The sequence below is a fragment of the Haemorhous mexicanus genome, chromosome 4 (genome assembly GCF_027477595.1).
Source record: "Haemorhous mexicanus isolate bHaeMex1 chromosome 4, bHaeMex1.pri, whole genome shotgun sequence".
In the NCBI taxonomy this organism is placed as follows: Eukaryota; Metazoa; Chordata; class Aves; order Passeriformes; family Fringillidae; genus Haemorhous; species Haemorhous mexicanus.
In genome coordinates this window covers 62,356,606-62,407,520 of record NC_082344.1, presented here as the reverse complement: position 1 = coordinate 62,407,520, position 50,915 = coordinate 62,356,606, and the positions used below count along the sequence as shown (strand labels likewise).

At 36.6% G+C, this 50,915-nt stretch overlaps 1 protein-coding gene across 2 annotated transcripts; it reads right to left on the bottom strand.

Moving 5' to 3' along the window:
* Positions 1-877: 877 nt before the first annotated feature.
* Positions 878-50,309, bottom strand: TAPT1 (transmembrane anterior posterior transformation 1). 2 transcript variants are annotated; one of them, XM_059845124.1, is made up of 15 exons: positions 50,063-50,309; positions 45,452-45,582; positions 41,253-41,371; positions 36,164-36,187; positions 27,246-27,408; positions 23,368-23,503; positions 22,474-22,571; positions 22,230-22,299; positions 14,369-14,449; positions 13,391-13,500; positions 11,722-11,781; positions 10,266-10,334; positions 9,212-9,288; positions 5,572-5,732; positions 878-3,024 (listed from the first exon to the last, which is right to left on the bottom strand). In XM_059845124.1, exons 1-15 carry the CDS (start codon positions 50,277-50,279, stop codon positions 2,795-2,797), a joined length of 1,746 nt encoding a protein of 581 aa, XP_059701107.1. In that variant the 5' UTR covers positions 50,280-50,309; the 3' UTR covers positions 878-2,794. The 2 variants fall into 2 exon arrangements, with proteins under 2 accessions (XP_059701107.1, XP_059701108.1); XM_059845125.1 differs by lacking the exon at positions 36,164-36,187 and having other exon boundaries at positions 50,063-50,308.
* Positions 50,310-50,915: the final 606 nt, after the last annotated feature.

Below are 50,915 nucleotides of genomic sequence, written 5' to 3'. Positions count from 1 at the left end.
TGCTTAACTTGTGATGCTCTTATCTGTATCACTGTTAAGACAGGAGCTTTTCAAGAAAACCCAAATGAACAGCTGTATCTATCAATGAGAAATTTGGTGTTGCTGTTTTTTCCTGTTGGCTGGTTTGTTCCCCTTCAGCCACCTCTACAGTTCTTAGAGGACCACCCAGGGTCAGAGAAGCAGCTGTGATTTTTCATTAAAGATACTCTGCTAGAGATCCAAGGAATCCCTATAAATCAGAACACAAAGATGAGAACAATCAGAAAGCTTGCAGCAAAAGGAAGGAATGCCCAGCTGGGCCCCTACCAGACTTGGGGAGCTGAAGAGGAAGCACTGTGTTTGCCATGCCCTCTGCAGCAGTGCCTCGAGTACACCTTGGTGTTACGGTGATGCCAGGACAATGAAGTCTCACCTCCAGAGCAGGCAGGGGTCTGCCAGCCATAGCCAAAGCCCAGCTGGGCTGCTCTAGAGCAGGCACCACAATTCAAGTGTCAGACAAAGCACCAGGAGGATTCAGGCCAGGACTTTGCCTGTGCTGCTCCTGCATTCACACTTGGCTTTGCTGGGGAGGTGTAAATCCAATTGTAGTGACTGACTACAGACATTACAACTCCCCTGAGACACGGTATTTTTTCATTCACATGGTGTGTGCCCCTAAAAACCAAATTAATAGGTTGGCATCAGTATCTTCTTTCTACAAGTGGCAACAACCAACTGCTACAGAAATAGATCTGAAGCCATTGATAACCCAGTTCTTACACTCATTCGTGTCCCACATTTGCGAGAATCCTACTTTATGGAAATTGGAAATTAATACATTAAATACTTTGCAAGATCACCAACTCTGAATACTAAAAAAGGAATGTTGACGCTGTACTTTTCCTTTTTTAAACAAATATTACAAAATTGAATTTTATTGAGTTTCACACAAGATGCACTTATAAAATTGATACAGAATGTCATTCAACAGAAAAAAAAATTAAAGCAATTTCAAGCTTTCTTTAGCAACTGCTAAATAATTATAAAATAAGATACACCAAATTGACAGATAATCTTAATTTCAATGTGTGAACATCTCCAATTAGTATAAAATACATCAAAAATTAAATATTTTCAAATTTTTCCATAGCACAAGTCCTCTTCTTTTTACTTTCACCCCTAAACATAACCACAGATTTTGGCCATTACTCCCACTACTCTTATGGGAGAGGAGAGGCTGAAAGACTGCAGCCACTCTGGTGGGAGTTCCCACCAGAGCAGACAACCCTAAACTGTACAGCAGAGTTCTCTCATTATCAGTCTGCTCAGACATGTAACTCTGTCCAACTGCCTCCATCTGCTATATTACTATAGTCCTGCAAGTTTCAGAGATTAGCAGATACATTAAACTTTCACATGTTCATAGAGCTAAGTTCAAAGAAACTTTGGCTTTCCCATTCTGACAAATTATGAAATTAGCAAAGAGCAAATTGTCTTCATTTGTTCAGTACTAAAGTACTTTTACGATACCTTCCCTTGGAAAGTAAAATTGGTGCTCACTTGAATGTCTGAAAGGCATTTTGGAAGCTAATGCTGTGTTTTAACAACATATAAAGAATTTATCATTAACTAAGGGCTCTCTTCTGATAAAATTCTCCAGCCTATGTTTTGAGCTCAAATTTAATCCACTCTTGGTCTGAGGATTCCAAAACTTCTTTTGTCAACCAACTCTGCATCTCACACCAGAAATTAAGATGCATTGTAATGCTTAAATGCTCTTTATAGATCTAGTCCATCTACTTAAGTTTGACTATAACCAATCAATTACACTGAATGGATAATTATGGTTTGATTGTCAGTGTGAGCTTTTATAGGCATGTTCTCAGGCAAGTTAATATACAGATGTCATTCTTCTAAGAGTTATATGCAAAATGCAGTGCAATGTTCTTTACTGCTGTGTTAATGCCATACCTACAGTTCCAACACAACACTTGCTTGCTGCAATTAACACTCCTGCTCTTTAACATTAGAAATGCCCCTTTAATATCTTTTCCTACAGCAACACAAAATCCTCAGCTTTTAAAAAAAAATTTCTAAATAATTTGCCTTGCAGGACACACAACACATGAAATGAATATGCTTCATATTTGCCCAGGTAAGCAGAACCTTCATTACTGTGATCTTTCCTTGGTGTTTAGTATTCAGATATAATACTAAGCAGTAAGTCTTTCACTTAAAGGCAAAATTTTATTCTGATTACAAGATTTTCAAGATACATCTTGAAAATGTTTTTGTTGACATGAATAACTATCTCGACTTACTGTTTTATGTACCAATGCTTTATGTGTTTGTTGATATAAGCACAAGTTTTGAATTCTGCTTGCAGATGTTTAATAAAACACGGTAACTGGACAGGCAAGCTTCCGGTCAAGTCACCAAACATTTCCAGGAATATCCTTACACTGGAGGAACCTTCATGGAAATAGTGTTCTGGAAGCATGGTTCCATAATGCAGAACAGGGTTATGCTTTTCTCCAGTCTGTGTTCCAGAAAAGTGATACTGCAGCTCTGCCACCAGGCTAGAGACTCACGATCCACCACATTTTCCAAGAGGCAAGTTAAAGATCACTTACTTGACCTGACCAGATACCAAGCCAAGTTACTTGTAGAAAGAAATTAATAATTTTTTTGCCATTAATAATTTAAGTTTTTAAATAAATATTTATGTGCCTTTTGGCAACTGTCCATTCTGGTAGCATGTGCTGTCCCAACAGCTCAGTATCCTTAGCACATAGATTTAAAAAAAAATAAATTCTTAGTCAATTCTGTTTCCACAAATAGTAAACCTGTCTATCTCCAACAAGTCTTTCTTTGCAGACCTGTGTTTTAATTCTGAACTGTCTTGGCTTATATCTTTTTCTTCTCCATCAGGAGTTGTCAGAAATTGATCAGAATTGCTTGTTACAAGTAAAGATGGCATATTCTCCTTCTGATGCACTGGTTGATTGGTAACTGATGTAGAACCGTTTTCATCTGTGGAAATTCCTGTTGGAACAGAAGACAATTACAAAGATAATAATGAATTTAACACAGACATATTGATAGAATTGCAACTTCCAGATTTGTCCAAAGCTATCCTGAAAAAGTGTGCTGCAGCAAGTCAGCAGAACAACAGAAAACTGCGTTCTGGAAGCCACTACCTCTTCTTAGCTTTACTGTAAGAGATTTCCTTTTCTGATGTAGAAAACATATAGAAAATAAATAGACAGAAAAAACCCCACATTCTACAGAAGTTTAAATAATCAGCAAGAGCATAAGCAGCAGAAGTTAGGGCATACATGCTTATTTTTGTTGGCTTAAGCAAAAAGATTTTTGACAGTCCTTGTGTGAATCACACAAATGTTTGCTACTGAAATGAACAAAAGGAATCTCTGTGGCAGGAACTAGATGTGCCTAATCCTCTATGTAAGTACAATAAACCTGCCTTCTCCAGGGATAGCTAATAAATGACTCATGCACTGCTTCTAAAGCAGTGCTATTAAAGATGTCTATTTTTATTCCTGTCTCTTACTTCAATGGAACTGAACACTGGCTTCATTAACCTAGGATATTGGTAAGTAATATCCATGTATTATTTCCATATTTTGTTAAAACATTTAAAGATTTAAAATGCACAAGCAAATCACAAGGGGATAAGAAAGAAGATAAGAAAAAAAAAATTGTCTCCTCCTCAGTAAAGATTGAGCTATCGTTTCTAAAGGAATCTGAAAAAATCTGACTGATGTGGGAGAGTACTGCAGACCAGCCCAAGGAAATGTTACCTGTTAGAATGGCAGCACTATACAAATTACTACAAAAATTTATTTCTGCAGAGCATCTGTCCACAGTATGCCATCTACTACTTGGAGGTACATGGGTTACCCTCTACAATCTTATGCAAGTTAAAGGTACTAAACTTTCATTGAAAAAGGAGACAAGTAATTTTCATTCTAGAACTTGGTTACAAATGTAAATATTTTCTAACCCAGCAGCTTCCAGAAGTAGCTGGTGAGCCTATAAATGATTACCAGTAATTAGAGCTTTCATCCTTCAAGAGCAAGTTTAGAATTTTATTCTTCAAAATTTTAACTTTGATTTTGTGGGCAAGGTGGAAACTCTTCAGGAAATTAACTGACTTAAACTATAATGTGGCAGAAAGGAGATCAGACTGATTAATTCCCTTACCCTCATCCTAAGAAGAGATGGGTTGAGAGACTGCATTGTAAAAACCTTGTAAGTGGGGCTGAGGGTAACTAATACTGCAGAGTCCAGCAGCAAAAGCTGGAGAAGGTAAAATAATTCTTTCACATAATCAAGATTTCTAGTAAATAAAAAGATTTTTTGCTCAAAATCTTTCCGTTGGAAAAAATAAGCATCCCTGCTACTTCGGCTCAAAAGAGTCTTCAGGATTTATATACTGGAAGTTTAAGGCTCACTATAAGTAAGTACAACTTACTAAGTCTCATATACAAATGTACTAATATAATGTTTATTTAAAACATTATCATTATAGTCCTCTAATGAAATGCAAAACTGAATTCAATATGAATTCAGGACAATTCATATCACATTCTTTCCTCATGAAAGTAAAGCAGCTATATGAACTTTCAAAGTAAACATTTGCACCAAGTTTCTGCCTGATGTGATTTGACACATATGAGATACAGAGGTTTAAGCCAAACACTGACAGATTCTTAACTCTCCCCTTGCTGGCCAGACACTCTGACGACTAACGAGCACCTTGCATTTCAAGCTGTTGGCAAGCCATGGAGCGAACACAATAAAAGCCCCACTGTTAAGTTCTCTAAGGCTCTCATTGAGCTTTTCCCACAGGAAGATGCAATCCAATTCAGTTGACAGGAACAATGAAGGTTTCTGTTTCCTCCTATAATGTATCACACAAACACAATAATGCCATATTCCCATTATAAATTAACTGCTGATGCTGAGGACCTGTAAGAGGAAATTGTGCTGCACAAACTGGAAATGGGGTAGAGACCCACTGAAATTCCTATCTGGATTTCATAAAGCTTTTCATTATATGTTCATGACAACTACAATTTATTATACCTATGTATAAACCTAACATGTTTTACTTTGATTTCCATAAGAAATACAGATTGCTTCCCTACTAAACTTAAGCACTGCCACAGATGATGTGTAAATAGTCACTTATTTGCACAGTGACATGGCAGAGGGGTTGGACTAGATGGTCATTAAAGGTTCCTCCCAACCCAAACCAAACCATTCTATGGTTATGATTTTAAAACAAAAGCATGCTTCTATTCCATTGTTTTTATCACCTCCACAAACCACAGTGACATCTTACCAGATATCTTATCAGAGATAGGAGAATTGATTACCAAAAGAAGATGCATGAACTAAAAGCAATAAACTCTATTATATTTACAGACTTGTATTCACAGCTGTGCTATGGCACAATTAAGGTCCAGCAACAGGGTTTGTGCAGCAAACATTGTCATGTATCTGGTTTAATATCAAATTTAGTCTGAAAAATTTTCACTGAAAACAAATCAAGGCAGCTGGCCTTACCTTGGGAAGATTTAAATGTGCCTTGCTGTTTGCCAGCTGGCTTCCCTGGGGTGGCAGTCAGGACAGGATTAAATAATTTCTCCTCCATTTTTGCTTCCTTCACATATTGACATGACTTCCCCAGCAGTACAATGCTGTTTAGGACCTTGAGAGATATTAACCTGGAAAAAAATTTGTTTACATATTTGCATTAGCACATTAAAATAATTGCATATTATTCATACTGCAATTATTCATATGAAAGTAACTGCATATGGAAAGTGCTGTCTTAGAAGGATTAGCTAACAAAATTAAATCCTTTCAATACCAAGATCAAAAGGTAACAATTTTCTTAACAATTTGTTTCAGACTCAATGCTTAATTTTCTTTTTCCTCCAGAAAGCATCTAGAGAAAAATAATAAAACATCAAGTTTTATTATTTAACTAAACGACTATAAGGACAATTAAGCAGCCATTTAATGCATTAAATATTTAAACACAGAATTAAAAAGTGCCCTCAACACTGCAAGTCCAAAATAAATGTACCCAAATTAAGTGTGCCCAGCCAAGGATCTTTAGTAGACTTGAAACCACAGCACAGCAAATACAGAACCATGGAATCATTAAGGTTGGAAAAGATTTCCAAGATCATTGAGTCCAGCCATTAACCCAGCACTGCCAAGTCCAATACCTAGCTTTTTCAAACTACAGGCTAATCATACTAAGTCCTTTTTCACATCACAGGAGACAGTCCATAAAACTCAACAAATCCAAAGAGGCAGCACTGCATTACCATCATAGCACAGTCCAGATGATGGCAGATTCTTTTTCTACTATGACTAAATTGCAGCACAAACATCACTGCATCCCCTTCCCACCTGTCTCCTCATGTGAAGGAAGGCCTCATCTACCATCAAGTGCTTTTTTACCATTCAACTGAGTTTTGCAAAATCTAATTTGCAAAACTCAGTTTTGCAACACATGACTTATAGAGCAATGTCCACTCCAGGGAGTGAAGGCTCACTGCAGAACAACAAGGAGAGTGATCTGTTCTCTGCAGAATGAATGAAATATTCTCTATGCAAATCAAGCTATGTAACAAGAGCAAACCAAATGCAGACTCTAAATTTGTTCTCCACTCTCTGAAGTCTGTTTATCATGCACATCATTAAAAGACTAAAAAGACAACTTGAAATGAACATTCACAGACCCACTGCTTAATCATAAAGTGACCCAAGCACACTCCAGCAGCAGTTCCCCTGTCTCTCTGTGTAAATGTAATCAGAACTTGTCAAACAAAAAACCAAAGTACACTACACTTTTAAGGGAAAAAGTAAGTTTATTCTATTTCAATAGAGAAATGGAAGAACGAGCAGAGCACACCACTGTCAGTACTCAGAAGAAAGTGACATTTTAGTATCCAAGCAACCACAAAGAAGATATCATTTTTTATCAGTTGAAAGCTGTGCTTCTCTTCAATTTTATTATATTATTGGGACTGATTTTATTTCAGACAGTTGAGAAGGTTTCCTTCATTTTTAATGTTTTAAAGGTGTTTTTCTTATGCTTGTTATGTAACATATTTTTTGTTCTGAGAATAGGTTTGCACAGCATAGTTTGACTCTGAGTTAATGAGATCAAAATTTGAAAAGGCCATAAATCACCACTTCCCTGTATCAGTTCCAGCTTCTCATGGAAAATTATGCAAGCATTTCTAGCAATTCTCCTTTATTCTTTTCTGCCAGCCTATCTCAGGCTCAAATTTCTAACAAAGTAAGTTTGCAGTTGCTCAAAATTCTAGAAAAAGAAAACTCATGGGTTTTTTGGCAAGACTCTTCAAGTACAATTAAAGATTAACTAGAGTTGTTAATAAACAATATATAATTAATTCATCCATAGTATAGGCTCAATTCTTTGCCCAGCTAACTGCTTCAGATTTTATCACTACATTTCTCACATATCTATGCTATTATGTTTGTATTCTATATATATTCTAACATCTGATGAAAAGCTGAAATTTATGTTCAGAACAAAAATTACTGTAAAGATGCAAGAGGTGAGCTAGCTCCAAGTCTGAGATCACAGCAAGAGCAAAAATTTGTTCTCACTTTTTAATAAGGACAAAATAGGCCAAAATGTATTTAGTTTTGTGACCTATGTCTTTAAATAGCAGCATTCAACACTTAATGTTAATCACATTACTTATTTCTGCCCTCCATTCCCCAAGCCACAGAGAGTGAAAAATCCTAGGTTGCAGCAGTGGAATGGTAAAGGTAGGGAAAATATTACACAGATTGGGAAAAAGGAAAAACCACTGAGAAGGATGAAAGTGCTGACCTTGGTATACCGCAGCTTGAATGTGATGATCAGGGCATAGTGCTTTGAATTATACAAAGCTAGCTTTAGGGAGAACATGGGCACAGCATGTAGTATGCTGGGGAAAAAGTCAAAGTATGGTACAGAGGAATGTGGCTAAAATTTTACTATTTGGCCTATATGCAGTATCTCAAAGTCTCAGTTATCTGACACTAAACAGATCTGCCCCTGCACTGATGTAGACAAAACACATCTGATTGAGCTCTATTTTTTGCAGATTAGTGTTAGATTAGAGATAAGAGTCTACAAGAACGTGTAGTAATCCTGCTCTTTTCACAAGCTATTGTAGAACAATAGTCTCCTCTCTTCCAGCATGGTCTCCTCTCTTCCTGCTGAACCACTGCCTCAGCCTTAGAAGTCTTACGCTTCTCAAGCCTTGCTGCCTTCACTTAAAACACAGCTTGGTAGGACACTGAATAAGCACTCCCACAAACTGCAGATAGGTTCTTCTTCCATCAACAGCTGGAAACACTTCATTGCTTATGATCAATTTTGAGAGACAACAAACAATGGCAGTGTGGCCATCATTGAATGAAACAATGGCAGCTTTCCTAGAAAGTACAGACAGCTCACAGATAGTACACAGCAAGGGTCTCAAAACAGGCAAACTAAACTGGATATAAAGTACACTTATGCAGTCTAGAAGTACCTATCAACAGGTGAGAAGTTAAAAGTAAGTATAAACTGACTTGGCAGTGAAGGGATGCTGAAGGGATACTTGCACATCATTGGCTATGGAAAATGAACTGCCATTGAACATTGTATTTCTTAACTAAGATTACTTAATGACCCACCCTCCCCAGGAAATGTGAGCCTTGCATTTGTATTTTCTTTTTTAACAGTAGTTTCCTAAACCTAAGTAAACCTTGCATTTAACTACCTGAGAGAAAAATTCATTATCTGCTCAGAGCACTTGAACTGTTTATTTTTGTTTGCCTATTGAATCTTTTGGTCTTTTTACAGAAAACTTCAGTCCTTGGAATTCAATTTCCCTTTTTACACAGAAGTATGGTGCTTGTCTCTCAGATTCTCTCAGTCTTTTTGCAATGAGTTATTTCCATTACTGAAGTTACTTATTGAGGGCTATAATCCCCCAATGTAGTCACCGTACTCAGGGACAAATCTGCACTGTCAATTTCAGATTATGAGTATAAGGGTTTTTCATTTATGTTCTACTGAATATAAATTCTGTTTATCCTTACATCCAGACATATCAACAGAAACTTCTTGCACATATGTAATCAAATTATGGTGAATACTTTTCAATTGTGTGGATTTACTCACCCACAGTAGAACAGCACAACACAAACATAAGCTAAGACTCCTTGTACTTTTATTGAGCTTGTTACGACTCTGATGAGCTGTTTTAAGGATAAAAGTTAAAATTTAGCACACAGTTATTAACAGAACGTTGTAACAGACATTTCTTATTTAGTAAATTCAAAAAAAAGTAGAAACATTTACATTAACAGAAATTTAGTCTAATGCTCCCCTGGCAGTACTAACTACTCCAGATCTTGATTTGAATGAGTATTATACCAGCACTTAGTTGCAACTTTGCCAAAACCAGAGTTTGACAATGTTTCCTTAACACTTCCTTTCAAGTAAAATAAGATGTGGAAAAAAGCATATTTGCTGACAAAGCATGTACAGATCCCCAGCATTATAACTACTGCTTGTCTGTATGTGTGTATCTTATGTGTGTATGGGGAAAGTCAGGACAGCTATTTAGAGAAAACATTCTGAAACAGTTAATTCAGGACAGCTTGTGGACAGAGTTCCATTAATTAAGTAATTAATTTTATAGCAACATGTATGTGTAACAAAGTCAACTATCTCGAGTGATGTACTCAACAACAGATCAGGAGCTCAGTGCCCCATTTAAAAGAATATTGAGTCATTAAGCGTCATTACAGGGACAGCCACAAGGACTCCTATGAAAAACCTCAATAAACTGCTGCACTACTGCTAACCTTCTGGCAACCAGCTGCTTTGACTATTCCAAATGAATGAATAGGATAACTGCCAAAAGGAATACATGTTCAGTAAATACATATGTAGTTTAATTCCACTGGTACAATTCAAGTTCTTACAAATTCTACAAAATTAATATATATTCGATTTTCTGTGAAAGGCTGAGAAACAATAATGCATTTGTGAAGCCACAAGTCATTTGTGATAAAGGTTAATACTGAGTGTTAACTCAACCTTTCAGCATAATTTCAGTTACCTCAGATGATAATTTCATCCCTAAAACATCCAGCTAGCTATCTCAGAGGGACACATTCTTCAAGTGAGATCTTATTGACAGAAAACTGATAGGAATGATACTACTTACTAAAACAGCCAGTGGAAGAGGAATGAAACCCATTCTTCTGGAAACTGAATCACTATAATCTGTATATGCCTAGGAAAAGAAGAGGAAGAATAATGAACTATTTATGCAAAGGAATGAGCTTATTTTAGCTTGGCACACCCTCCAGATAAGAATAAAGCTCTGTTAACAAACACTATACTGGTATAAAGTGTACCTATTCACATTTTGGAATTCAAATGGAGATAGCTGCACTCTCAGACAAAAATGTAATACTACCATGACCAGTAAGATTAGCTTCAATGCCCTAAATCAAGAGCAACTGGAGTATAATACAAATGTCTAAACCGAGAGCAACTAGGACACTGAATCCAAAGCCACTATGATATTTCATCTGTACATTATTACCAGCTTAGAGACCTTTTTGTATTAATTTGACTGATCCTCAAATTCTCTATAGAAAAAACTGTTACAGGGATGAAAGAACAATTATCCACCGCACTAGAAATTTTAAATCATTCTGCAAACATCTATAATTAGCCTTAAGATAACTGTGTTAAAATTATTTTGAAAATGTTTTTACATTTGTACTCAAAACACAAGTACTTTGAATGACAGCTTGCCTGCAGTATTGAACATCACTCCCAAGTCAGTGCCTAAATGATGCTATTTTATTTCCCACAGAGGATCCTTAGAAAAAGTAATGGAGTTTTCAAAACCAATGAACTGGTAGTTTCATTATTAATAAATTATTATTATTATTTGTAGCTGATGGTGTCAAGCTTCTTTATGAGGTTTAACTACTGCACTCCTCACAACAGCCCAAGAAACAAGCCCAAGAAAACTACAGAAATCATAGTAGTGAGGTTCATTTAATAGTTACAGCACATATCTAAAGCACTGACAAGTGAAATGCTAACAAGTGAAACCTAACTAGTCCTCATCCATGAAAGGTGCGCAGTAAACAGCTCTCCAAAAAATGGTACTAACTAAAAATAGGTGGTCTCTGTGTTCTATAAATACCCATGCCATGACAGTAACATGCATAGTACAAACATCTCTAAACATCTGTGCACTCTATCTGTGAAGAAACATAAATTCCTAATGAATACTGTGCTTTAACCCAACACAGTTAAAATACCATGAAAAGAACAGTAATATAAAATTACCCTGTTAAGTTTACTTCCCATGTATGTCAAAAATGTAAAGTTGTTACAACTGTCCCCTTACTGTAAGTATATTTGGAAGAAACTACTCAACAGTATAATAAATGGAGCTCAAACTGACACGAACAACTGGATATAATATAAATCATAAAGAAACATTAATGTTATCTCTTATTAAAGATAGCAGAGCAGAGTTTCAGCACTGCAGGGGTGTAACAGTACTGTATGTATTTCTTTAACTGTTTGTTCCAATATCCCCCTTGTAACAGTTGTGCTAGTTAATACAGGAAAGAGCATTTTATTTTCAGGCTTACATTTTTCTGTCGACTGCTAACAAGGTCAAATGCAAGACTGGCTCTGTATTCACTGTAGACCTGGAAAAAATCCAGCACATCAGATGTGTGATTAATTTGTTATCACACGTTATAAAAGCAACACAGATATTAATAAAGTATTTCCATAAAGTATTATGAACTTATGCATTTGCTGAAAAAGTCAAAGCCAGTTTTTCTAAGGTCTAATGGCCTTCTTCAAGAGATGAGCCTCTATTTCAGCAAAAAAGTAATTTGTGTGTATATATACACAACAAACAAACAACACCACACTATGGTTTAGGAATCAAATGAGACTTCATAAAGTTACTGAATTTCAGGATCATGAGAAACACAAAATAACAGAAATCACATTAATCACATTTACTTTTTTCCCCCCGACAGTTCATAACTGCTTTTAAACTACAGGAAAGCTAGCCCTGGGATCAAATCAAACAAATGAGAGAGCTTTCTTATACACTAAGCAAATATCCTATGAAAAAATCAAATTGCATCTGAAGAGGAATTAAGTTTTTCCTTCTCTTTAAAACAGTTCATATTAAGAAAGAAAAGCATCTATCTTAAGGGTAAGTGGCAGGACAACTTGCACTGCAGGTGTTAATAATTCTGGAAAAGGTCTGACGTAGCAACCATAAACCTTTAGAACTTCATACACAAACCCCACAAAGTTTATTAAATAAACCTTGCAAAATTGCCAATGACTACCCCCATCCTCCAGCTGTTTCAGCATTCTGAAGCATGCTACATTTTTGGCTACCGTGGCTTCATTACAGCTCTTTTCCACACTCTCTATACAAAAGTAGGGCATGCATAAATGCCTCTGGCGTAAGGGAGCTTATTAAGTGCATCTATTACACTTGTTTCTACACCTCACAATGTAGTTACTTTGGAGATGCTGAAAAAGAAAGCACCTCACAAGTTCTGATCTCATTTCCTGAGAAGTGGTTTTAATAGTGAAAAGACACTAGCTCATATCTTCACAAATTTATCGAGCGTGTTTGAATTCACAGTGTGGAATACAAATGGCCCATGTGTAATGCTGCAACACACAAGAAGCAACCTCATCTACTGCTTTAAAAGAAGGACTGGATAATATATGCGGCCTAAGAAATTTCAGGAGTGGGAAACTAACATAACCTACTTCCTATTAGAGCTCCAGGGACAGTGGGGAAAAAAGTTCTCTGATTTCAGATTCCACTTTTAACACACACGCAAATATAGAATTAAAGCAGCCTAACATTATCTGTTTTTCCAAAAGCCTGCATTTTAACCTACAGTCCATTTTGTTAGGGAAGGCTACAAGCTCTGTCTAGACTGCAGAACAAGTAACCTTCTTTCAGTTTAAATCACTTCACAAAATGATCTGCCAGTAATGTGAATTGTAGCTATTATGTGAGCTCTTACACAAAACTTGCAATAATTTATGGATCTGGAACTACTAATTTAGAAGCAGAGGTGTTAGTTACACATTAAAAAGATCCTCAAAAGTATATTGTATCGGGAAATTGGCAAGCTTTCCCAAGTGATATCAAACATATGAAAATAATCATTTTTACATTTTCTGCACTGGAAAAAACTTAATATTTAAAAAATATTAGCAAAATTAAATACAATGTAAAATAGCACCAAGCATTCTGAACAGGATACCTACATCTGCTGTGATGTCATTGAATTTTGTTATAAAGGCATGTTTCACAATATCCACGGCAATTTCTGAAGCAACCACCATGCAAACATCCGGGAATAACACCCAAAAGTGATCTGAAGGTTGTGAAAAAACAAGTTAGGCCATTTAATTTAATGTCAGCATACAAAAAGAATTATAACAATTCTAGTCAACAATGAAAAATCCTCATGAGTCTGAAGAATATGTAAGCTTACATATCACTGAGCATGAAGTGTGCAAACTCTTGCTTATTCCACTGCTGTCCTAAAAACTTATCAGTACTGTACTGTCACACCACAGTTAGGATCAGGCTCTAAACTCCTCACTTTTTAAACCTTTACCTCTAGTAGGAAGACAACCTTTGTAAGTACTAGATACAGCATGTTCAGAATGTGTAAGACATAGACAAAGCATCTGCAGTTTTAGATACATAAAGTAAAATGCAGTTTAAGATACTTAAGGTAAAATTTAGGTAGACTGGTAAGATTCAGGCAAAATATACCACACAGAACAGGGGTCAAAATTATGAAAACAATGTTTTAATAAAATCACTGTTTTATACAATATTAAATATGTCATTGAACTCTTAAGTAAAATCAATATTAGATTAAGAATTATATTTTAACATAATCTTTATCACATTTCATTCTCACTAGCTACTTTCTAGGGGATTCTTCATTCACAGTGTACTCAAAGGAAAGGAAAGGGCTGGGAAGAAATTGTTCTAGACACTGCTTGAAAGATAACTACATATGTTTATAGCATAACAATAGATATTTCTAGCAGAAAGAACACAGCCATTCTTAGAAGAATACCAGAAAAAGAAAAATGAGAATCTAAGGTATTTGACAAAATTAGGATTTGTTAATTAAATGTGTTGATAATCCTTATCTTTCAGATTGAGGGAAGAAGCAAGAGATACAGCTCTTGATAGCACAGAATTTTTTCTTCTAGTTTACTCACCTGGATTCCATGAGAACTGTTCCATATTTCTTAGACATACAATTAGTAGCAGCACGTAATTAGTGAACCTCTCCTTTATATCTGGATAAAAAAAACCCCAAAATCTGTCAGCTCCAAAGAAACATTTATTTACATACAAAGATATCTACTCATTCTGAGGTTCTATCATTTATTAATTCTTGGATTAGATAACATTTTCCACAAATTATTTAACTGGATTTAAGGGGTGGGGGAAATGCTGGGAACCACACCATGGATAGGATTTCCACAGTAGCTTGTGACCTGGTCTGTCCAATGCTGCCTCATCTCGGAGTTCACAGCAGCAGAAAGGAATTGTGACTTACTATCACCTCTTCTAATATATTAATAAAAAAATCATTCTTCTTGATAAAGTCTGTGGATTCCTTTTGTGATTCAAAAAAAACCAGCACTTCCTGTTACTAAAATGAAGAGAATGTACCAATCTGTCCTTTCAAGCTATTAGCAAGGTACATTTCATTTTCTACAGATCATAGATATTAAAATTGCTGTATACAGGGTTCAGTAAAAGGAAGAAAAAATGTTTGAAGACAACTGTTACACCTTAGCTAGAAGGCTCCTACCAGTCTTTCACACTGCCCTCTTAAAGGGAACAGCAGGATGTATCAGCAGAATTATCAAAATCATAAGCACTGTAGCACAAGAGCAATCTAATTCGGGACAAAGTCCTATGCCTTGCCTCCCAGACAAGACAGTCTTTTTTTCTACTTTGGTATTCTGTTTCCAGAGACAGAATTTATTCCAGAGACAGAATTCTGTTTCCAGAGATGACACACACAGAGCTTGCTTCAAGAGGCATTACATTTTTTAGCTTATTTAAAAAGACCTTCCTGAAACTGTATTACTGAAAAGCAGGGTAAACCTAAACCATAATGTCATCACAATTTAGAAAGTCCAAAGAAGTCTTTTTAGAAGATAGAGCTACAAAGAAAATCTGTGAAGACACTCTTATTGCTTGTTACACCTGTCAATAACCACAAAAATAACTTCTTTGTGGGCCCAAGGGTTGATTTTCTTAAGCACATCCAAAGGGTTCATTTTCTTAAGCACCTCCAATATTGTGTGGGGTTCTACCTACTGATTTTGGGAAACAAGAAATAGACACGCTCAGAAGAACACACAAGGATTAAGCTGGACAAAAAAAAATTGACTTTGTGTCAACAGTTTCCATCATCTCTGACTGAATACAGGTCAAGAGCAATGCTTGTGGCTGCAGTTACTACAGTATAATATTATCCCTCATTTTAGAATAGAAGTTTGGAAATACTGACAGCTCTGAAAAAATTGAGCAAAAATAAAAGAAGATATCCTCGAGGAGAAGGAAAGAAAAAGCACACATAATTCAAGAAGAATCAGATTTCATGTACAATATCATAAATTCATTTATCAGTATGGGCTGGGGAAGGGACAGAAGAAGCACACACTTTCCAAACAGAATGAATGACATATATATAGGATGGGGAGGGGGGAAAAAGGAAATATTTTAGTACAATAAATTTAAAGCAGAAAAGAGGACTTAAGTAAAACTTAACCATAATTTTTTCATTTCCTGTCCATAACACTCCAACAAGTGAAGTACATTGTTCTATGCTTCTGAAGTCACAAAATACTGCCCAAATGACCAGAACACAGTATTGTCTGAAAAACCTAGTTACAAGGCACCACTCGACACTGTCACAAATGGATGGAAATGCAGTCAAGCACTCATTTATCTACATGCTTTATCATGCCCATTAGTGACTTGGAAATATTCACTGAATTTTCAGACTTTTGCACTGAATTTCAAAATAGTTTTATCTTTTATTTCCCACATTGCCATGATACATCACTGGTCAGCAATGTATAACAAACGCAGATCTCATCTTCAGTTTTTCAAGTCCCATGGAGGCCTGTACAGAGAAATATTCTCAAGTGGGAAGCAAGGACATTAATTCAGGCCTAACATTAAAGCATGTCTCAAGCTAATCCTCCAGACACTTATTACCTGCTTGGTATATGTTAGCTCACCAGCCAACAGGATTAAATTGAGAAGGGACATTTTAGACTTTAAATTTCCTCTTATAATGCTGCAATAATACCAATTTTTCTTGTACCACTAATACCACTAATTTCTGAGACTGGGTGACAGGCTGATACCTATTTTCCCCCTCTGCTTATTTTCCCTGTTCTCAGTGGCCTCCCTTCTAATCTGTTATCTCTGCTGCCACAGCTGTTCAAGGCTGTTAGGAGGGAGAGGAATGACTGTGGCTGCTGCTCTTCATCCTCATCCCTCTCATCAACTGTCAGAGTTGCAAGCAAGGCAGACAGGGCACTTTACAGCAGCTTCAACAGTAAACTCAAACAAATTTAAAAATTCATTTCATTTCTCACCCTCATGGACAAGGACAAAAAAGGCTTCAGGATATCCAAAACAACCACTGGTAATCAGTTCTAAACATTATTTAAAATTCCAGAATATAAAATATGTATAGTAATGTTTCATCATTTATTATGAACTTATTTGATGTTGTATATGTACATTTGTTTTTTTTTAAATTGGTGAGGGGATTTTCCTGTACCATGTATTGCCACTTCCTGGATCATGTGGTGAACTACAGAACAAGTGAAGCTACATCCCTGGGTCCACACTTGCTCATGCTCTTAAGAACATCAAAGGCAAAACAGTGACATACCACCAGTGTTAATGATCAATTACAGACAGCACAGGTACTATCAGGAGGCAATCATTCTATTCTGCTTCAGCCTAACGAAGAGTAAAGTAGAAAGAAAAGTGATCTCTTTTCATTCTCCATTGTAACAATGCTTAGTAACATTGATATAAGCCATTTCAACTCAGTTTTGCATGTATACCACTAAGTATATATGATAAGCATACCACATAACTGTTTTTCTGTTAGGATACAGTATAGCTTCAATAACCCTTCAATAACTCTTGCCATTATAAGACAGGGTTAAATGAGAGCCAAAATGTCAGGCCAATGACATTTTAAATGGTCTTCAGCTACCTCCACAAGGACATGATTAAGAAGCTTACTTTCTCAGTGTTTATGACCCTAAGTGTTAAAAACCTGACATGTAGCACTAAATCAAGATATATTTATCCCCTTGACCAGTCTCTTGTCAGCACATGCCATGCACAGTGCTGATGACATGTTGTGCATGAAATCTGGATGGATATTAGTGACAGGTGCTGCTCCTCAGGGTCTGTACTGGGACCAGTGTTATTTAGTATCAGATGAAGAAACTGAGTGCACCCTCAGCAAATTTGCAGGTGACTGAGTGCTGAGGTTGCCACACCAGAAGGGTAGGATGTCATCCAGAAGGACCTGGACAAACTCAAGAAGTGGACCCATGGGAGTCTCAAGAGGTGTAATGAGACAAAGTGCAAGGTGCTGCAACTGGGTTGGGGCAACCCCAGGTATCAACACAGGCTGGGGATGAACAGACCAAAACCAGCCCTCTTGAGAAGAACTTGGGGATTCTGGTGGAGGAGAGGCTGGGCACGAGCTGGCAATGTGTGCTCACAGCCCAGAGAGCCAAATGTGTCCTGAGCTGCATCACAGTGAGAGCCCAGGAACAGAGATCCTGAAGTGGGGTAAATAGTCTTTAGAATACACAGCTATTTCCTTCCAGATTCCCTTACACATTATGCAGGAATCCCAAACCAGAAAGAAAAAAAAAATTATCATGTTAATCCCGCTGTTTATATGTTTAGACCAAAAGGTAGTTATAAATTGTAGCATGTAAGAAGTGAAACAAGATCTTTTGGTTTACATCTCAGCAACTCCTAAATAGCTGTAGTGCCAACTACCTCTTAACAAGTGACCAGAGCACAAGAAAAGATCAAACACTGACCAAGAAACCATCAAGGACACGCCAATCTCAAACACAGTCCTGCCTCCAAATCCCTCATCCTTAAAATAAACAACTTGATTAGAATAATGGTATTAAAGAAACCTAAAGCCACACGAGAAAGAAGTTTGAATTTCAAAGACCAAAGGTAAAAATAAAGGCTATTCAGTATTGTGATCAAAGTCAGAGACTGATAAACTTAGAACAAAGAAGAACAGAGAAGAAAAAGTACAGAATTATAAAGAAGAAAACTGAAGTTCCTAAAACTTAAGAATACATATGTTACATTTTTGAGACAAGAGACTTAAAAAAACAAGGAAGAGTCAGGCCTAATAATGAACTGAAGGAAATAACCTAATGCACTTCTTTGTATGAGGTACAATTGACTTTTGTGAAAAAATTTAATTTAGAGCACAGCTTGAAATAAAAATAAGACATTTAAAAGCATAAAGGAAGGCAGCACGCTGGGATTTCAACAATGATGAAAGAACTTTTCTTTATAATTTGGTCTCCTTGTTCTCTAATACTGACCCTTCAAAATTAGTTTACAGATAACTATTTCAAAAAGAGAATATACAATTTAAATTTAGGGAAATATTTCTTTCTGATACAACAGATAAAAGGCTTTCTGTATAGAAGTGCTTTCCAATGGCTGCAGTGTTTAGATTGCCTGGCTGGACATAAATTTCCTTGTAAAAGTCAGGGCAACAATGCAAAAGTAGTTTTGCTGCAGCTGACAAATCAAAGCTGTGGGAGCAGTGTGGTTGAAGTCCCAGATTCTGTAGCTGCAGTATCTAGCAGCTATAGAAGCCTCAAGGTCTTTGTTGATCTGCCCCTAGAAGATAACAGGTTTAGTTTTATTAGATAACAATTAACTTATGTATATTTCACGTCCTGTTCCATTCATTTTTATGTAGATGATTCACAGTTATTTTAATCTTGAAGTTTTAGTGGATTAGCAGTTACAGTAGAATTTTAAATGGCCTTACAAAGGTGAGAAGGATCACTGACTCCACTAAGTCCAGAAATGTAAATACTGAGAAAAATAATACAGCTACACATCAGCTTGCTATCCACCAACTGGTGCTGAGCACGATGCCAAGTGAAAATATTTCACAATTTCCAGATCTAAACCAGTAGCTCGGCACTTCTTATCCTGATGTCATACTATGTAGAAGCTTGAGCCAGGCAGGGCTCTGCAAGGTATTTCAATGTGTGGCATTTCCTAGAAAGTACAGCTTGCACAGTTCATTTCTGTTTTCACACTTTTATTCACAAGAAAACTTGCTTTTGAATTTTAGTTGTAGTAACTTCTCTTGAACACAATATCTACTCTTGTGGTCATTGCTTATCTTTTCTGCTATGTCATATTTTTCTTTTGATTAACACGCTAAATAAGAAGAGTTTCACCTACTTGTGAGAAATTCCTCAGATGCCCCTGTGAGACTCCTATTATTCCCCTCAAATTATTTACCTACTGTGTATTAATCAGTACCTTTACACTGAATTGAAAACATTTAAATACTATTTAAATACTGTTTAATAACAGTAATATTTTGAGCTGAGGCCCAGAAAAGATGAATCCATTCAGTGTGTCCAAGCTTCATCAGCTACTGCTGCCATCATTACCCTACAGATGACTGCAAACCTCAGAAAATTACTGAAAGAAGCAGAGAAAGGTGGGAAATATACAGGAGTGCCTAGATTTAGTGTTTCCTTTCAGAAGTTTAGTTCAGCCCAGGCATGCAGTTTAAGCACAATGTGTTCTAGGACACACAAGACACTCCAAAGGCTAACTGGAAGCTCAGCTGACAGGACCAGACTAGCCTCAGTTCCAGGGTAGGATGAAGTACTGGCATACTATGCCAACACCATCGTAAAGATACACCATCAAAAGATGCACCATCATTTCAGCTGCACAAAATAAAATGTTTAAAGGATACAGAAGTGATCAGAATACATGAATTGAAACAATGCTGTTCCATCCTTACTGAGGCTGTGATGCAGTAAATCTGTTCAAGTTCAAAAGAGGTGAAAAGCTCTACTAAAAACTCGTCTGTTATTTATCTCTGAGAAGAAAAACACTGCTATTTATAACCATACTGAAAGGTGTTCCAGGAAAAGTTATCTGTTTGAAAGGAATAAATTAGCTTGTTTTGTGCACTCTTCTATGTATATACTCAGTGCTTCCATCCCCACACTAATGAATGGCAATACTTCTTCCATCAACTGATAAAGGATGTCCTGGTTCTGCAATTACGGGTCTTCAATAATAATGTCCAGCAATAAAATATTGATATCCTTTTCTTTTTATGGAGGAAATTGCTAGCAATTTCTAATATCAGTCCCTTGCTTACTTCAACATGAAAGAGGCTTCACCTTTAGGCAGGAGAACTAGATGCATAGTTGTAACTATTTTCTGCACTAATAATAAACCTTATCTAGGTTTTCTGTCAATAGTTAGAGTAAATTTCATTTTTAGCATTCTCACTGTAAAGTTAAATACGTCTGATTTTAAAAATATAAGTAATTAGATCTTGGAACTGAAAATAATACTATTTATCACAGAATAAACATTATGAACCTATCTGGGAAGATCTTTTTGGGGAGGTTTAAATTTAAAATTTAGTGTTGATTTTCTGTTAGATAATTCTCTGTGATATATTTAAGGTTTTACATAAATAGTCTTTCATCCAAAGAATTACAAAACTTTAGCATGTAATATTGAAGTTTGCAGATGAATTAGACAGAGGTCATATTAATAGTCAGAACTCAAAACCTGATGTAAGCCTATTGAAAATTCAACTTGTGATATAAAAATATGAATAATCTGTTTTTAATTAAGTAGCTATTTTATTTTTTTAACGTATTGCACATTTGAGTTATCTGGTTTAAAAACTTAGAGCTGGAATTAAAAGAATATGTTCTATTTTCTTTGCCCATCTGTATAAGAGAATGTGGGGAAATTCCAATTAGATATATTGAAGGAATTCTTTACTGTGAGGGTGGTGAGGCAGTGGCACAGGTTGCCCAAAGAAGTTGTGGATGTCCCCTCTCTGGAGTGCTCAAGACCAAGGAGGATGGGGCTTTGAGCCACCTGATTGAGTGGAAGGTGACCCTGCCCATGGCAGGGTGTTGGAATGAGACAATCTTTGAGGTCCCTTCCAGTCCAGGGCATTCTGAGATTCTACAAAACTAGTACAAGCATAGAAGCTCTAGCACAACCTTAAAGTGCAATCATTTCTACTGGCTTTGAATTCAAGAATTCAATAAATATTTCAAATGGCTTATATCAGTATTAGGAAGAATCTCCATCAAAGGATACCTGAACAGCTTTTCCTCATGAGACACACTGAGTACAAGTGTCCAAAATTCATCCTAAGCAGCAACACAGTTAAGAAGTCCCAGAAGCATGTTTCCTAAGTACCCTCTACCTATTATCTTGGGAGCATATCACAAATTAGAGTAATCTCTGGTATCTCCCTCACATATCAGCTACTTTGTTGCACTGTTTTTTTGTTTGTTTGGGGTTTTGTTTGGGATTTTTTTGTTTGTTTGTTTTAGGGTTAGGGAGGAGGTATTTTAAGATCCACTCTCACAGCCACCCAACAACATTCTGAGATCATTGTGTCAATACAGCACACTATAAAGTCAATTTTTTGAAAACAGAAGGCTTGATCCCTTGGAAGCATGGGCATTTCAGCACAAAGCCAGTAGGCTGTTTTAGCACCTCATATAAAAACTTGCCATAAAAGGACTAAGTGTTCCTTGAAGTGGATCTCAGCTTCATCCTACTGAGCCAATCAGTAAAACAGGTGATGAGGAATGCAAGTCAGAACATTCAATCTCACCAAGGTAAAATGTTTAGAGTAAGACTAATATTAAATATATTGATTATATTAAATACATTAGTGAATTAAATAAACAGCCTCTTTCCACATTTTCTCCTGATCAGCACTGCTATACATACCACTATTTGACATTTGAAAAAGATTGTTCTTCTCAAACTTCTTGAAAACGCTTCCTTTTATTTCGACAAACTGCAATTTTTAGAAACAGTGAGTTAGTTTTTACTCATAAAAAACTGACATTAAACAAATAATATTATCAAAAATATGTCATTTTAAAATATTAATATTAAAGACATTTGATACACAAAGACATAGGATCCTGAAACAAATGAGGGCAGCTATATGATAAAGCTAGATACTTACATTATTGGACATCATGATGGTAAGCAGTGATTTATTGTGGGAGTTGAAGGCCACATTAAGGGTTGTTGCTTGAACCATTATGAGAATAGCATGCAGGACTGCATAGCAGGGTTAAGGAACAATATCTGAAATAGGTTTTCTGCACAACAGTACTGAAGAGAAGTGAGCCACAGATCTCCTATTTTGCTTTCAAAGTTTAACAGGAAAGTTTCCATATTTCTGTAAACCAGATTTACAGCAAAACAATACTTGCATGTATGTAATAAATGCACAGTGCTTTGTAGCATGTAATAATGATGCTAATTTTTCTTGCTCTAGAAGAACCCAATGACATTAGTTGTGAGAAACATCAATACAATCTGAAGAAAAAAAATCTCAGGTAAAGATTCAGAATTAGCCTTAAGATTTCAGAGAAAATAGGGAAAAATTGTAAGAATTTTAAATTCATTACTGAAACTACTGGACTACAGTATCTCTTTAGACTCATAAACTCACTTTAAGATTATTTCACACTAAGAACATCTGCATCCTGAATATGCATGAGTTTATCCTTTCACTTCAAGAAAATATATTCAAGCTAGATGCATTTAGCATTTCACTAAATAACAAAAACCCCTCTATCTTTAAGGCCCTGTGAGCCAAAATACTCAAAACCAAATCAGAAATAGAATTTTCCATCAACTATCCAACTATGGCTTTTCATTTTACTACAGGTACACCATCATGAAGGGATTATTTCTTTTAAAGCAGGTGGTACTGTCAATTTTACTTTCCAAGTAAAGGAAGACTGATTTAGGAATACTATCAATTTTTCAAATGTATTAAAATAATTCAGAGCAATTACTCTGTAATTTAACTTAGAAAATTTTGTAATTTATCAAAGAAAAAGGATACAGACATAGAACACTGCCATGAAGAAGTGAGGAATCACACCTATGTGAGCTCTTTTTCTTTCCTTAGGTTCTGTAGCTGTCCAATAAAGAGCATCCAAAATATCTTGTCCAAATGAAGAAATCAGACGATCAGCCACCTAAACAAGAACAACTTTACTGCCTTTTTCTCTCCAACACTTGAGTAAGCCCAGACCAAGAACACTTCAAACTACAAGTACAGCTCAATCTAAAAAAGGTTTCACATATATATCACTTTTGATCTCTTACTTATTCCATTTTCTCTCTGGATTTCACAGCAATACCATTCCTTTTGTACATAGAGCAGTTTACTTTCCCTTTCAAATTTACTATCCCCTTTGCAGCAGTATTTGGAATAAATAATAATATATTGTTATCTTAGATGCTTTCTTGAAAGATACTCAAGTACAACTCAAACCTCAGCCTTTTATAAAGTAGTATGTATGTTGTATCAAACCATTTAAAATGTTTTTCCCCATCCCCCTGGGTTTAATAGAAAAAACCCCAACAATAAAAAAGTCAATTCCAGATGACAGGGAACATTAGCTTACAGGTACAAATAGCCTGAAATTAGACTTGGCTTTACTGCTTTCTAAGTATAATTAGACTACACTTTACTGAAGTATACACTTAATACAAATGTCTACATAAAGCAGAATTCAAAATTAAAAGTACTATAACACAAAACCAAGCCATTAAGAGGGACTTGAAAGTCTGCCAAAAAGGGAAAATATGTTGAAAAAAACAACAAACACCTGGAGTATAATCCAAAGAATATACACATAAATAGGGAAAAAACCCTCTAGCAGTAATTCTAAAGATAGAAAACATATGGACAGCATTTTGAACTTGCAATTTAATACCACAGCAAGAAAGGTCATAGGGAGTTCCACCAGTTCCCAACATTTCATCAGCAGCAAACATATAAAACTGAAAATCATTACACAGAAGAACATTTTTTCTGTCTATACACTGCAGATGAATAATTTTAAAACCAAGCTGCACAGGGCAACAAAACCAGAACTTCAAAAAATAAACCTGGCATGTCTGGCTAAAAAAAGAGCTATCTCTCATTGCTTACTAATTCAATCAAACAGAAACAGGTAAAAATGACAAACTGATTATCTCTACTTAAGAAAGACAAGGAATATTTTCTCTTAGTGTCTTTCTGTAAAACAATGATTTTGGACATGTTAAATCAACATGTAGCAGTACAGAACCAGGTGCACAATGTGCCTGCAAATACTGATCCTACTAGATAGAAAATAAGTTCTTGGGACAAGACAAACCTAGACTTCAGATAATCTCCTGACTTTTTAAACTAAATAATTGTCAAGGTAAAGATACTGAAGTGAGCAAAGTCGTACTTATTTCTGACACTATTACTGAATGAAGTTTCCTAAAATATGAACATTGAATTAAAACAAAATTTTACAGGATGCCTCAAGCAAATGTACAATGTGCTGTGCTCTAAGAATCACCTATGAAATAAAACGAACAAAGCCATGAGCTGATGAATTATCAAAAATCTGAAGCTCCCAACCCCATCACTTTAAGAGATATTTACAGTGGCATTGTTTTCGGCTTTTAGATTTTGTAAATTGAGATTGTCTGCATTATTTGGTTCCTGCTCATTGTGATGACCCATTGAGTAATTACACCTGGTGTAGTAACACCAGCTACAAAACTTAAGAGTTTGGTAAGTTTTTGTTCACAATATTGTGAGGGTTTTAATAGATAAAATGGTGGCTTTGCTTTCCTTTCTATTTAAGCAGTCCTTGGTTCTTTGCTGAAAGGATAGAAAATATTAAAACCCACAACACAATATTGTTTCTTGCTTTTCCAAATGTGACTTACCTAAACCCTACATGCCGGCTCCAGGCTCCAGCAGAATTCCATGGTGAGTGCTGTCACCAGCGTAACGCACACTGGGGCTTCACAAGGAGCAGGAGCCGGTGGGTCTGAATCTAAAAAAGAAAAGTGTCATTTAAGCCAAATGTGCTGAATGCTCCCCTTAGCCTGTCAGTTGGGAGCATTCAGCACATAATTTGAAGATTTTGCATTCCTCATATCTGTCCAGGACAATACTCCCTGGACTTGCCAACAGCCGAAAACATTAGGACATTGTAAACATCTCTGTCACTCGGTGATTTACTAGTCTGAAAAGATCTTCCTTATTTTGAAAACTTGGGAAAAAATGTAAAGCATATTGCTTAAAAAAGAGAATAAAGAATTCCTTAAAAAGAATTGCTTGCATCAGTAGCAAAGACTTTTAATAAAAATCACCAAAGTAGTCTAATATTCAAGCAATATTCAAACTGGTGAAAGCTGTCTTTCCAAGTCTTTCAGTGGGATACCATGAACATTTTCTGCCAATATTGCTGCAACCTGTCATGGTGAAAAAGCCCCTTAAAAGCACACACTCTGTTTGGCATGCTGGGTTTCATGAAACACCATGGAAATTAAATACTGTTTCCAAATTCAAAGTCTAACCTAATTTTTCTAATAACCATGAATAGTAACAAACTTTCCCCTTTCCTAAAAGAAACAATGCAGCACTTTTCTTAGTTAAAACACGCAATTTTGGTTCTGCCAAACATAGCAAAGTAATTCAATTCCTCATTCCAAACAGAATGAAGAATTCACAGCAAACACTGCAATATTGCTTCAAATTATGTGGTAAGCACATAAAGCTGAGAAAGTACAGCACCAAGTGATTTGAAGTAGTCTTGAAATAAAGCAAAAATACTATTTTAAGCACATGGATTTATTTAGTAAGTGATAATCTCTCATCAATTATGGACGAGTATTTCCCCACACAACTAAAATCCAGATAGTAACTCAGTGCCAATTTAATATTTGTACATGTTTTCCAGCAAATGTAGAATCAAAAGCACCAAAACCCCTATGAATAAACAACTGGAGTGGCTTGTATGATATTTATTTCACTTACTATAACAAAGTGTGTTTCTTATGCAATATTTTCATATTTAATTAGGAAAGAACAAATGCCTTCAGAAAAAATATTCAGATTTTGCAGAACGTCACCCTGTTTCAGCAGTCTTCAAACAAGGGTACAACAGATGTTCAAATAAGGATTCATATATCATTCAGGAATCCCAGACACCTAGCAGAATAACTTTTGTGTACAAAGCTCTGATTGAGTCTGTTTAAGAGGTTGTATTCCTACATGTCCTATATTTGCAGGATGGGGATAAGACTGTGCGCATGAAAACATTATTTACTTTGTGAACCATAGATCATAGAAGCACAAATAAAAATTTTACTTTTTACATTAAGAGAAAAACAGAAACTTTCTTAACAGAATTTCTCTTTATCTTACCTCACAAAACAGAATTTCCTTTTCTACATTCATTCATCTTAAAGGCTTGTGTCTGCTAGCCAGGACTGAGGTAAAGCTGTAACATGTGTCCTTGCATACAATGAAAGCTATATTTCCATAATGATGAATTAAAACCCAAATTCCATGTTTTCTATTATCCTCCTTCTCTCCTATCTCAGGATCTTATAATTATTTCAAATCAACAGTTTCTACTTTTCTTGGTGAATTCAAAATCTCATTCATTACCTGGCATTTCATAAGACACTTCTTTCATGTCCATTTCTCAAGTTTCTTGCTATAAAATTGATTAATAAGTTCCCTAAATTAGGCATTATGAAACAGTATCTAAAACCTTATTGTTCACAAACATGTTTCACTGCATCTGTGCTTATTATCTTAGGTATATGCAGATTTGTGAGAGTACCAGGTGTGCCACATTCTAAGTAAATACAGGAACACAAAATATTTTAGATAGACTGACAAAAGCATACTTCATATTCTGACGTCAACATCCTTACCTCAAGCATGTTATAGATGATGTAGAGCTTTATGACAGACTGTCCCCTTATCAGATGATACATCATAGAGTAGTCAACATAGTGCATCATGAAGTAGCAGATGACCAATATAACTCCTTTGAGCATGTCACATACCTGAGCAGGTTGTAGCAAACGTCTGTCACTGAAATACAAAGGGCAAAAAGTTCCACTAAATGTCATATACCCACAAAATATAGATGTTACTAAGTCATTATGAATTTACAAAGCTGCTCATCATGGATATATTTTAATGTAGTTCATTATGCCTCCTCCCCTGCCCCTCACTGCAACACCATGACCATGACCCACATTTACAGATCACACTCACAAAGAGGATCACAGTCTCTTACTAGCCACACCCCTGTAATTAAAACATTGTATTTGTTGAGAGCTTCCACTTTTCAATAACCTTCTGTATGCATGCCCTTGGTTTCTAATTTACCTTTCCACTTCCACACAATTCTATGATTTCGACTTCCTCAGGTACAGAAATTGTATTCACTATGATCAAAAAGATATGAAGCAGTCATCCTCAATTTCAGTATAATGAACCAGATGCTGAGGAACAGGTTGTAAATTCTGTACCTTCATTTAGCTCTAAGCTCTGCAGCAGTAAATGCAAACAATTTGACATCAGAGCTGGAGGTTGATTGTGAACCAAATGCAGAAGTTTTCCATGAGCAACCAAGGAGACTTAAGGAGTCATTACACAATTTCTTCCTACTAAAACTACAGGAAGAAAATAGCTTTATCTCAATTGCCACAACAGTATACACAAGCATAGTAAAATAGCAAGGCCATATTCACTTGTCTATTTATTTAGTTTAGTATTAATAGGATGCAAAGCAGTTAAAAAACCTTTGAATTACATCAAAAGGTTGAGAATTAAATATAAAAAAGGAGGAAGTAATTTCTATTATATATATTTTTAAATACACTGAAATGCTTTTAAAGAAGCTAATGTTTCAAAGAAGTCAGAAACAATTAGCAGAATTCAAGTAATGAATTTTCAGTTTCTGTATTCTTAAATCAGTCATCCAGACATTAGACAATGTTCCCATGAAATGATAACACATTTAGGAAAAAAAAAAAGAGTTATCTTGTAAAAATATATGCCATTTGTAAAAAACATCCAGTTATGACTTCTGAAGTAGTTCTACAGACCCTGCAGAGAAGTCTAAAATCCCTGCTACCTCACTCATTCTATTTTAATCACACCTGGAGTGTTATAATTTGGGTTTCTTAGTTGTCTTCCATTCAAAAGAAAATTGCCCTGAAAACAACAGTCACACATTATATCACTCCTGGAACCACACAATGACATTCCACAATAGGCAAATAGGTCATGCTCTTGCTGGGAGTATGAGCAAGAAAGTTTCCAGAACACTCAGATTTACAGCATAGCAATTTGTACAGAGAGCAACTGCTCCTTTTATTATATAGTTTTTACTGCATAAACTGTATTAAAAACAATTACATTCCAAATAAAATAATTCAACCTGGTCCAGCATACCAGAACTGCTTACATGGGCTTTCTCTCCCTAAGAGACATTTTCTTGCTTTCAGAAGTGCTCCAGTAACAAACAATCTTCACATCATATCTTATTTCAGCCTAAGTCCTTGACAAAATGCCTCAGTGAATTTTTTTCCTTTCTTCAGCCCCCAAACTGAGTTTTAACTGCAAATACCAATTGAAAAAATTAAAGAAAACTGAATGTGTACCTTTTGCCCACTGCTTAAAAAGTCTATGGCTGTCTTTGCATGACACAAAAAAATGCATCCCCCCCAACCTGTAAAATCATATTTTGAAAATTTACTGCCTTATTTAATTATAGTTATTAAAATATAATGGTATATATTGAAATATTTACAAGACTTAAGCAAGCCTATGATTATGATTACTGTTCATATGCTGAGTAACAGCATACTCCTTTTTCTCCAATCTACTTCCATTTTGGAAGTGTATTCAGTCATTTCTGTGCAAGTTTCCCAGCCAACACTCAAACTATGAAATACAGATTGGGATACATTCATAAAGGTACTATAATACCACAAGAGCAATTCCAGGCCTTAGCACATGAAAAAGAGAATCAGAATTTATTACTCAGAATATCAGCATCTTCATTCTTCCAGCCAACAACTACCTTATCATTAGATAAGTAATGAGTACCTGGTAGAGAAAACCTGATGAACAAAAGAGACACTCTCTCATTCAGAGTCTTTTAAAAGTTTGTTAAGGTACCAGTTTTAACAATAGGATGGTCTCCTACTGAAATGTACTAGTAGTGAGTAGAATCTGTTTATGAAGCTTCTGAAGCAGTCCAGAAAGATTATCAAAGGAAAATGCTTTGATGACCCCAAGTCAATACAGACTGAGAATATCACGTCAAAGGTTTTCTGGCTTACAAGTAACATCAAGGATGCTCAGCCACCAGTGACAAGCTGCAGATGTTCTGTACTGATAACTCTATCACTCTTCTGCTTGTGTTGATGCTCATCTGACTACATTCAAGTAAAACCAACTCAGGAGAAGCCAATGTAAATGCACACAGCAACCATGACAAGGCACTACAAATTCTGAGAAGAGACTACATAAAACCAGGAGCACAACTGCTCTTCTAAAGATGGTCTCAACTCTGAAAACTGTCACAGGAGGCTAACTCTGTATGAAGTTGCATACAAACTTGCATACAGCATCCTACAAAAGATTTTGAGAATGTGCTGTGTACAGAACAAAATTGATTATCACTGAAATTCAAAAGCTGCCCTAAAGAGTCAGATCAACTACTCCTGATTGCTGTGCTTTACAGGGATTAAACTTTTGTAGAACAGATCCCATTCAAATAATATTTTTTGAGAATTTCAGAATCATTCAGGTTGGAAAAGACCTTTCAGATAATTGAGTCCACCTGTTAACGTATCACTGCCAAGTCCATCATTAAACAACAGTCTATCCATCTTTTAAGTACCTCCAGGGATGGTGATTCCACCACTCCCCTGAGCAGCAGCAGTTCCATTGCTTTACAATCATTTTGGTGAAGAAATTTTTCCTAATATCTGATCTAAACCTCCCCTGGCATAATTTGAAGTCCTCTTGTCCTAACTTAGATTTAGTTTCTCACTAGTCTGTCTGTACGACTAGGAAAAAAACCCTACAATAAACAATAATTTTTTTTGACATTTTAATTAAAAATACAATCTATCAATGTTCTACTCAAAGTTCTACATAACTTCTTGTGCTTCTCATTCACACAGGAAGCAGAACCAACAGTAATGCTGTGACAACTTCAGAACAAGTGTCCTGGTTTGGGATGGGACAGAGTGCCTTTTATTTTTAGTAGCTGGTTTTTTGGATTTAGTGTAAGGATGCTGATAACACACTGAATGTTTTGCTTGTTACTAAGAAGTGCTTACCCTGAGTCAAGGATTTTTCAGTGTCATTTGCTCTACTAGTGAGGAACTGCACAGAAGGCTGGCACAGAGTGTAGCCAGGACAGGCTGTCCCAAACTGGCCAAAGGGATATTCCACACCACAGAGCATCACCCCCAGTATATCAGCTGGGAGAGTTACCCAGAATGGGGTCGATCACTGTTCAGGGACTGACTGGATACCAGGCAGTGGCTGGTGAACAACTCTGTCACTTGTTTCTCTTAGGGTTCAGTTAGATTCTCTCCTTCTCCTTTTCATTACTATTATTATTATCATATTTAGTATTATTATTAGCATATTTTGCTTCAATTATTAAATTGTTCTTATCTGAACCCATGAGCTTTACCATAGCTTTCCAATTCCCTTCCCCATGGGTGGAAGATGGAAGGAGTGAGTGGCTGTGTGGTACTTAGTTGCCAGCTGGGACTAAACCACAACCTCTTTGTCACAAAAATATCCTCACAGTTTCAATTTCCTCAGTTTGATGGCAGAAGAGTTGTCAGCATCTCAACCCTCTACTAAGTACAAGAGATTACTGCAAAGATTAACTACAGAAAACTGCTTTCTAGAAAGTAAGAAGATCCTAGCATTCAAAATATATTCCAGTTTTCTTTCATTGTACACTAGAAAAGACCCTTTCATATTGACCAAACAAGTAATCTACAGTGTATCACTAACATGTTTCCAATTGAGAGGGATTAACATGTCTCCTCCATAAATCCATAGAAGCATTCTTATTGTAGCAGAATCATCTTCCACTTTGGTTAATAACATTAAAAAAAGGATTTTGAGGTGTGGTTCTGCATATAATAAAGAAAAGGGAGAATTACTTCCTACAAAGACAAAGAAATCAAGTAAATGGATTAAGTCTCATGATTTATCACCTTTTGGCAAATACACAGAACTGACTGCAAAGCCTGCAGCAATGAAATGATGCAGTCAATGTTCAGTGAGAGCTGACCACTGCAGTTTTAGTACACAATCAGGTACACGGTTTAATCTGTATTTGTCACTAATCATTCCTATCCTTTGCATTAGGCTGTTTAATACACATAAACACACACAGGCTGATGCCATTTCATGTCTGTCATAGCACCCCAGCATTCTGCATTCATTTTTCTCAATATGTGTTTTTACTTATTGTCTCCACTAACTACTCAATGCCAACACTGAAAAGTACTTTCAAGACATCTTAAGCACTAACTAATCAGACCTCGTGATTAATATCACACACAAGCTCATACTGCTGTAGTCATGCACATCATGAGTATCACAGAATCTCAAAGAAACAAAATTAGAAGCTCACATAAGCCAAGCTATGACAACTACAAAAAAGCCAAAAAACAAACAAAAAAAACATAGCATATTGCTGGTAATTTCAATACCTCACTAGAAAGAAGGGACCCAAGTTTTAAGAATTAGACATTACTGAGCTGATGAGGTAACTCAGAGTGTGATATTGTACAACTTTAGAAACCATTGAATGGAGATATGAGAAGCTGAAACAGCTTAGCTCACTTCCAAACACTTCACATTTTTACAGCTGTGCATGAAGTATGACAGAATACCGACAGGAAGGTTTCACGTGAAAATTACATGTGGGTCTTTTTTCTCATGAGTGACAAAATGAGAACAATAATTAAAGAGCACTACAACGATACAACTTCAATCATTCTGGCAGCAAGGTAACAAAGCAGTGGGCAGTAGAATTTTTCTATAGAAAGCAGTTAGTCTTTTCCTTCAAAGCTATCCCAGGCATACAGTGATGCTGCACAACTGAGTTAAATATTAACACTTGCCTGGCTTTAGTGATCTCTGCTCTTGAAAGACGATATCATGAGAGCCTGTGTCCAAGATGTAGTTCCTCTAATGTCCTACCAGATTCCAGAAATAATATTACATGGTTTCAAAATTTAGCTGAATATAATTTACCTCACAATTTTCACACCTCAAACTAGTAAATAAAAGAATCCAGAGCATCTGGACTGTCCTTCATATGCACCTTGTTATGATACATTATTTATATATTTTCATCTAATTATTTTCTGGATTATTTGAGCAACCTGGTTTAGTGGAAGATGTCCCTGCCCATGGCAGGGGGGCTGGAACTGGTGATCTTTAAGGTCCCTTCCAACCCAAAGCATTCAATGATTCTATGATTATTCCATTACTACTTCAAATATTTTTTTGCTTTAAGGCATGCTCTCTAAGATGCTCTTTACAGAATTTTGCAAGTGGTTTCATTATGCTAAGTCTTAAGTTCCCACATTAGCTGTATAGCCTAGACTATCAAGGAATCAAACTTTAAAACTTCTTCAAACGGCCAAGTATCTTAATACTAAAGAGTAAAACTTATGCATTCTATTATCCACTATGTAAAATCTTATATTGCTTTACTATTACTAACACTGAATACACCAAAATGTTTAAAACGTGAGATGATCCTTCAACCTGCATGAATTCAGTGAAAATCCAAGCATTCCTTTACAGAGAAACTCTTTTGCACTGTAATGTTAATCAGTAAATGATGACAATACAGAAAAAAAACACACAGAGACTTCACTATTCTACAGCATGTATTTAATATGATGTTCAAACTCCTCAGCCTTTGGGTATATTTATCTTTACATCTACTAACTGACAGAAAATCTCCACTGAAACAAAGCCCTACTTCTCAAAATACCACAAAGAAAGAGATCCATACTTAAGGGGATATACAAGCTTATTATTTATTTAACATAGTGATACTATGCAAGCCCCACTACTATACCTCTCTATTCCACCTCAGCATGCTTCTGTTTCAGCTCAGTCAGTTGTTAAAAAAGCAGAAGCATGCCACACTCAATGCTTATCCTGCAGTATTTACAGCAGTTCAAAGTCAAACTATGGCAAAATTTCCAAAATGCACTGACTGACATCAACCAAGAACTGAGCACATCAGTGTTACAAAAAAACCCTACTTTTTACAACGCAACAAAAACCAAGGGTTAATACTCATGCTTCAAACTTTCCAATTTATGGTTTATCAACCATGAGACAAATTTAAAAAGTGTAAATCCAGTCTTTCCTCTGTTTAGAAAACCACTGGATCCGTGTATGTCCCTCCCTTCAGAAAGCTAAAAGCAAGCAAATTGCCTCATAAATATGTAGAATAATTACTTCTAGAATACTGGTATAGTCTATAAAATTAAATTAAAATATTAAAATCAAATTATGTTACCAAATACAAAATTAAAATCAAACTATAATGTTACCAAATACACTGGCTACCCACAAACTTGGATAAGTTTTAGGAAAAACAACATTTTTTTTTTCAAGATGACTTGTGACACTTGTAAAAAATCCTCTCTGTTACAAAATCAAGTCAAACTTATATCACAATCTACATAAAACACCTACCCAATGAAGAAAATTCTAGTGTGAGAAAAAGTGCTCATCATAAGCAAACTCAATTGAAAGTTTAAGGAACTAGTTATCTGTCTGTAATTTTCAAGGTATTTCTATTTCTATCAAAATGCCATGATCCACATTTTATACAGTAGTAAGACTTCTGTCTCCATCTACTGGTTGAAAAGCATTAGGTTCCATCATCCATAGGGGCTATGACTACAGAGATGGTCACACTACTGAGCCTTAATGTTTTCTGCTGAACAGTGTGATGTGTTTCACAGTACTTTCTCTAATAAATTAAAGAAGCAAAGCAACTCAAGGTTTTCAAAGCATTGGTATCTACCCTTCTAAACTCGGTTTTGTTCCAACAGCTGTACAACTGAATTTACTCAGCATCAAGCAGAGTGTTATTAAAAATAAATCACAGTTTACCAATATTTGTCTTTAATATGTTCAAAATCACAAGTAGCTAATGCACAAGATTGCTTAAGCAAGTGATTCCCAAGAAAACCAAGATTGTGTGTCAGGTATTTTAATAAGACTTGCTTATTGAATTTAAAGTAGTTAAACCATTTGGAACATGAAATGCAACCGGGACAAAAAGAAATTTGTTCTTGCTGTATAAAAAAAGCTTAAAAAAAGTCTCACTACAGTTGCTTCTGGCATGCTTTTCAGCAACTGACACTACAAAATGAACTATGCTTACACTACACTGTGTAATCTGCAGTCAAGTACACTTGTCTGAGTACTTAGTTACTTTGGCATCCAACCCATATGCACTCTGAAAATATTATTTTAAACTTAACTGCACAGACTGTCACATGATATCATATGATTCCTTTATTTTTATCTTACAGGACTCCTGGTGCTCCTCAGTTCTTCACTAGCCTGATTACATATGGTTTTCCAATCATCTTTTAGAGTCATTTGGGTTTTGATTGTTTTGTTAATTTTTTTTTTTAATCAACAGGCATTCAAGATATTTTCTTGTTTATAGATACAATTCACTGCATTTTAATTGGTTCCTTTAGTTTAGGCTACTTAGTCTCATTCAAATAATTTATATTACTCTAAAAAATTACTCCTGTGAAGTCAACACATACAAAATTTCCAATACTGATGTTATATATACAGTAATTTAAAGATATGAATACACTGTCACCGCAAAAATGTTTTAGATGGATATTTTCATCTTAATAACATACACATATATATATGTTAAAGCTTTTGTAAGAATAATAATTCTATAAATGTTGACACTTAAAAAGCCCTTTTTATTTGGGTTTATTATTCTGCTAATGCACTGAAGTCTTTTAGCATTTTACAAGTTTAAGCATCTATATACAACAAACCTCTTCTAACTGTATTATATATTCAATGCTAACATTTTCAAACAGGCAGCCATTGAGGAATATAATAATGATATATTTCAGTTATTGATATTGTGGTCTAGTTAAAGTTTTGCTTAGGTATCTTTTCCTTCTCCATTTTACATACTTGGACGGAAACTGAACAATGGGGTTTTGTTTTATGTGTAATTTTTACCAAACTCTCTATTTTTCAATATATCCTTCATAAGAGAACTGTGGTGTCATAAATTTCTAATTTTACATGAAGTACTAACAAAAATTATTACATTAGCACATAAGGGCATATTTTCCTGTTAGCATATTTAAAGATGTAAGGGAAAATAAAATCCAAGCAAGGCTGTCTGAAGGGTATACTTGCCCACATAAGTACACACTAAAATTTTTTTAAATGGACTATGTGATCTATTGGAAATATTTTCGTACAATTATGCTCAAGTTTGGCTTCAGGAAGAGAAGCTATTTTGAGCAAATCTAATTTCCAGTTTGAGATTTTAAGAAGTGGTACACCATACACTATGCAGGACTTCACTGAAGTACAACTGTGATTCTACAGACTGATAAGAAAAATATGTCCCAAATGTGGACTTCTAAAAAACTGAGAGCCGAGCTCGCCAAGATTAGGTGGCATTGCATTTCTCAAACAATAAAAAGCCTCTACATGCACACAATACAGCACGAGACCATGCTAAGAATGAAACAAAACCAACCTTGCTGTTAGGCCCCGATGAGAGCTGTCTCAAAAAAATAAAAAAAAAAAAAACAAAACGAGGTTTCAAATAAGTGACAACTAGAATAAAGCTTTCATTAGACTTTTATTTTTTAAATAACAGAATCAAGTATAACTGAAGATAGTTAACAAACATATGCTAAAGTGCTGTATTTTATTATGCATGGAATTATCTATGAGTCTAATACAAAGACATCTGGCAATGAACTTTCTGAACTCCCTAAGATTGAGGTTAAAAATACCTGCTTTAAGTACAAACAAAAATATAGCTATGAACCTGACTGAAGCAGTACTTAGAAGAAACCTCAAAAAGGTTAAGGCACTACAAACTGAAGTACAGCAGGGGCTATAGCTTTTCCAAGATAGCCTTTTTCAAACTGGGCCAAATTGGTCCACAGGCACTCTACGTGAAAAATGCTTTAAATCTAAGATAACTTATTTCCACAATGATGTAAAGTTACACAAGAAAATACACCTACCAAAAATTGCACTGAATCAATTTCATGTGTTTGCTATGAAAAGTGTTGGTTTCTCCTTTGAGGTATACTGGTTAATTTAGCTATACTACTCATTTGTAACCAGCCTTTTTACTGATTACCTGTAGATGTGTGAATTTGGCTGACAGCACAGAAGGAAAAAGAAAATCAGGATTTACTCACCAAGGAGGAATCCCTGTGACACCAGATTCCATTCTATAAAGGAAGTGAAAGTGCTCTTCCCTTCGGTCTGATTTACAAGAAAGAAAGAAAGAGAAGGTTGTAATGTTGCTACACTATGCACTGCTATGGAAAGGAGAGAGGAGTACTCGATCTGAGAGTATACTACAGAAAAAAAATGAATGCATCTTCTTTTTTTTGGTTGCTAGAAAGCTACACATTTTTGGTGGGCAGATGCACAACTTCCTAAATGAACTTCAGGTGACAAAAGGAAGTTTATGGATTTCATAGCTAAATTCCTCAAAGAGAAAAAAAAAAAAAGAAGGCTTGAAGGCTTGGGAGTATGTGTATAACACAGGTTCAAATTTGTTTAATAGCCTGATAATATGAACAAATAAATAATGTCCATAAGAAGAATGCCACTGTATTTGTTTGTTTTATTGTTCCAGATATTCTTTATTTCTACAGTTTCTTTCTTGGAATAATGCTGTTCTATTTATTTCCTACTGAAAAACATGAATCTGTGAATGCACAGGAGGCCAATGGGAATTTTAAGATGTACACAAAATATAGCTAAAGTTATTCATGTTATTGCTGACAGGACCTAAATTCACTTATTTCAGAGAGCAGAGTAAAAGAAAAATACAGAACAAGTATTTACAATCTATCGATATCTACTTCCACATGGAAGAATTCACAGAATATTCTGAGTTGGAAGGGACCCACAAGGATTATTAAGTCTAACTCTTAAGTAAATGCACAGGGCCTGCACAGGGATTGGACCTACAACTGTGGTGTCATTAGCACCACGCTCTAGTTCCTGGTGGGATTCAGCTGTGGTGTGAGGCACTGGAGGTGCTGGGGCGTGTGAGGGGTGGGTGGGTGCTGCTCATGCAAAGCAGGATCTTGTTGGACTTCCACTTCCACCATCCAGGTGCTGCCCTCATCCCTGGACCCACTTCTGCCAGTGGGGGGTGGGGAACCCCTGCAGATGAGGTCTCTTGTAAAGGTTTTGTCAGTCTATCTTTAGATGTAAGAAAAAACATAATCTTCTACTGTATTTTCTTGAGAAAACTAGAATTTGGAGAAAAAATCCCAAATCCTTTCTTGCTTTGTGGAGATGATGGAAAATGCCTTCAAACATAATTAAACTGGGAGTCTTATCAGAGTTTCACTAACGTGCAATTTTAGCTTTCATATCATGGTGCTTTACCAATAATACAGAAGAGCTTTTCCACATTCCCACATTGCCCTTTATTGGCGTGCAACATATTTTCAAGAAAAATAATAAGTTAGCTCTATGAAAGAGCTTCAAAACAGGCAGCAATATTAATCTACCCAGAATCTCTGGGTCTGAGGCATTGACAAAAAAGATGTCTGAATTGTAAAATCAAACTGTACCTTTCAACCTAGGGTAGAGCTAGTTTTAGGAACCTGCCACCAAGGACTCTAATTCAAACAGAATTCCACCAGGTCCACTTCTCTGTCTACCTTGGTGCATACTTCTCTAGAACAATGAATCTTTTATGCTGTCAAAGAATGTTTTAATAAAGTGAGAATAGTCTACAAGATTCAAAGAGAATAATTTAGGAAAGTTCTTTTCTTGTCTTAAAAGAAAATACAGTAGAGGTGATTTTTTCTAATTTCAAAAGATGTAATATAATTTGGTAAAGTGCTTGTTAATTTTTTTTAAAAGCACTCTACCACTTACAGAGCACAGACTAATGAAGTTGCACCTGCCAAAACTACCAAAATCATGCCATGATTCAGCCCTTGCCAGTTTGATCTCAGTAATTAAACAAAGCATTTAGTTCACTCAGTGATAGAATCTTGGATTCTTCTGACTGAAGTTCTTGAAGTTTTTAAAGAGATTGCTTTGTCAGCACCAATATAGCTCTGACAAAAACACAGAACTAAATTTGCTCAAAAGGAAAGATCAAGTGACGAGGAAGGATGACAGAAGTCAAACTGAAGTGCTTATACTGTCTAGGCAGAAAAAGCAAACTATTTTCTTTAAGATATATTACTCTTTGTTTCCTTTCAGAACTCTGTGAAATGAAATATTCCAACATGTGGAAGAGGCTATAAACCACTTCCCCTATATTTAAGCACTTTGCATAATATACCATAGATAGGAATTAGCTCATTTATATAGAATGTGGTTTTATTGTTAAAAAAAAAGGGGTGATATAATCCTTCTTGACACTGAAAAGAGAAGATAGAATTATGAGGAAATAAATAAAGTGAAGAGTAAACTGGAAGGGAAACAGAACACTCACTGCTCAATTACTCCACTGAGATGTTGAGAGAAAAGTCAGGATGAAGGGAGGAGCACTTTTATTTACTACACAGAATGGAATATGATGTGGCAGGTTCAAGTAACAACTAGTCAACATTTATTTGATATGTGCAAGGAAGAACAAAACAGAAGATAAACAGCCACCTGCTTTGTAAGTACCTTTCATAATTACAAATGTGCTTTACTTATTCAATTTTATTTTGTTACAAATACATAAAATATATTTCCTGAGCTGGAAGAAAATCACAAATATTTTTTGCCATAACAAATAAAAACAGCATAACTACAAAAACCAAGAAAACCCTCAAAAATTCAAAGTGCAGGCTCTTAATACTTGAAAATAAGAATTATTACATCTGAAGAAGTTCCATTACATACTATAGACATGAGTCCTAAAACTTTCAGTAAAAAGACACAAAATTTAGAATGAATGAATGAATTAAGCAAAGTCTCTATTGAAAAAGTAGAGATTCTAGCAAACAAAATTCCAAACACATTGGAAGAAATTGTGAAGAAATTACTTCAGGAGTTGTTACAAAAACAAAGACTTCTTCACTCAAGATAATCTGTTTCACAGCATCTTACTTGATAAAACTTTAACACAGGCAAGTTCAATAGATTAAATCACCTTCTATTGTCCCTGACACACAAAATACTGCCAAGCAAGCAGACTAAATATTAGCCTTGCAGGTGCATGTATGCATATGTACATGTATCACATACGTGCGAGTGCATACGGTGCTTCAAATGTCACTTTTGTCAGCATATTGAACAACAACCTAAACCAGTCACTGGGCTTTGAAATCTTTTAATTGCAATTTCAGAAGAGCAGCATATTTCTTTGCCAAAAGCAAAGCTGAGTTTATAAACGAGGAAGAACATTTTTAAAACAGAAAAAAGTAATATTCAAATGATACATTTAACTCCATTACCTTTACCTGAACTTAGTAATATCATCTATACAGATATCTACAAATAGGCACAAAATTTGCCTATTTGTAGATACGCATTGGGGTAAAACCAAATAACTATCATTTTTACACAGCTAAGAAAACTCCCTTGACCTACTAAGTCTGAGGTTCAGCTCAAAATTAACACCACAATAAAACATCAGAGACTGCCATCTAGTGCCTATGTTTAACATCACCAAATACAAACATCTCAAGACTATATTTTAGAAGACTATTTTTTTGCATTTGCTGTAATCAGAACATACATTTCTAAACTATGCATCTAAAAGACCTTCACATATAAAAAACAATATTGATAATGCAAATACAAACAACTTGATTAAAAAAAAAATCAGTAATCATTAATCAACTTCAAGTTTTGGAAAATTCAGAATAAAGCTCCTGAAGTCTTTATTTAATCAAGAAAAAGAAATTACATCAATACAACTGCTCCTTTTATTTTAGACTACACTTTAGGCTTACACAACCAACTTTACCATGAAGTAGCAGGTTTTATGAAGGAGATTAATTATATCCAATTTTTTATGCCTATGCCAGAAAGATTAAAAACGTTATATATTAGCAACTTCTTAGTATTGATACGAACAGAAAATCAAAGCCTTAAGATCTAAAATTTCTTTATATTCTGCTTCGTTTTCCTCTCCATGCTTCACTCCCTAGGATTCTTCAGAGGAAAGAAAAGAACACTTTTTATTCAGGGATCTTTTCAGCAAAGTTTTCCATGAAAATAAGGAAAGCTTTAACTGTTAAAAAAACAACTTCTGTTTTGATATCAAAGAGCCTATCAAAAGACATCAGCCAAGTCTAAGAAATTTTAAAAAAATGTTCACATAGATGTTAGATAAAAGAACAAAACTAAAAGGTAAGGTTACATCTCTCTCCTCTACTAACCTGAATATGCCTAAGTGGTGCTATTATCAAACTGCTGTGTCTGAAGGAATCAACAGTGACAGTGACTGCTGGTAAAGCTTAAAGGTGACACACACATCTTTACTTTGGCTAGTTTAGACTGACACTTCTATTTTTCAGTGGAAGAAATCATTAGTAATTCAAACAGTACTGAAAGGCCATAAAATGAAGCATACACATAAATGGTGAAATATCATTTAAGGATATCAACACCTTTCTCTTGAATCAACTTACCGTAAGCCATAGCAAGGCAAAGTGATGAACCGGAACATTGCCAGAAAAACTCGCAAAGGAAGCAGGGTGAACACATACAGAAAAGCATCCAGGCACAAAAAGATTCCAAAAAACATCAACTAAATTACAAAAATAAACAGAAGTATGTTAGTAGTTTATAAGATTCAGAAAAAGTTTATAAAGAATTATGTTATGAAATATACATTTACATAAGACTACTTAACCAAATAAATACAATATTCTCACTTGTTCAATCAGCTGAACTGCAAAAAAAATTAACATGCTATGCATTTGAAGACTATTCAGCAAAAATTTTGTACCACAAGGTTCAAGTAATGAAGGCTTTTGTAGACTTTCACAGCTCACTGAACTTAGTCTTTATTTAATATATAAACTGCAGTTGAATATAACTGCAGCTCATTTTCCAATGGTGACTTTGATGTAAGGTTAACAAAGTTCATGTTTTAACCTTAGGGGGAAAACCCATAGAGCTGTGTGTAAATGTTCACAGCCATTTTCTTGCTATCTCCTTTTTCAACATTATTTCCTCATCCCAAAAAGTTTTCTATTACCTTGTAAATTTTCTACTGCACAGCCAATTACAGCTGTGGTAGATCTCCTTCAAAGAATAACTACCTTTTTCATACAAAGAATATAACATGCAAAGAGGTAAACTTCCAGTTGCCTTCAGTTTAAATGTCTTATCCTTAATTTACACAAACATTAAAGCCATTCATTGTGGCTACAAGCCAAGCAACTCTATGATAATGAACTAGACATAAACTCCACAATTCCAAAGCTCCCATATTCCAGACTCTCCCCACATGACATTCCTTCTTTATCTGCTCCTTGAATGATTCTGTGTTCTATCTAAATGGAAGTCTAGAAATATGGTTTTATGCTTCCATCAGACCATGAGCTAGTATTTTTTCCTGCAAGGATAATCCCATAGAAGCCAGCTTAACTGGCTACACAATTAAGACTAGCAACATCTAAGCAGAGCTAGATATCCATGTCAGATATGCACTTACATGTGAAAGTTGTATGTACTGCTGATGGGAAAGGAAGATATTGGGGTGAAGGTGTAAACCAAAGTACAAGTAAATTACTTTTAGCTCTCACAGTCCCTTTGCCTTTCAAAGTACCTTCTTTGTTAGCTTGTGCAATGGCCAGTCCCATGTCCAGTAGGCACTCTTACACCCCATACATTGTAACTCCAAAAGCATTCTGACAGACTGCACCCCATGAACAACTATCTACAAGCCACATAAGACAACTGACTAAGGCACAACTGCAGTGCCATCATTCCTGAAATTTTATTTTCCTTTATAATATTAGTTCAACCAATTCTACAGTGGTAGAATACTTTAATACCATTATAATGTTAAGGTCTCTTTCCTGATATTTACTCATGCATCTCTAGTACTATTTTCTAAAATGTCATAATTTTCAGTTATTATTCAAACTTATCAGGAGCAGTGGTTATATGAACTGTGGATAAATTTATGCACTGCTTTAATATGTCATTAAGCTATCTATTTCTTTTAAAATAACTTTTAAACTAGGTGTTGAATATTCAAGCACAGAAGATGAACTGAACTGAAGACTTAGTATTTTTAAACTCCTTAACCCCAACAAAACAGAAAGATAGCATGTCATTTTGCTTGTGTTCCTTGAGGACATCTTTATAATTTCAAAAACAACATTACTTTTTCTTTTAGGTTTAGACAGACTACTTCTCCCCCTGAGTACAATGACAGTTTTTCACATTCTATAAGCTTGCATAAATATTTGCAATTATTGTTGCATGTCCTCATTTTCCCAATGTTTTTACTACATGCACCCAATGAAATATAATCAGTGCTGAACCTCCTACTCCTTTCTGTAAACGTTATTTTTGCTGCTCCATTAAGGAATTAACAGAAAAGCCTACAGAGCTTTTCCATCATCATAACTATAACTTAACACAGGAGCACAAAGTTTAACTTTGAGATCAACTGAAAACTGTTCCCTTAAGATGGCAGGAATAGTATAAATAACCTACTACAATGAAAATCTCCCACTCAAGCTACACAAAATGCCTGAGTGGAAGTAGTGCTTACACTAAATTATCTAGCTTCTCTAAATAAAGAAAGGGTACTCAGAACAACACCAAAAATACCACCCTTTGAACATTACACTCCTGTCTAAAACTATGGATGTTAAATAAGTGCCTATTAAGCAATATCTCCCAAGATTAGGCTTTGATAAATTTACTCCAATTTATTCTCACTCTGCCTGATTATAGTTTTCATTCTTATTCTGTAATTATACTATTAGGTAGTAAACAAAACAAGCCATCAAGAAAATTCTTCTCTTCCTTTACTAGTGCCTCACATGCTTTATTTCAAGTAAGTGGATTTTTGTATCACACTGGCAAGCAGTTTCTGCAACAAGTGATGACCTGTACACTATTGAGTTGATTTCTAGGTGCTCAATTTGATAAAGTTAGTATGTAGAATAACACAAACTAAGCCAAGGAAAAGAACTAAAAAATTATTTCATAATCTCAGTGTAAAAAGATAACTATCATTTTTAAAATATCTTTATTATTCAGTTTCATAATACTTCATATTCAAAGCACAGACTGAAGTTTGATTTACCATGCAAAACCCATCAGTTGCACCACTTACAGCATTAATCTTATTTATAAAAAGACTGCTGGATATTATGTGTTCTTACACACTGAAAATTTTATTGAAAAGCTATGGTGACAATCCTTTGGAATAATTTTTGTGCCTTGGAGACGGCATGTAATAACCTACATAATTAAAAACGGAGATGATGTAGAAATGCTGCATCATTGAACTGAATCTCTACCATAAGTAGAATACTCTATCATAAACTGGAAAATACTGAGGATGTGAAGACACCATCCCTGGAGATGTTCAAAGCCTTCAATCCTGAACCACCTGTTGTAGGTTACATAGCTTTATTTAAGGGCATGGACTACTCCATGGGTTGATCGCAATCTCATTCATTCTGTGATTTCCTGCAGCAACTGACTGGGAATTTAATTGGTAAAGCCAGGCCTCATCATGGCTGAAGGATGAATTTAATGATACTGAAAGGGGAACATGAGCACTACTGACCAAGTGAATCCTGCCCACCCTTCCTCCCTCCTCCACTGCTCCTTCTTCTTTAGTTATAAAGCTCCCCTTCTGTCCTTGTGTAGACCCTGGATTCTCAAGAATATTGGCTGAGCAAATCAGCTCACTATTCTAGCACAGAGCAAACAGATCAAGAGAAGTATAACATTCACCACCAAACTATGAGTGGATTTAACTCCTGGAATGGTCCAACAGGAACCACAGCTCATGCAAAGCAGGCAGTATGCATAAAGCAGGAGACTGAAGTGAGAAAAGAGCAAAACTTCCTCCTTCAGTTTAAATTAAAATGATTTAGCCCTATGTAACTTCATCCCTAGAGATTTTGGGAATTTTAGCAGTATTAATTTTAATGTTATCATTACACTGCAGCCTAGCCAAACCTTATTAGCGATGGTGCCTTACTCATCAATTCTGAGCACACTGCTACTGCTGCTGCTCCCAAATCAACATGGTTAAGCCAGAACAAAACCTTGGCCCACTGAAGGGCCAGAATAATATCTAAGCTGACCTAAAGGAGGTGGGAAGAATCCCTCAGGAAGGGCCATATCACTGGGAAAGAGAGGGGAGATGTAGCAAACAGTGGCAAGAAGCAAAATAAAAGACTATGAAAATTAAGTTAAAAATCTTTAAAAAACTCATCTATCACCATATTTTTATAAGACTGAAACCTTCCCATCCTCAGAGAACTTTACACTAGAAAAAATCTTTGAAAAAAAAAATTTAATGCAAAATTATATTTTGCTGTAAAAAGTTTGCTTTTACTTGATTATTCCTTTAAGGATCAGTAACATCTTTATATTTGAATTAATATGTCATCATCTACACTTGTTTGTCTATGCTAATAACATGAGTTGAAAGCAGCAACAAGCAAACAGGCAAAAAAAACCTGAAACAAAAATGTTTAAGTTAGTAACATTGAAAAATAATCATTACAGAGGTATACATCTTGTTTTTGTAGAAAAAAATGTTTTAAAAATAAATAGTTCTTTAAATAATTTAATTCAACAGATTTTATCTCTAAATGGAATCAAAAGTTCAAGCATACTTCACCTTTTCCAGTTCTTTTGGTATCCGCATGCATGTGTACACTCTCTCTCGCCGCTCTGTGTATTTTGCTTCATTGTGCTCAAGGAAATAACCTCTTGTTAGCTCAGCACTGATGAACCTCAGCAAGGAAAGATCTATTCAGAGACACACATAGGCAGAAGTCACTTCGGGCATGACCTCCAGAGGGTGAGAAGCCGCTATACTTTTGTTACTTATTACTTGCTACATGTTTCATTTGCATAGCCTCTAACGCAGAAGGTTTTGTGGAGGGTTAAATAACATTGCATGGAAGGAGTTACAGGAGATGCAAGTCCAGTGCTCTCCAATTCATTTCCCTGCTGCCTCCCAACAAGCTACTTTTCCCAGACAGACATCCACTTCTACAAAACATTACTCAATGCTGCTACACAAAATGCAACATGCTGAGTGAATCTAATCCTTAATGTATTATCAGACCTCCTAAATTTACTAAACTCTATTTTTGACTTCTTAAGAGCTATTTTTTCACTTGGCGACATTAGCAACTTGTTCTTTATTTTAAAGAATAGCTTTCCACAACAGCAAAACGTTCACAGACGTGCGATCCCAAGAGATTCAGTGCACAAACAGTACAAACACACTGAACATTTGGTGATCGGGTCTTTCACAACCAAAAAGCCATCAAGCACGTACAGATCTCTGCTTTAATGGCTGCAGGTAAATAACCTGAAAGCTGACTGGCCTGTGTTTAAGCAGCTCATATGGCTTCTAAAAAAGACTTTGCACAGAAGAGTCTTACAAAATTAATAACATATGAAATTATAATTATGAAATTCAGGCTGTCAGCACAAGGAGGTTGAACTTAAGCTTCAACAGCCACAGACAAGGTCTGACATTACCACCTCCTTGTAACACTTCAGAAGTGACACAACACTACAATGAAGTTCAACGTCTCCAGTTATTGGCATTTAAAACTGGCATGAAAATCACTTATCTAGACAAACAGATGAAAAGTTAGAGACACTTAATATGATACAAGTGCATGTTCACAAATGGTAAATTCAAATTTCAGCCAAAGTCTTAGGGACTAGAGGAGGGAGAAGTAACCTTGCATGGTAGAATGCTCTACATTTTTCAGGGCACGAAGAGGCTGTATGTAAATTCTTAGTAAAACAACTCAGGTAACAGCTGTTAAGAGTGGAATGTAAGTATTGACACTCAGCATGAAGAATCACTCAAAACTGTCTGAGGCAATGCCTTCTCAATATTCATCACATTGAAGATGAAGACTTTCACAGTAGCCAGAAGATAAGAGATAACAAAGCAAAGAAGGAATCAGCTCCAGCAGAAATATAAAAGAAGCAAAAGAGGGTGTGCTTACAGCCCACATTACCTTGGGTTGGAGGTGTGACTATAACTTGAGGGGAATTACAGATACCTGGTAGTTTGTGGTGCTGCATTAATGTTCTCTACATGTCTGGTATAGTGATTTATCAAATTGCTGGTACTAACCACAGCTGTAAAACTCACAAACTGTCTGTTAATTATGTATTGTTAATAAATGATTATTTTCTTTAAATGATGAGAACTGACCCATTTTCCTGTGTATGAGCTTGTCACTGGATAGTGATTTTGATGATCTATGTACTACCGATCCTCTTTTACTAAGCAGGCCAAAACCACTCAAAGCCTTAAAGGCATTTCTTTTAAAAGAAATAAAACAACATGTTGCTTAATGGGTAATAATAAACAAATATTTACATATAAAGTTTCAATCAAAGTTCATTCTGTGAAATCACTGCTCAGACCTCTTATAAACTTGTTTTCTGGCGTCCCCCTTTGTAACACTATCATTTGTAACTTTTTTGGTTACGTCAATTCTTCAACGTTTAAAAACTTGAAAGTTAAAACAGGTATGTATAAGCAGACCAAATAATTACTCTGTTAAATGCCTAGGTGTATTTTCTTCCACCTCAAATAACCAAGCTCCTCTAACTTAAAGATACAGCCATCTCAAACAACTGAAGTTTCCTGCACAGTAAATATATGCATACGGGCAAGTACCATGGGGTAACTTATGAATTCCTGCCAACTTCCTAAGATATCCTAAGATTTTAGCTAATGAGCTACTTGTTCTCACCCCTTCTTACCTAATACAAAGTATTTTAGAGGCCTATCACTGAAAACCAAATTATTTTAAGTTTTCAACTCCTTAGACTTTCACGCCCTAGATATTGAGGGATAATCAATCCTCATGACTGAGCTTGATCAATTCACAAGCTCCAGATTTTGACTGAAAAACATCTCTCCAGGGACAGGGGATGCACTGGAGCACACAGTCACTCAGCCACCTCCCTTCTGAGCGCTTACTGCCACCCGGCACCAGCCTCAGCTCTGTGCCAGCTGTGAAACAGATTAGTGGCTGACCCTGTAGGAAAAACACAGTAACCAAAAGAACAGCATGAGACACCAAGGCAGAACAAAGTAATAAATCATTTGAAAAACAGCTTAATTCTGCTATCAAAGCATCAAGCAACATTTTCTTTAAAAAGTAAACTTTACCTCCCACTTCAAATTCCTTCCCTACTTCAAATTCCCCTCTTTTGCAGTCAGAAAGTTTTAGAGTGTGGCCCAAGTTTAATCTGTTCAGACGGATTCATACTCTTAATGCTTATAGTATGCTCATTTACATCCACACCTCAGGACAGGAAAGCATAAGCATCTTCAAAGAAAACAAGACACAAATTCCTTCAAGGTAAGAAGTCAGTGATTTAGCTAAGTTATACTTCAATGCATAGCTGCACAAAGGATAACCATTAACCAGAAAGGAGAGGAAAGGTTGAGGAAATGTGAAATGTACTGCACTTCAGTAAGTTTCTATTCTATAATCATAAATCTAATCCTAAATACAGCAGTTACAGGCACTCACTTCCCTCCTGTCAATCCTAAATACACACTTCTTCCATAAGCATGCCAATTAATCAAGAAAATATATCTTTAAAAAGTTTTTTTCTCCTCTAATCAACTTCTCTTTACAGTACTAGTCCTGCTTCATCAAAGTGAAGAAACCCCTACTTTATTATTTAACGTATTGCTACTGTTAGATGAGTCAGAATTTTTAGTTGCTCAATCAAGAAGCCTGTTCTTATGTTTTCTTGCCATGAAACATCAAAGAGCACTGAAGATTTTTAACTATTTGAAAATTTCAAATCAATTGCATGAACATAGTTAAGTATTCTCCACCACCTCCAGTAACAATCCTCTTTTTATAAAAGTTATTTGTTCAGTTGTTTTTCAAGCACATCAGTATGTATCTTGATCATTCTTTTTTTTTCACCTCAAAGCAATTCATACTACTAAAATTAAGCTCATTCCTTTGCAACTATGAAAATTACATCACCTTTACATGCTGTAGTGTTCATCAACATCACAGAACTGCAGTCAATGATGCTGCATGTCTGATGATATAACACATCAGAAACAGACACTGCACTCATCATACTCGAAGGAAAGCATTCAATTACTGACACATTATTAAAGTTAAATCCTAATTCCCATTATTTTTTCTTTTTTTTTTTGAAAAGACCTGTGCTATCACGATCAAGCCAAGACTGAGAAAGTCTTGAAAGTTTAACACTTCATGCACTTTCCAGATTTTCAGCAAGCCAATCATTTAAGAATACAGTAGCAATAAAGTTATTTATAACCTTAAATTAATTTACAACATAAATTAATCCTGACACGGTGACTCACGGTTTTTACAAAAACGGCAGGGGTATTTTAAAAAGTTACTTAGTAGATACCTGAAATAACGGTTTGAAGTCTGAATGTAAATATAGCTGCATACTGATAGCAAAGGCCATGACACTTCCCCTAATTTTTCCTTAAAAATCCCCAGCTGGCAAATTTAATTTACTTTAAATAACTTTTAATAATCTGCATACTTCAAAGTTCTAACAGCATCGTCAATGCCAGCAGCAGAGGCAAAGACCACTGTAGTCGCAGCTGTGAGCGTGTAACAAGAACTGGTAAGACGACCAAACAGTTCTAGCACTTCAGCAAGAAACTCGAGTGAACCCGCAGCCTGCCGGCCCGCGGGGCTCGTGGAGCGCCGTCCAAGCGGCCCCTCTCCGCTCCAGTCACACACCGCGCCCGCTGCAGCCGGCCAGGGATCGAGCCCGACAGCCTGAGTCCCACCTTCAGGGCACAGCACGCCTCCAGGGACGGTGCCCGCGCTGCTCGCACACCTCCTGAGCAGCAGCAGTTGACAAACTGCGTGACAGGGCACGGGGACCCGTCCGCCCGCGCTCCGCACCCCAACAGCCCCGAGCGGGGAGCCGGGCACAGCCGGCCACGCGCAGCACCGCTTCACGGACCGAACCCACGGGCAGGGGCTGAGGGAGAACTCCCTGCGGGCCGCCCGCCGCTCCCGGGGCCCGGCCGGTTCCGGCGCACTTTTTCAAGTCGCTCGCCCAAGTTCGCACGGGCGGGCGGCGGCGGCGCTGCCAAGAGCCGGCCGCCCTGGGCAACGCCGCTACGCCCACCCCGGTATCCCGCGGGGGCCACCCTGTCCCGGGGGCCCCCTGCCGCGAGGAAGAGCCCGCTCGCCCCGCCGCCACCGCCACCGCCCCTCACCCGAGAGGCTCCGCTTCTTCCTCCTGCCCCGGTCGCTCTCGTAGAAGCCCAACGTCTCCGTTCGCTGCTGTGGGGACTGCTGACCCGGGCCGGCGGCGGGCGGCCGCGGCTCGCTGCTCCCCCAGAGAGTTTTCGGCTCCCCGCGGCTGCTGTCCTGCCGCCCTTCCCCGCCGCTACCCGGCGCGGCGGCGGCGGCGGCGTCGGCAACGCCGGCCATGTTCGCCGCCCGCTGCGCGCCCACCGCCCCCGCGCCGCGCGCCTGCCGGTGACTCATCACCGCGCGACAGCCGCGGGCCCGCCGCGCGCCACTGCCCCGCACGCGGGGGGCGGAGAGGGGCGGGCCGGCGCGCCGCCATCTTGCCGCCGTTAACCCCTCCGGGGCCGAGCCCGCGCCGTCTTCCGGCACTTCCCGCTGCCCCGCCTCGAGGCTCCCCCGGCTATGAGAGTGCTGCAATGGGAGACAGCAGGTTTGCGTCGGGGGACAGACCTAGCGGGGCCTGAACCGTTTTTCGCAAAACGCGTGTGACGGTCACGGTTTCACGCCCCCCTCCCCACGGTCCGTGGGACAGCAGCTCAAAGCGGTTGCTAACAAGGTGATTAAACCTTGAACCACGCAAATAAAGACCTTGTTAAAAAATGGAAAGCCAGTGGTGAATTATTAACTTTAAAGCCAACAGGGCTTCGGTGAACTGCAGAGCACGAGTTGGCCTGGGCCGGGCGCCTGAGGTCACAGCCCCGCGCTGCCCCGGCCGGGGCGGCCCTGGCGGAGCCGCGGCTGCCAGGCCTGCCCCGCCCGCCTCGCCCGGAGCTCACCGCGCCCCGCAGGGCTCGGAGAGCACGCAAAGCTCAGCGA

What these genes read in the sequence shown, in the direction of transcription:
- TAPT1 (XM_059845124.1), bottom strand. Translation starts at nt 50,279, where the DNA reads ATGGCCGGCGTTGCCGACGCCGCCGCCGCCGCCGCGCCGGGTAGCGGC. An exon ending in GAAGAAGCGGAGCCTCTCGG is followed by an intron (nt 45,583 to 50,062) that starts GTGAGGGGCGGT and finishes GTCTCTGAATAG; the next exon opens with ATCTTTCCTTGCTGAGGTTC. An exon ending in CATCGGGGCCTAACAGCAAG is followed by an intron (nt 27,409 to 36,163) that starts GTTGGTTTTGTT and finishes TTTGTATTTCAG; the next exon opens with TGACAGACGTTTGCTACAAC.